The 72,089-nt window shown below is 41.9% G+C and overlaps 7 non-coding genes across 7 annotated transcripts; 1 reads left to right on the forward strand and 6 right to left on the reverse strand.

Annotated features, from left to right (window-relative positions):
* Positions 1–30,003: 30,003 nt before the first annotated feature.
* trnae-uuc (transfer RNA glutamic acid (anticodon UUC)) lies at positions 30,004–30,075 on the reverse strand. Its single transcript has one exon. It is a non-coding gene; the product is annotated as a tRNA-Glu (tRNA).
* A 2,952-nt stretch (positions 30,076–33,027) lies between these two features.
* Positions 33,028–33,099, reverse strand: trnaa-cgc (transfer RNA alanine (anticodon CGC)). The gene has a single exon. It is a non-coding gene; the product is annotated as a tRNA-Ala (tRNA).
* Positions 33,100–50,990: 17,891 nt separating this feature from the next.
* On the forward strand, positions 50,991–51,063 carry trnak-cuu (transfer RNA lysine (anticodon CUU)). Its single transcript has one exon. It is a non-coding gene; the product is annotated as a tRNA-Lys (tRNA).
* An 11,351-nt stretch (positions 51,064–62,414) lies between these two features.
* LOC147271761 (U1 spliceosomal RNA) lies at positions 62,415–62,578 on the reverse strand. The gene has a single exon (XR_015116618.1). It is a non-coding gene; the product is annotated as a U1 spliceosomal RNA (small nuclear RNA).
* Positions 62,579–63,120: 542 nt separating this feature from the next.
* Positions 63,121–63,311, reverse strand: LOC147271762 (U2 spliceosomal RNA). The gene has a single exon (XR_015116446.1). It is a non-coding gene; the product is annotated as a U2 spliceosomal RNA (small nuclear RNA).
* Positions 63,312–63,897: 586 nt separating this feature from the next.
* On the reverse strand, positions 63,898–64,061 carry LOC147271763 (U1 spliceosomal RNA). The gene has a single exon (XR_015116711.1). It is a non-coding gene; the product is annotated as a U1 spliceosomal RNA (small nuclear RNA).
* Positions 64,062–64,603: 542 nt separating this feature from the next.
* LOC147271764 (U2 spliceosomal RNA) lies at positions 64,604–64,794 on the reverse strand. Its single transcript, XR_015117246.1, has one exon. It is a non-coding gene; the product is annotated as a U2 spliceosomal RNA (small nuclear RNA).
* Positions 64,795–72,089: the final 7,295 nt, after the last annotated feature.

Consider the following 72,089-nt stretch of genomic DNA (forward strand, 5'->3'; position numbering starts at 1 on the left):
GATGTAATAAGAATTGCTAATGAACTCAAAAAGATGCTAACAGTAATGGAGTGAAAGTTTCGAATAACCTCAAAGTGATGCTGACAGTCATGTAGTAAGTGTTGCTACGAACCTCAAAATAATGCGACAGTAATGTAGTAAAAGTTGCTACGAACCTCAAAATATTGCGACAGTGATGTCGGAAGAATTGCTAATGAACTCAAAATGATGCTAAGTATTGTAGTAAAAGTTGCTACAAACCTTGCTAATTAACTCAGTGATGCTTACAGTAATGTAGTAAGTGTTTCGAACAACCTCAAAATGATGCTGACACTCATGTAGTGACAGTTGCTTCTAATCTCAAAATGATGCTAACAGTAATGTAGTGATAGTTGTTAATAAACTCAGTGATGCTGACAGTAATGTAGTAAGTGTTTCGAACAACCTCAAAGTGATGCTGACAGTCTTGTACTAAGAGTTGCTACGAACCTCAAAATAATGTGACAGTGATGTCACAAGAATTGCTAATGATCGCAAAATGATGCGACAGTGATGTAGTAAGAATTGCGAATGAACTCAAAATGATGCTAACAGTAATGTAGTGATAGTTGCTAATTAACTCAGTGATGCTTACAGTAATGTAGTAAGTGTTTCGAACAACCTCAAAGTGATGCTGACAGTCATGTAGTAAGAGTTGCTACGAACCTCAAAATATTGCGACAGTGATGTCGGAAGAATTGCTAATGAACTCAAAATGATGCTAACAGTAATGTAGTGATAGTTGCTCATTAAATCAGTGATGCTTACAGTAATGTAGTAAGAGTTTCGAACAACCTCAAAATGATGCTGACAGTCATGTAGTAAGAGTTGCTACGAACCTTAAAATAATGCAACAGTGATGTTGGAAGCATTGCTAATCATCTCAAAATGATGCGACAGTGATGGAGTAAGAATTGCTAATACACTTAAAATGATGCTAACAGTAATGTAGTGATAGTTGCTAATGATTTCAAAGTGATGCTGTCAGTAATGTAGTAAGTGTTTCGAACAACCTCAAAGTGATGCTAACAGTCATGTAGTAAGAGTTGCTAATAAACTCAAAATGATGCTAACAGTAATGTCGGAAGAGTTGAAACTCACCTCAAAATGATGCGACAGTGATGTAGTAAGAATTGCTAATGATCTCAAAATGATGCGACAGTGATGTCGTAAGAATTGCTAATGAACTCAAATTGATGCTAACAGTAATGTAGTGATAGTTGCTATAAACTCAAGTGATGTTTACAGAAATGTAGTAAATGTTTCAAACAACCTCAAGGTGATGCTGACAGTCGTGTGGTAAGAGTTGCGACTTACCACAAAATAATACTACAGTGATGTCGGAAGAATTGCTAATGAACTCAAAATGATGCTAAGAGTAATGTAGTGATAGTTGCTAATGATCTCAAAGTGATGCGACAGTGATGGAGTAAGAATTGCAAATGAACTCAAAATGATGCTAAGAGTAAAGTAGTGATAGTTGCTAATGATCTCAAAGTGATGCTGACAGTAATGTGGTAATAGTTTCGAACAACCTCAAAGTGATGCCGACAGTCATGCAGTAAGAGTTGCTTCGAACCTCAAAATAATGCGACAGTGATTGCAGAAGAATTGCTAATGATCTCAAACTGATGCGACAGTGATGGAGTAAGAATTGCTAATGAACTCAAAATGATGCTAACAGTAAAGTAGTGATAGTTGCTAATAAACTCAAAGTGATGCTGACAGTCATGTAGTAAGAGTTGCTACGAACCTCAGTTTAATGCTACAGTGATGTCGTCAGAATTGCTAATAAACTCAAAATGATGCTAGCAGTAATGTAGTGATAGTTGCTAATAAACTCAAAGTGATGCTGACAGTCATGTAGTAAGAGTTGCTACGAACCTCAGTTTAATGCTACAGTGATGTCGTAAGAATTGCTAATAAACTCAAAATGATGCTAGCAGTAATGTAGTGATAGTTGCTAATAAACTCAAAGTGATGCTGAGAGTCATGTAGCAAGAGTTGCTACGAACCTCAGTTTAATGCTACAGTGATGTCGTAAGAATTGCTAATAAACTCAAAATGATGCTAGCAGTAATGTAGTGATAGTTGCTAATAAACTCAAAGTGATGCTGACAGTCATGTAGTAAGTGTTGCTACGAACCTCAAAATAATGCGACAGTAATGTAGTAAAAGTTGCTACGAACCTCAAAATATTGCGACAGTGATGTCGGAAGAATTGCTAATGAACTCAAAATGATGCTAAGTATTGTAGTAAAAGTTGCTATACACCTTGCTAATTAACTCAGTGATGCTTACAGTAATGTAGTAAGTGTTTCGAACAACCTCAAAATGATGCTGACACTCATGTAGTGACAGTTGCTTCTAATCTCAAAATGATGCGAACAGTAATGTAGTGATAGTTGCTAATAAACTCAGTGATGCTGACAGTAATGTAGTAAGTGTTTCGAACAACCTCAAAATGATGCTGACACTCATGTAGTGACAGTTGCTTCTAATCTCAAAATGATGCTAACAGTAATGTAGTGATAGTTGCTAATAAACTCAGTGATGCTGACAGTAATGTAGTAAGTGTTTCGAACAACCTCAAAGTGATGCTGACAGTCTTGTACTAAGAGTTGCTACGAACCTCAAAATAATGTGACAGTGATGTCAGAAGAATTGCTAATGATCGCAAAATGATGCGACAGTGATGTAGTAAGAATTGCTAATGAACTCAAAATGATGCTAACAGTAATGTAGTGATAGTTGCTAATTAACTCAGTGATGCTTACAGTAATGTAGTAAGTGTTTCGAAAAACCTCAAAGTGATGCTGACAGTCATGTAGTAAGAGTTGCTACGAACCTCAAAATATTGCGAGAGTGATGTCGGAAGAATTGCTAATGAACTCAAAATGATGCTAACAGTAATGTAGTGATAGTTGCTCATTAACTCAGTGATGCTTACAGTAATGTAGTAAGAGTTTCGAACAACCTCAAAGTGATGCTGACAGTCATGTAGTAAGAGTTGCTACGAACCTTAAAATAATGCAACAGTGATGTTGGAAGCATTGCTAATCATCTCAAAATGATGCGACAGTGATGGAGTAAGAATTGCTAATACACTTAAAATGATGCTAACAGTAATGTAGTGATAGTTGCTAATGATTTCAAAGTGATGCTGTCAGTAATGTAGTAAGTGTTTCGAACAACCTCAAAGTGATGCTAACAGTCATGTAGTAAGAGTTGCTAATAAACTCAAAATGATGCTAACAGTAATGTCGGAAGAGTTGAAACTCACCTCAAAATGATGCTACAGTGATGTAGTAAGAATTGCTAATGATCTCAAAATGATGCGACAGTGATGTCGTAAGAATTGCTAATGAACTCAAACTGATGCTAACAGTAATGTAGTGATAGTTGCTATAAACTCAAGTGATGTTTACAGAAATGTAGTAAATGTTTCAAACAACCTCAAGGTGATGCTGACAGTCGTGTGGTAAGAGTTGCTACTTACCACAAAATAATACTACAGTGATGTCGGAAGAATTGCGAATGAACTCAAAATGATGCTAAGAGTAATGTAGTGATAGTTGCTAATGATCTCAAAGTGATGCGACAACGATGGAGTAAGAATTGCAAATGAACTCAAAATGATGCTAAGAGTAAAGTAGTGATAGTTGCTAATGATCTCAAAGTGATGCTGACAGTCATGCAGTAAGAGTTGCTTCGAACCTCAAAATAATGCGACAGTGATTGCAGAAGAATTGCTAATGATCTCAAACTGATGCGACAGTGATGGAGTAAGAATTGCTAATGAACTCAAAATGATGCTAACAGTAAAGTAGTGATAGTTGCTAATAAACTCAAAGTGATGCTGACAGTCATGTAGTAAGAGTTGCTACGAACCTCAGTTTAATGCTACAGTGATGTCGTAAGAATTGCTAATAAACTCAAAATGATGCTAGCAGTAATGGAGTGATAGTTGCTAATAAACTCAAAGTGATGCTGACAGTCATGTAGTAAGAGTTGCTACGAACCTCAGTTTAATGCTACAGTGATGTCGTAAGAATTGCTAATAAACTCAAAATGATGCTAGCAGTAATGTAGTGATAGTTGCTAATAAACTCAAAGTGATGCTGACAGTCATGTAGCAAGAGTTGCTACGAACCTCAGTTTAATGCTACAGTGATGTCGTAAGAATTGCTAATAAACTCAAAATGATGCTAGCAGTAATGTAGTGATAGTTGCTAATAAACTCAAAGTGATGCTGACAGTCATGTAGTAAGAGTTGCTACGAACCTCAAAATAATGCGACAGTGATGTCAGAAGAACTGCTAAAGATCTCAAATTGATGCAACAGTGATTTAGTAAGAATTGCTAATGAACTCAAAATGGTGCTAACAGAAATGGAGTGAAAGTTTCGAATAACCTCAAAGTGATGCTGACAGTCATGTAGTAAGTGTTGCTACGAACTTCAAAATAATGCGACAGTAATGTAGTAAAAGTTGCTACGAACCTCAAAACATTGCGACAGTGATGTCGGAAGAATTTCTAATGAACTCAAAATGATGCCAACAGTAATGTAGTGATAGTTGCTAATTAACTCAGTGATGCTTACAGTAATGTAGTCAGTATTTCGAACAACCTCAAAGTGATGCTGACAGTCATGTAGTAAGAGTTGCTTCTAACCTCAAAATGAGGCTAACAGTAATGTAGTGATAGATGCTAAAAAACTCAGTGATGCTGACAGCAATGTGGTTTGAGTTGCGAGTAAATTAAAAATGATGCTGACAGTAATGTAGTAAGTGTTGCTACTAACCTCATAATGATGCAAACAGTAATGTAGTGATAGTTGCTAATGAACTCAAAGTGATGCTGACAGTAATGTAGTGATAGTTGCTAATGATCTCAAAGTGATGCTGACAGTAATGTAGTAAGTGTTTCGAACAACTTCAAAGTGATCCTGATAGTCATGTAGTAAGAGTTGCAATTGACCTCAATTTAATGCGACAGTGATGTCGTGAGAATTGGTAATAAACTAAAAATGATGCTAACAGTAATGTAGTGATAGTTGCTAATTAACTCAGTGATGCTTTCAGTAATGTAGTAAGTGTTTCGAACAACCTCAAAGTGATGCTGACAGTCATGTAGTAACAGTTGCTTCTAACCTCAAAATGATGCTAACAATAATGTAGTGATAGTTGCTAATAAACTCAGTGATGCTTAAAGTAATGTAGTAAGAGTTTCGAATAACCGCAAAGTGATTCTGACAGTCATGTAGTAATGGTTGCTACGAACCTAAAAATAATGCAACAGTAAAGTAGTAAGAGTTGCTTCGAACCTCAAAATAATGCGACAGTGATGTCAGAAGAATTGATAATGATCTCAAACTGATGGGACATTGATGTCGTAAGAATTGCTAATGAACTCAAAATGACGCTAACAGTAATGTAGTGATAGTTGCTAATCAACTCAGTGATGCTTACAGTAATGTAGTAAGTGTTTCGAACAACCTCAAAGTGATGCTGACAGTCATGTACTAAGAGTTGCTACGAACCTCAAATAATGCGACAGTGATGTCAGAAGAATTTCTAAAGATCTCAAAATGATGCGTAAGTGATTAAGTAAGAATTGCTAATGAACTCAAAATGATGCTAACAGTAATGGAGTGAACGTTTCGAATAACCTCAAAGTGATTCTGACAATCATGTAGTAAGAGTTGCTACGAACCTCAAAATAATGCGACAGTGATGTCGGAAGAATTGCTAATGATCTCAAAATGATGCGACAGTGAAGTCGGAAGAATTGCTAATGAACTCAAAATGATGCTAACAGTAATGCAGTGATAGTTGCTAATTAACTCAGTGATGCTTACGGTAATGTAGTAAGTGTTTGGAACAACCTCAAAGTGATGCTGACAGTCATGTGGTAAGAGTTGCTACTAACCTCATAATGATGCTAACAGTAATTTAGTGATAGTTGCTAATGAACTCAAAATGATGCTAACAGTAATATAGTGATAGTTGGTAAAAAACTCAGTGATGCTTACAGTAATGTAGTAAGAGTTTCGAACAACCTCAAAGTGATGCTGACAGTCATGAAGTAAGAGTTGCTACTAACCTCAATTTAATGCTGCAGTGATGTAGTAAGAATTGCTAATGAACTCAAAATGATGCTAACAGTAATGGAGTGAAACTTTCGAATAACCTCAAAGTGATGCTTACAGTCATGTAGTAAGTGTTGCTACGAACCTCAAAATAATGCGACAGTAATGTAGTAAAAGTTGCTACGAACCTCAAAATATTGCGACAGTGATGTCGGAAGAATTGCTAATGAACTTAAAATGATGCGACAGTAATGTAGTGGTAGTTGGTAATCAAGTCAGTGATGCATACAGTAATGTAGTAAGTGTTTCGAATAACCTCAAAGTGATGGTGACAGTCATGTACTAAGAGGTGCTACGAACCTCAAAATAATGCTACAGTGATGTCAGAAAAATTGCGAATGATCTCAAAATGATGCGAACAGTAATGGAGTGAACGTTTCGAATAACCTCAAAGTGATGCTGAAAGTCATGTACTAAGAGTTGCTACGAATCTCAAAATAATGCGACAGTAATGTCATAAAAGTTGCCACAAACCTCAAAATATTGCGACAGTGATGTTGGAAGAATTGCTAATGAACTCAAGATGATATCACATCGACATCACTGTCGCATTATTTTGAGGTTCGTCGCAACTCTTACTACATGACTGTCAGCATCACTTTGAGGTTGTTCGAAACACTTACTACATTACTGTAAGCATCACTAAGTTTATTAGCAACTATCACTACATTACTGTTAGCATCATTTTGAGTTCATTAGCAATTCTTCCGACATCACTGTCGCAATATTTTGAGGTTCGTAGCAACTTTTACTACATTACTGTCGCATTATTTTAAGGTTCGTAGCAACTCTTACTACATGACTGTCAGCATCACTTTGAGGTTATTCGGAACACTTACTACATTACTGTAAGCATCACTGACTTGATGAGCAACTATCACTACATTACTGTTAGCATCATTTTGAGTTCATTAGCAATTCTTCCGACATCACTGTCGCAATATTTTTGAGGTTCGTAGCAACTTTTACTACATTACTGTCGCATTATTTTGAGGTTCGTAGCAACTCTTACTACATGACTGTCAGCATCACTTTGAGGTTATTCGAAACACTGACTACATTACTGTAAGCATCACTGAGTTGATTAGCAAGTATCACTACATTACTGTTAGCATCAGTTTGAGTTCATTAGCAATTCTTCCGACATCACTGTCGCAATATTTTGAGGTTCGTCGCAACACTTACTACATGACTGTCAGCATCACTTTGAGGTTATTCGAAAGTTTCACTCCATTACTGTTAGCATCATTTTGAGTTGTTGAGCAATTCTCACGACATCACTGTAGCATTAAATTTAGTTCATTAGCAACTCTTACTAAATGACTGTCAGCATCACTTTGAGGTTATTCGAAAGTTTCACTCCATTACTGTTAGCATGATTTTGAGTTCATTAGCAATTCTTACTACATCACTGTCGCATCATTTTGAGATCATTAGCAATTCTTTTGACATCACTGTTGCATTATTTTGAGGTTCGTAGCAACTCTTGCTACATGACTGTCACCATCACTTTGAGGTTATTCGAAACACTTACTACATGACTGTAAGCATCACTGAGTTGATTAGCAACTATCACTACATTACTGTTAGCATCATTTCAAGTTCATTAGCAATTCTTCCGACATCACTGTCGCAATATTTTGAGGTTCGTAGCGACTTTTACTACATTACTGTCGCATTATATTGAGTTTCGTAGCAACTCTTACTACATGACTGTCAGCATCACTTTGAGGTTATTTGAAACACTTACCACATTACTTTAAGCATCACTGAGTTGATTACCAACTATCACTACATTACTGTTAGCATCATTTTGAGTTCATTAGCAATTCTTCCGACATCACTGTCGCAATATTTTGAGGTTCGTAGCAACTTTTACTACATTACTGTCGCATTATTTTGAGGTTCGTAGCAACACTTACTACATGACTGTCAGCATCACTTTGAGGTTATTCGAAAGTTTCACTCCATTACTGTTAGCATCATTTTGAGTTCATTAGCAATTCTTACTACATCACTGTCGCATCATTTTGAGATCATAAGCAATTCTTCTGACATCACTGTCACATTATTTTGAGGTTCGTAGCAACTCTTTCTACATTACTGTCAGTATCACTTTGAGTTTTTAGCAACTATCACTACATTGCTGTTGGCATCATTTTGAGTTGTTGAGCAATTCTCACGACATCACTGTGGCATTAAATTGAGTTCATTCGCAACTCTTACTAAATGGCTGTCAGCATCAATTTGAGGTTGTTCGAAACTCTTTCTACATTACTTCAAGCATCACTGAGTTTCTTAGCAACTATCACTACATTACTGTTAGCATCATTTTAAGTTCATTAGCAATTCTTCCGACATCACTGTCGCAATATTTTGAGGTTCGTAGCAACTTTTACTACATTCCCGAGCAATATTTTGAGGTTCATAGCAACTCTTACTACATGACTGTCAGCATCACTTTGAGGTTCTTCGAAACACTTACTACATTACTGAAAGCATTACTGACTTGATTAGCAACTATCACTACATTACTTTTAGCATCATTTTGAGTTCATTAGCAATTCTTCCGACATCACTGTCGCAATATTTTGAGGTTCCTTGCAACTTTTACTACATTACTGTCGCATTATTTTGAGGTTCGAAGCAACTCTTACTACATGACTGTCAGCATCTCTTTGAGGTTATTCGAAACTTTCACTCCATTACTGTTAGCATTATTTTGAGTTCACTAGCAATTCTTACTACATCACTGTCGCATCATTTTCAGATCATTAACAATTCTTCTGACATCACTGTCACATTATTTTGAGGTTCGTAGCAACTCTTACTACATGACTGTCAGCATCACTTTGAGGTTGTTCGAAACTTTCACTCCATTACTGTTAGCATCATCTTGAGTTCATTTGCAATTCTTCCGACATCACTGTCGCAATATTTTGAGGTTCGTTGCAACTTTTACTACATTACTGTCGCATTATTTTGAGGTTCGTAGCAACTCTTAGTACATGACTGTCAGCATCACTTTGAGGTTATTCGAAACGTTCACTCCATTACTGTTAGCATGATTTTGAGTTCATTAGCAATTCTTACTACATCACTGTCGCATCATTTTGAGATCATTAGCAATTCTTTTGACATCACTGTTGCATTATTTTGAGGTTCGTAGCAACTCTTGCTACATGACTGTCACCATCACTTTGAGGTTATTCGAAACACTTACTACATGACTGTAAGCATCACTGAGTTGATTAGCAACTATCACTACATTACTGTTAGCATCATTTCAAGTTCATGAGCAATTCTTCCGACATCACTGTCGCAATATTTTGAGGTTCGTAGCGACTTTTACTACATTACTGTCGCATTATATTGAGTTTCGTAGCAACTCTTACTACATGACTGTCAGCATCACTTTGAGGTTATTTGAAACACTTACCACATTACTGTAAGCATCACTGACTTGATTACCAACTATCACTACATTACTGTTAGCATCATTTTGAGTTCATTAGCAATTCTTCCGACATCACTCTCGCAATATTTTGAGGTTCGTAGCAACTTTTACTACATTACTGTCGCATTATTTTAAGGTTCGTAGCAACTCTTACTACATGACTGTCAGCATCACTTTGAGGTTATTCGGAACACTTACTACATTACTGTAAGCATCACTGACTTGATGAGCAACTATCACTACATTACTGTTAGCATCATTTTGAGTTCATTAGCAATTCTTCCGACATCACTGTCGCAATATTTTGAGGTTCGTAGCAACTTTTACTACATTACTGTCGCATTATTTTGAGGTTCGTAGCAACACTTACTACATGACTGTCAGCATCACTTTGAGGTTATTCGAAAGTTTCACTCCATTACTGTTAGCATCATTTTGAGTTCATTAGCAATTCTTACTACATCACTGTCGCATCATTTTGAGATCATAAGCAATTCTTCTGACATCACTGTCACATTATTTTGAGGTTCGTAGCAACTCTTTCTACATTACTGTCAGTATCACTTTGAGTTTTTAGCAACTATCACTACATTGCTGTTGGCATCATTTTGAGTTGTTGAGCAATTCTCACGACATCACTGTGGCATTAAATTGAGTTCATTCGCAACTCTTACTAAATGACTGTCAGCATCAATTTGAGGTTGTTCGAAACTCTTTCTACATTACTTCAAGCATCACTGAGTTTCTGAGCAACTATCACTACATTACTGTTAGCATCATTTTAAGTTCATTAGCAATTCTTCCGACATCACTGTCGCAATATTTTGAGGTTCGTAGCAACTTTTACTACATTCCCGTGCAATATTTTGAGGTTCTTAGCAACTCTTACTACATGACTGTCAGCATCACTTTGAGGTTCTTCGAAACACTTACTACATTACTGAAAGCATTACTGACTTGATTAGCAACTATCACTACATTACTTTTAGCATCATTTTGAGTTCATTAGCAATTCTTCCGACATCACTGTCGCAATATTTTGAGGTTCCTTGCAACTTTTACTACATTACTGTCGCATTATTTTGAGGTTCGAAGCAACTCTTACTACATGACTGTCAGCATCTCTTTGAGGTTATTCGAAACTTTCACTCCATTACTGTTAGCATTATTTTGAGTTCACTAGCAATTCTTACTACATCACTGTCGCATCATTTTCAGATCATTAACAATTCTTCTGACATCACTGTCACATTATTTTGAGGTTCGTAGCAACTCTTACTACATGACTGTCAGCATCACTTTGAGGTTGTTCGAAACTTTCACTCCATTACTGTTAGCATCATCTTGAGTTCATTTGCAATTCTTCCGACATCACTGTCGCAATATTTTGAGGTTCGTTGCAACTTTTACTACATTACTGTCGCATTATTTTGAGGTTCGTAGCAACTCTTAGTACATGACTGTCAGCATCACTTTGAGGTTATTCGAAACGTTCACTCCATTACTGTTAGCATCATTTTGAGTTCATTAGCAATTCTGACTAAATCACTGTCGCATCATTTTTAGATCTTTAGGATTTCTTCTGACATCACTGTCGCATTATTTTGAGGTTCGTAGCAACTCTTACTACATGACTGTCAGCATCACTTTGAGGTTGTTCGAAACACTTACTACATCACTGTCAGCAACAATGAGTTGATTAGCAACTATCACTACATTACTGTTAGCATCATTTTGAGTTCATTAGCAATTCTTCCGACATCACTGTCGCAATATTTTGAGGTTCGTAGCAACTTTTACTACATTACTGTCGCATTATTTTGAGGTTCGTAGCAACTCTTACTACATGACTGTCAGCATCTCTTTGAGGTTATTCGAAACTTTCACTCCATTACTGTTAGCATCATTTTGAGTTCACTAGCAATTCTTACTACATCACTGTCGCATCATTTTCAGATCATTAACAATTCTTCTGACATCACTGTCACATTATTTTGAGGTTCGTAGCAACTCTTACTACATGACTGTCAGCATCACTTTGAGGTTGTTCGAAACACTTAATACATTACTGTCAGCATCACTGAGTTGATTAGCAACTATCACTTCATTACTGTTAGCATCATTTTGAGTTCATTAGCAGTTCTTCCGACATCACTGTCGCAATATTTTGAGGTTCGTATTAACTTTTACTACATGACTGTCGCAATATTTTGAGGTTCGTAGCAACTTTTACTACATTATTGTTGCATTATTTTGAGGTTCGTAGCAACTTTTACTACATTATTGTCAGCATCACTTTGAGTTTTTTAGCAACTATCACTACATCACTGTTAGCATCATTTTGAGTTCATTAGCAATTCTTACTGCATCACTGTCGCATCATTTTCAGATCATTAACAATTCTGATGACATCACTGTCGCATCATTTTCAGATCATTAGCAACTCTTACTACATTATTGTTGCATTATTTTAAGGTTCGTAGCAACTCTTACTACATGACTGTCAGCATCACTTTGAGTTTATTAGCAACTATCACTACATTACTGTTCGCATCATTTTGAGTTTATGAGCAATTCTCACGACATCACTGTAGCATTGAATTGAGTGCATTAGCAACTCTTACTACATTATTGTTGCATTATTTTAAGGTTCGTAGCAACTCTTACTACATTACTGTCAGCATCACTTTGAGTTTATTAGCAACTATCACTACATTACTGTTCGCATTATTTTGAGTTTATGAGCAATTCTCACGACATCACTGTAGCATTGAATTGAGTTCATTAGCAACTCTTACTAAATGACTGTCAGCATCACTTTGAGGTTGTTCGAAACTCTTACTACATTACTGTAAGCATCACTGAGTTTCTGAGCAACTTTCACTACATTACTGTTAGCATCATCTTGAGTTCATTAGCGATTCTTCCGACATCACGGTCGCAATATTTTGAGGTTCGTAGCAACTTTTACTACATTACTGTCGCATTATTTTGAGGTTTGTAGCAACACTTACTCCATGACTGTCAGCATCATTTTGAGGTTTTTCGAAAGTATCACTCCATTACTGTTAGCATCATTTTGAGTTCATTAGCAATTCTTACTACATCACTGTCGCATCATTTTGAGATCATTAGCAATTCTTCCGACATCACTGTCGCATTATTTTGAGGTTCGTAGCAACTCTTTGTACAAGACTGTCAGCATCACTTTGAGGTTATTCGAAACGTTCACTCCATTACTGTTAGCATCATTTTGAGTTCATGAGCACTTTTTTTCTAAATCACTGTCGCATCATTTTGAGATCTTTAGCAATTCTTCCGACATCACTGTCGCATTATTTTGAGGTTCGTAGCAACTCTTAGTACATGACTGTCAGCATCACTTTGAGGATATTCGAAAGTTTCACTCCATTACTGTTAGCATCATCTTGAGTTCATTCGCAGTTCTTCCGACATCACTGTCGCAATATTTTGAGGTCCGTAGCAACTCTTACTACATTACTGCAAGCATCACTGAGTTTCTTAGCAACTATCACTACATTACTGTTTGCATCATTTTGAGTTAATGAGCAATTCTCACGACATCACTGTAGCAATATTTTGAGGTTCGTAGCAACTCTTACTACATTACTGTCAGCATAACTTTGAGTTCATTAGAAACTATCACTACATTACTGTTAGCATCATTTTCAGTTCATGATTAATTCTCACGACATCACTGTAGCATTAAATTGAGTTCATTAGCAACTCTTACTAAATGACTGTCGGCATCACTTTGAGGTTGTTCGAAACTCTTACTACATTACTGTAATCATCACTGAGTTTCTTAGCAACTATCACTACATTACTGTTAGCATCATCTTGAGTTCATGAGCAATTCTTACTATATCACTGTCGCATCATTTTAAGATCTTCAGCAATTCTTCTGACATCACTGTCTCATTATTTTGAGGTTCGTAGCAACTCTTACTAAATGACTGTCAGCATCACTTTGAGGTTATTCGAAACACTTACTACATTACTGTAAGCATCACTGACTTGATTAGCAACTATCACTACATTACTGTTAGCATCATTTTGAGTTCATTAGCAATTCTTCCGACATCACTGTCGCAATATTTTGAGGTTCGTAGCAACTTTTACTACATTACTGTTGCATTATTTTGAGGTTCGTAGCAACTCTTACTACATGACTGTCAGCATCACTTTGAGGTTATTGGAAACTTTCACTCCATTACTTTTAGCATCATTTTGAGTTCATTAGCAATTCTTACTAAATCACTGTCGCATCATTTTGAGATCATTAGCAATTCTTCTGACATCACTGTCACATTATTTTGAGGTTCGTAGCAACTCTAACTACATTACTTTTGCTTTATTTAAAGGTTCGTAGCAACTCTTACTACATTACTGTCAGCATTACTTTGAGTTTATTAGCAACTATCACTACATTACTTTTAGCATCATTTTGAGTTCATGAGCGATTCTCACGACATCACTGTAGCATTGATTTGAGTTCATTAGCAACTCTTATTAAATGACTGTCAGCATCACTTTGAGGTTGTTCGAAACTCTGACTACATTACTGTCAGCATCACTGAGTTTCTTAGCAACTATCACTACATTACTGTTAGCATCATTTTGAGTTCATTGGCAATCCTTCCGACATCACTGTCCCATTATTTTGAGGTTCGTAGCAACTCTTACTACATGACTGTCAGCATCACTTTGAGGTTGTTCGAATCTCTTACTACATTACTGTAAGCATCACTGACTTGATTAGCAACTACCACTACATTACTGTTAGCATCATCTTGAGTTCATTAGCAATTCTTCCGACATCACTGTCGCAATATTTTGAGGTCCGTAGCAACTTTTACTACATTACTTTCGCATTATTTTGAGGTTCGTAGCAACTCTTACTACATGACTGTCAGCATCACTTTGAGGTTATTTGAAACACTTACTACATTACTGTAAGCATGACTGAGTTGATTAGCAACTATCACTACATTACTGTTCGCATCATTTTGAGTTCATAAGCAATTCTTCCGACATCACTGTTGCAATATTTTGAGGTTCGTAGCAACTTTTACTCCATGACTGTCGCATTATTTTGAGGTTCGTAGCAACACTTACTACATGACTGTCAGCATCACTTTGAGGTTGTTCGAAACTCTTACTACATTACTGTAAGCATCACTGACTTGATTAGCAACTACCACAACATTACTGTTAGCATCATCTTGAGTTCGATAGCAATTCTTCCGACATCACTGTCGCAGTATTTTGAGGTTCGTAGCAACTTTTACTACATTACTGTCGCATTATTTTGAGATTCGTAGCAACTCTTTGTACATGACTGTCAGCATCACTTTGAGGTTATTCGAAACACTTCCTACATTACTGTAAGCATCACTGACTTGATTAGCAACTATCACTACATTAATGTTAGCAATATTTTGAGTTCATTAGCAATTCTTCCGACATCACTGTCACATTATTTTGAGGTTCGTAGCAACTCTTACTACATGACTGTTGCTTTATTTAAAGGTTCGTTGCAACTCTTACTACATTACTGTCAGCATTACTTTGAGTTTATTAGCAACTATCACTACATTACTGTTAGCATCATTTTGAGTTCATGAGCAATTCTCACGACATCACTGTAGCATTGAACTGAGTTCATTAGCAACTCTGACTAAATGACTGTCAGCATCACTTTGAGGTTATTCGAAACTCTTACTACATTACTGTAAGCATCACTGAGTTTCTTAGCAACTATCACTACATTGCTGTTAGCATTATCTTGAGTTCATGAACAATTCTTCCGACATCACTGTCGCAATATTTTGAGGTTCGTAGCAACTTTTACTACATTACTTTCGCATTATTTTGAGGTTTGTAGCAACACTTACTACATGACTGTCAGCATCACTTTGAGGTTATTCGAAAGTTTGACTCCATTACTGTTAGCATCATTTTGAGTTCATTTGCAATTCTTACTACATCACTGTCGCATCATTTTGAGATCATTAGCAATTCTTCCGACATCACTGTCGCAATATTTTGAGGTTCGTAGCAACTTTACTACATTACTTTCGCATTATTTTGAGGTTTGTAGCAACACTTACTACATTACTGTCAGCATCACTTTGAGTTAATGAGCAATTCTCACGACATCACTGTAGCATTAAATTGAGTTCATTAGCAACTGTTACTAAATGACTGTCAGCATCACTTTGAGGTTGTTTGAAACTCTTACTACATTACTGTAAGCATCAATGAGTTTCTTAGCAACTATCACTACATTACTGTTAGCATCATCTTGAGTTCATTAGCAATTCTTACTAAATCACTGTCGCATCATTTTAAGATCTTTAGCAATTCTTCTGACATCACTGTCGCATTATTTTGAGGTTCGTAGCAACTCTTACTACATGACTGTCAGCATCACTTTGAGGTTATTCGAAACACTTACTACATTACTGTAAGCATCACTGACTTGATTAGCAACTATCACTACATTACTGTTAGCATCATTTTGAGTTCATTAGCAATTCTTCTGACATCACTGTCGCAATATTTTGAGGTTCGTAGCAACTTTTACTACATTACTGTCGCATTGTTTTGAGGTTCGTAGCAACTCTCACTACATGACTGTCAGCATCACTTTGAGGTTATTGGAAACTTTCACTCCATTACTTTTAGCATCATTTTGAGTTCATGAGCAATTCTTCTGACATCACTGTCACATTATTTTGAGGTTCGTAGCAACTCTAACTACATTACTGTTGCTTTATTTAAAGGTTCGTAGCAACTCTTACTACATTACTGTCAGCATTACTTTGATTTTATTAGCAATTCTCACGACATCACTGTAGCATTGAATTGAGTTCATTAGCAACTCTGACTAAATGACTGTCAGCATCACTTTGAGGTTGTTCGAAACTCTGACTACATTACTGTAAGCATCACTGAGTTTCTTAGCAACTACCACTACATTACTGTTTGCATCATTTTGAGTTCATGAGCAATTCTTCTGACATCACTGTCACATTATTTTGAGGTTCGTAGCAACTCTTAGTACGTGACTGTCAGCATCACTTTGAGGTTATTCGAAACGTTCACTCCATTACTGTTAGCATCATTTTGAGTTCATTAGCAATTCTTACTAAATCACTGTCGCATCATTTTGAGATCATTAGCAATTCTTCTGACATCACTGTCACATTATTTTGAGGTTCGTAGCAAGTCTTACTACATTATTGTTGCATTATTTTAAGGTTCGTAGCAACTCTTACTACATTACTGTCAGCATCACTTTGAGTTTATTAGCAACTATCACTACATTACTGTGAGCATCATTTTGAGTTCATGAGCAATTCTCACGACATCACTGTAGCATTGAATTGAGTTCATTAGCAACTCTTACTAAATGACTGTCAGCATCACTTTGAGGTTGTTCGAAACTCTGACTACATTACTGTAAGCATCACTGAGTTTCTTAGCAACTATCACTACATGACTGTTAGCATCATCTTGAGTTCATTAGCAATTCTTTCGACATCACTGTCGTATTTATTTTTAGGTTCGTAGCAACTTTAACTACATTACTGTCTTATTATTTTGAGGTTCGTAGCAACTCTTAGTACATGACTGTCAGCATCACTTTGAGGTTGTTCGAAACTCTTACTACATTACTGTAAGCATCACTGAGTTTCTTAGCAACTATCACTACCTTACTGTTAGCATCATCTTGAGTTCATTAGCAATTCTTCCGACATCACTGTCGCAATATTTTGACGTTCGTAGCAACTCTTACTACATGACTGTCAGCATCACTTTGAGGTTATTCGAAACACTCACTACATTACTGTAAGCATCACTGAGTTGATTAGCAAGTATCACTACATTACTGTTAGCATCATTTTGAGTTCATTAGCAATTCTTCCGACATCACTGTCGCGATATTTTGAGGTTCGTAGCAACACTTACTACATGACTGTCAGCATCACTTTGAGGTTATTCGAAAGTTTCACTCCATTACTGTTAGCATCATTTTGAGTTCATTAGCAATTCTTTCTACATCACTGTCGCATCATTTTGAGACCATTAGCAATTCTTCCAACATCACTGTCGCAATATTTTGAGGTTCGTAGCAACTCTTACTACATTACTGTTGCATTATTTGAGGTTCGTAGCAACTCTTACTACATTAATGTTGCATTATTTTTAGGTTCGTAGCAACTCTTACTACATTACTGTCAGCATCACTTTGAGTTTATTAGCAACTATCACTACATTACTGTTAGCATCATTTTGAGTTGTTGAGAAATTCTCACGACATCACTGTAGCATTAAATTGAGTTCATTAGCAACTCTTACTAAAAGGCTGTCAGCATCACTTTGAGGTTATTCGAAAGTTTCACTCCATTACTGTTAGCATCATCTTGAGTTCATTAGCAATTCTTCCGACATCACTGTCGCAATATTTTGAGGTTCGTAGCAACTTTTACTACATTACTGTCGCATTATTTTTAGATTCGTAGCAACTCTTAGTACATGACTGTCAGCATGACTTTGAGGTTATTCGAAACTTTCACTCCATCACTGTCGCATCATTTTGAGATCTTTAGCAATTCTTCCGACATCACTGTAGTATTATTTTGTGGTAAGTAGCAACTCTTACTACATGACTGTCAGCATCACTTTGAGGTTGTTCGAAACACTTACTACATTTCTGTCAGCATCACTTTGAGATCATGAGCAACTATCACTACATTACTTTTAGCATCATTTTGAGTTTATTAGCAATTCTTACTCCATCACTGTCGCAACATTTTGAGATCATTAGCAATTCTTCCAACATCACTGTCGCATTATTCACGTTCGAAGCAACCCTCACTACATGACTGTCAGCATCACTGATTTTATTAGCAACTATCACTACATTACTCTTAGCATCATTTTGAGTTCATTAGCAATTCTTATGACATCACTGTAGCATCATTTTGAGATCATTAGCAATTCTTCCGACATTACTTTCGCATTATTTTGAGTTCATTAGCAATTCCTACGACATCACTGTAGCATTATTTTGAGGTTATTAGCAACTCTTACTACATTACTGTCAGCATCACTGAGTTTATTAGCAACTCTCACTACATTACTGTTAGCATCATTTTGAGTTCATTAGCAATTCTTCCGACATCACTGTCGCAATATTTTGAGGTTCGTAGCAACACTTACTACATGACTGTCAGCATCACTTTGAGGTTATTCGAAAGTTTCACTCCATTACTGTTAGCATCATTTTGAGTTCATTAGCAATTCTTACTACATCACTGTCGCATCATTTTGAGACCATTAGCAATTCTTCCGACATCACTGTCGCAATATTTTGAGGTTCGTAGCAACTCTTACTACATTACTGTTGCATTATTTTGAGGTTCGTAGCAACTCTTACTACATTACTGTTGCATTATTTTGAGGTTCGTAGCAACTCTTATTACATTACTGTCAGCATCACTTTGAGTTTATTAGCAACTATCACTACATTACTGTTAGCATCATTTTGAGTTGTTGAGAAATTCTCACGACATCACTGTAGCATTAAATTGAGTTCATTAGCAATTCTTACTAAAAGGCTGTCAGCATCACTTTGAGGTTATTCGAAAGTTTCACTCCATTACTGTTAGCATCATCTTGAGTTCATTAGCAATTCTTTCGACATCACTGTCGTATTTATTTTTAGGTTCGGAGCAACTTTAACTACATTACTGTCGCATTATTTTGAGGTTCGTAGCAACTCTTAGTACATGACTGTCAGCATCACTTTGAGGTTATTCGAAACGTTCACTCCATTACTGTTAGCATCATTTTGAGTTCATTAGCAATTCTTACTAAATCACTGTCGCATCATTTTGAGATCATTAGCAATTCTTCTGACATCACCGTCAAATTATTTTGAGGTTCGTAGCAAGTCTTACTACATTATTGTTGCATTATTTTAAGGTTCGTAGCAACTCTTACTACATTACTGTAAGCATCACTGAGTTTCTTAGCAACTATCACTACATGACTGTTAGCATCATCTTGAGTTCATTAGCAATTCTTCCGACATCACTGTCGTATTTATTTTTAGGTTCGTAGCAACTTTAACTACATTACTGTCTTATTATTTTGAGGTTCGTAGCAACTCTTAGTACATGACTGTCAGCATCACTTTGAGGTTGTTCGAAACTCTTACTACATTACTGTAAGCATCACTGAGTTTCTTAGCAACTATCACTACCTTACTGTTAGCATCATCTTGAGTTCATTAGCAATTCTTCCGACATCACTGTCGCAATATTTTGAGGTTCGTAGCAACTCTTACTACATGACTGTCAGCATCACTTTGAGGTTATTCGAAACACTCACTACATTACTGTAAGCATCACTGAGTTGATTAGCAAGTATCACTACATTACTGTTAGCATCAGTTTGAGTTCATTAGCAATTCTTCCGACATCACTGTCGCAATATTTTGAGGTTCGTCGCAACACTTACTACATGACTGTCAGCATCACTTTGAGGTTATTCGAAAGTTTCACTCCATTACTGTTAGCATCATTTTGAGTTCATTAGCAATTCTTTCCACATCACTGTCGCATCATTTTGAGACCATTAGCAATTCTTCCGACATCACTGTCGCAATATTTTGAGGTTCGTAGCAACTCTTTCTACATTACTGTTGCATTATTTTGAGGTTCGTAGCAACTCTTACTACATTACTGTTGCATTATTTTGAGGTTCGTAGCAACTCTTACTACATTACTGTCAGCATCACTTTGAGTTTTTTAGCAACTATCACTACATTACTATTAGCATCATTTTGAGTTGTTGAGAAATTCTCACGACATCACTGTAGCATTAAATTGAGTTCATTAGCAACTCTTACTAAAAGGCTGTCAGCATCACTTTGAGGTTATTCGAAAGTTTCACTCCATTACTGTTAGCATCATCTTGAGTTCATGAGCAATTCTTCCGACATCACTGTCGCAATATTTTGAGGTTCGTAGCAACTTTTACTACATTACTGTCGCATTATTTTTAGATTCGTAGCAACTCTTAGTACATGACTGTCAGCATGACTTTGAGGTTATTCGAAACTTTCACTCCATCACTGTCGCATCATTTTGAGATCTTTAGCAATTCTTCCGACATCACTGTAGTATTATTTTGTGGTAAGTAGCAACTCTTACTACATGACTGTCAGCATCACTTTGAGGTTGTTCGAAACACTTACTACATTTCTGTCAGCATCACTTTGAGATCATGAGCAACTATCACTACATTACTTTTAGCATCATTTTGAGTTTATTAGCAATTCTTACTCCATCACTGTCGCAACATTTTGAGATCATTAGCAATTCTTCCAACATCACTGTCGCATTATTTACGTTCGAAGCAACTCTCACTACATGACTGTCAGCATCACTGATTTTATTAGCAACTATCACTACATTACTCTTAGCATCATTTTGAGTTCATTAGCAATTCTTATGACATCACTGTAGCATCATTTTGAGATCATTAGCAATTCTTCCGACATTACTTTCGCATTATTTTGAGTTCATTAGCAATTCGTACGACATCACTGTAGCATTATTTTGAGGTTATTAGTAACTCTTACTACATTACTGTCAGCATCACTGAGTTTATTAGCAACTCTCACTACATTACCGTTAGCATCATTTTGAGTTCATTAGCAATTCTTCCAACATCACTGTCGCAATATTTTGAGGTTCGTAGCAACACTTACTACATGACTGTCAGCATCACTTTGAGGTTATTCGAAAGTTTCACTCCATTACTGTTAGCATCATTTTGAGATCATTAGCAATTCTTCCGACATTACTTTCGCATTATTTTGAGTTCATTAGCAATTCCTACGACATCACTGTAGCATTATTTTGAGGTTATTAGTAACTCTTACTACATTACTGTCAGCATCACTGAGTTTATTAGCAACTCTCACTACATTACTGTTAGCATCATTTTGAGTTCATTAGCAATTCTTCCGACATCACTGTCGCAATATTTTGAGGTTCGTAGCAACTCTTACTACATTACTGTTGCATTATTTTGAGGTTCGTAGCAACTCTTACTACATTACTGTTGCATTATTTTGAGGTTCGTAGCAACTCTTACTACATTACTGTCAGCATCACTTTGAGTTTATTAGCAACTATCACTACATTACTGTTAGCATCATTTTGAGTTGTTGAGAAATTCTCACGACATCACTGTAGCATTAAATTGAGTTCATTAGCAACTCTTACTAAAAGGCTGTCAGCATCACTTTGAGGTTATTCGAAAGTTTCACTCCATTACTGTTAGCATCATCTTGAGTTCATTAGCAATTCTTCCGACATCACTGTCGCAATATTTTGAGGTTCGTAGCAACTTTTACTACATTACTGTCGCATTATTTTTAGATTCGTAGCAACTCTTAGTACATGACTGTCAGCATGACTTTGAGGTTATTCGAAACTTTCACTCCATCACTGTCGCATCATCTTGAGTTCATTAGCAATTCTTTCGACATCACTGTCGTATTTATTTTTAGGTTCGTAGCAACTTTAACTACATTACTGTCGCATTATTTTTCGGTTCGTAGCAACTCTTAGTACATGACTGTCAGCATCACTTTGAGGTTATTCGAAACGTTCACTCCATTACTGTTAGCATCATTTTGAGTTCATTAGCAATTCTTACTAAATCACTGTCGCATCATTTTGAGATCATTAGCAATTCTTCTGACATCACTGTCACATTATTTTGAGGTTCGTAGCAACTCTTACTACATTACTGTTGCATTATTTTAAGGTTCGTAGCAACTCTTACTACATTACTGTAAGCATCACTGAGTTTCTTAGCAACTATCACTACATGACTGTTAGCATCATCTTGAGTTCATTAGCAATTCTTCCGACATCACTGTCGTATTTATTTTTAGGTTCGTAGCAACTTTAACTACATTACTGTCTCATTATTTTGAGGTTCGTAGCAACTCTTAGTACATGACTGTCAGCATCACTTTGAGGTTGTTCGAAACTCTTACTACATTACTGTAAGCATCACTGAGTTTCTTAGCAACTATCACTAACTTACTGTTAGCATCATCTTGAGTTCATTAGCAATTCTTCCGACATCACTGTCGCAATATTTTGAGGTTCGTAGCAACTCTTACTACATGACTGTCAGCATCACTTTGAGGTTATTCGAAACACTCACTACATTACTGTAAGCATCACTGAGTTGATTAGCAAGTATCACTACATTACTGTTAGCATCATTTTGAGTTCATTAGCAATTCTTCCGACATCACTGTCGCAATATTTTGAGGTTCGTCGCAACTCTTACTACATTACTGTTGCATTATTTTAAGGTTCGTAGCAACTCTTACTACATTACTGTAAGCATCACTGAGTTTCTTAGCAACTATCACTACATGACTGTTAGCATCATCTTGAGTTCATTAGCAATTCTTCCGACATCACTGTCGCAATATTTTGAGGTTCGTAGCAACTCTTACTACATGACTGTCAGCATCACTTTGAGGTTATTCGAAACACTCACTACATTACTGTAAGCATCACTGAGTTTCTTAGCAACTATCACTAACTTACTGTTAGCATCATCTTGAGTTCATTAGCAATTCTTCCGACATCACTGTCGTATTTATTTTTAGGTTCGTAGCAACTTTAACTACATTACTGTCTTATTATTTTGAGGTTCGTAGCAACTCTTAGTACATGACTGTCAGCATCACTTTGAGGTTGTTCGAAACTCTTACTACATTACTGTAAGCATCACTGAGTTTCTTAGCAACTATCACTAACTTACTGTTAGCATCATCTTGAGTTCATTAGCAATTCTTCCGACATCACTGTCGCAATATTTTGAGGTTCGTAGCAACTCTTACTACAAGACTGTCAGCATCACTTTGAGGTTATTCGAAACACTCACTACATTACTGTAAGCATCACTGAGTTGATTAGCAAGTATCACTACATTACTGTTAGCATCATTTTGAGTTCATTAGCAATTCTTCCGACATCACTGTCGCAATATTTTGAGGTTCGTCGCAACACTTACTACATGACTGTCAGCATCACTTTGAGGTTATTCGAAAGTTTCACTCCATTACTGTTAGCATCATCATGAGTTCATTAGCAATTCTTTCTACATCACTGTCGCATCATTTTGAGACCATTAGCAATTCTTCCGACATCACTGTCGCAATATTTTGAGGTTCGTAGCAACTCTTACTACATTACTGTTGCATTATTTTGAGGTTCGTAGCAACTCTTACTACATTACTGTCAGCATCACTTTGAGTTTATTAGCAACTATCACTACATTACTGTTAGCATCATTTTGAGTTGTTGAGGAATTCTCACGACATCACTGTAGCATTAAATTGAGTTCATTAGCAACTCTTACTAAAAGGCTGTCAGCATCACTTTGAGGTTATTCGAAAGTTTCACTCCATTACTGTTAGCATCATCTTGAGTTCATTAGCAATTCTTCCGACATCACTGTCGCAATATTTTGAGGTTCGTAGCAACTTTTACTACATTACTGTCGCATTATTTTTAGATTCGTAGCAACTCTTAGTACATGACTGTCAGCATGACTTTGAGGTTATTCGAAACTTTCACTCCATCACTGTCGCATCATTTTGAGATCTTTAGCAATTCTTCCGACATCACTGTAGTATTATTTTGTGGTAAGTAGCAACTCTTACTACATGACTGTCAGCATCACTTTGAGGTTGTTCGAAACACTTACTACATTTCTGTCAGCATCACTTTGAGATCATGAGCAACTATCACTACATTACTGTTAGCATCATTTTGAGTTTATTAGCAATTCTTACTCCATCACTGTCGCAACATTTTGAGATCATTAGCAATTCTTCCAACATCACTGTCGCATTATTTACGTTCGAAGCAACTCTCACTACATGACTGTCAGCATCACTGATTTTATTAGCAACTATCACTACATTACTCTTAGCATCATTTTGAGTTCATTAGCAATTCTTATGACATCACTGTAGCATCATTTTGAGTTCATTAGCAATTCTTCCGACATTACTTTCGCATTATTTTGAGTTCATTAGCAATTCCTACGACATCACTGTAGCATTATTTTGAGGTTATTAGTAACTCTTACTACATTACTGTCAGCATCACTGAGTTTATTAGCAACTCTCACTACATTACTGTTAGCATCATTTTGAGTTCATTAGCAATTCTTCCGACATCACTGTCGCAATATTTTGAGGTTCGTAGCAACACTTACTACATGACTGTCAGCATCACTTTGAGGTTATTCGAAAGTTTCACTCCATTACTGTTAGCATCATTTTGAGTTCATTAGCAATTCTTTCTACATCACTGTCGCATCATTTTGAGACCATTAGCAATTCTTCCGACATCACTGTCGCAATATTTTGAGGTTCGTAGCAACTCTTACTACATTACTGTTGCATTATTTTGAGGTTCGTAGCAACTCTTACTACATTACTGTCAGCATCACTTTGAGTTTATTAGCAACTATCACTACATTACTGTTAGCATCATTTTGAGTTGTTGAGAAATTCTCACGACATCACTGTAGCATTAAATTGAGTTCATTATCAACTCTTACTAAAAGGCTGTCAGCATCACTTTGAGGTTATTCGAAAGTTTCACTCCATTACTGTTAGCATCATCTTGAGTTCATTAGCAATTCTTCCGACATCACTGTCGCAATATTTTGAGGTTCGTAGCAACTTTTACTACATTACTGTCGCATTATTTTTAGATTCGTAGCAACTCTTAGTACATGACTGTCAGCATGACTTTGAGGTTATTCGAAACTTTCACTCCATCACTGTCGCATCATTTTGAGATCTTTAGCAATTCTTCCGACATCACTGTAGTATTATTTTGTGGTAAGTAGCAACTCTTACTACATGACTGTCAGCATCACTTATAGGTTGTTCGAAACACTTACTACATTTCTGTCAGCATCACTTTGAGATCATGAGCAACTATCACTACATTACTGTTAGCATCATTTTGAGTTTATTCGCAATTCTTACTCCATCACTGTCGCAACATTTTGAGATCATTAGCAATTCTTCCAACATCACTGTCGCATTATTTACGTTCGAAGCAACTCTCACTACATGACTGTCAGCATCACTGATTTTATTAGCAACTATCACTACATTACTCTTAGCATCATTTTGAGTTCATTAGCAATTCTTATGACATCACTGTAGCATCATTTTGAGATCATTAGCAATTCTTCCGACATTACTTTCGCATTATTTTGAGTTCATTAGCAATTCCTACGACATCACTGTAGCATTATTTTGAGGTTATTAGTAACTCTTACTACATTACTGTCAGCATCACTGAGTTTATTAGCAACTCTCACTACATTACTGTTAGCATCATTTTGAGTTCATTTGCAATTCTTCCGACATCACTGTCGCAATATTTTGAGTTTCGTAGCAACACTTACTACATGACTGTCAACATCACTTTGAGTTTATTCGAAAGTTTCACTCCATTACTGTTAGCATCATTTTGAGTTCATTAGCAATTCTTACTACATCACTGTCGCATCATTTTGAGATCATTAGCAATTCTTCCGACATCACTGTCGCAATATTTTGAGGTTCGTAGCAACTCTTACTACATTACTGTTGCATTATTTTAAGGTTCGTAGCAACTCTTACTACATTACTGTCAGCATCACTTTGAGTTTATTAGCAACTATCACTACATTACTGTTAGCATAATTTTGAGTTGTTGAGCAATTCTCACAACATCACTGTAGCATTAAATTGAATTCATTAGCAACTCTTACTAAATGACTGTCGCATTTTTTGGAGGTTCGTAGCAACTGTTACTACATCACTGTCAGCATTACTTTGAGGTTATTCGAAACTTTCACTACATTACTGTTCGCATCATTTTGAGTTCATTAGCAATTCTTCCGACATCACTGTATCATTATTTTGTGGTTAGTAGCAACTCTTACTACATGACTGTCAGCATCACTTTGAGGTTGTTCGAAACTTTCACTTCATTACTGAAAGAATCACTGAGTTTATTAGCAACTATCACTACATTACTGTTAGCATCATTTTGAGTTCATTAGTAATTCTTACTACATCACTGTCGCATCATTTTGAGATCATTGGCAATGTTTCCAACATCACTGTCGCATTATTTTGAGGTTCGTAGCAACTCTTACTACATCACTGTCAGCATTACTTTGAGGTTATTCGAAACTTTCACTACATTACTGTTAGCATCATTTTGAGTTCATTAGCAATTTTTACAACATCATTGTAGCATTATTTTGAGTTCATTAGCAACTCTTTCTCCATTACTGTCGCATCATTTTGAGATCATGAGCAATTCTTCCGACATCACTGTTTTGAGGTTTTGAGGTACCTTTGTTTGTAACCTCTTCCCCACTGATCCTGGATCTGCTCGAGGTTCCTGCCTGTTAAAAGGAAGGTTTTTATCACCACTGTTGCAGGATGTGCTGCTGATGGAGAATTGTTGGCTATAAACTCATTGAACTCACTCCAAGTCAATAGTTTTGAGCAAACTCACGACTCCTGATGTTTAACTCAATTGTTTGTTAAACACAGAGATCCAGGTGTAGTCCCTCTATGTTCATCCACTAAACTAGAATAGAGTTCTCCTCTTTCCATGGTGGAACAAAGAAGGGGGAGGGTCAATAAGAATATGATCTTTGGACGTTACAGCATCTAAAGACTCAAATCCATATTTCAGGATACATATTTGAGAGGGAGGAAACAGTGATGGGAGGCTGGAGGCTTGAAGGGCTTGATTTTTAGTGGCCAGTGAAGCCACCTTTTGCTGGCTGAGTTCCAGAGACTCATGGAGGCTCTTTGTGGAGGATTTCCACGAGAGAGTCCAGCATCGAAACTTGTTAGTTTCCTGTCAACTGAGTCCAGGATCTCCCCGAGGTCCTTATTGGGTGATGAGGGTGCGCTGGACGGTCGGCTTCTTTTGGGAAGTGGGGTCACCACGTTACCGGTCCTCCCCATGACGGGTCGGTGGCAGCACTCGTCTACGTTCTCCTGCAGACTTTCTGCGGTTCCTTCTTCCAGATTTTATTGATGAGGATTGTTGTGGATGAGAGAATTGAAAATTCTTACTGCAGTTTGAGGTTTTGATGATTCAAACTGTGTAGATTGGCGTTAAGAAGTTAGCTTGTTAGGATAAATTCAGGTGTGAGCCACCACACTGAATCAGGCACAGGTAGGACGTTCACCCTGACATAGAACATCAACAGTTTAACGTTGCTGGCAGGACTCCAACCTGAGCAGGGACACCCCAATGGATTTCTAGTCCATCGCCTTCACCACTCAGCCACAACAACCACATTCACACACACATTTGAAGAGGATGGATATCCACAAAATGATCTTAATTTCTGTCACAAGCCCATTTGTGTGAGGTCCTATTTTCTCTTTTTCAGCATTCCTTTGTTTCCAGGTCTCTAATAAGTGCAGAATTACAAAGACAAGCAAGCTGGATCCATCCTGGGCAGGTGATATGAGCCATTGACCACTGGCCAGAGACCCTGGCACAGACGTTGGGGATGGTGAGAGAGAGCATTTCTACAATTATATTCTACATTTATAGAAGTCTACAATCCTACAATTTCATTGAGCAGACGCTTTTGTCCACAGCCACGTACGTACATCACATGTATAGAATATATATGTTCCTCTTTCATCTACTGATTAACCACTAAATGCAGTCAAATGCCAGTAAATTCTGAGCATTTATTCATTATTCATGATTATTCATTATTTTTGAATCCATTTTCACTGTCACTCTTCTGTTCATTTTCAGTTTGATTCATAAAAATGAACAAACTTTGACGTGTTTTCTTCTCTTGTGTGTCAACAACTTTGGATTGAATCTCCTGACAAACAGACCACATGACCAGGAGGAAGTGTTGTTGGTGAGTTTGGCCCCTGAGCTCAAGACAGTTGGGACCAATAAAGGACAGCTTCCAATGCAGCTGTGAAGCCTCGTTGTCAGCTGGGAGGAACGACAGGTGTCTCCCTCTAGTGGCTCCTCACAGCAACACCAGCCTCATTTCATTCACATGCATCCACCACCTCACTACCAAAGGCCAGTTGGGCCTGGACAGACAGGAGAGTTTCAAGTGTTGGACAAAGGTCTTTAAGATGTTCTTATTAATTCTATAACATCTGAGATTAAAATCTATGGAATTACAACCAACAAGCAGCCAAACACCTGATCAGATGCTCCCTCATCAGGCTGAGAAGAATCAATCTAAACTGGGATGAAGAAAATTAACTGAGAGGAGAAACCTCCTGATTGGATGACATGGACCCACCTGATCCATGTCAGCCTTGTTGGAGCAGAAAGAGGTGGATCAGAGGAATCAGTGGATCAAGACTCAGGTGGCAGATGAAGAATCTCTGTATTCACAATGGAGTCAGAGAAATCTTCCAACGTGAGAGAACGTGACAGACCATTTTATACTGAAGACAGGCTGTGTGTGTGTGTGTGTGTGCATGTGTGTGTGTGTGTGTGTGTGTGTGTGTGTGTGTGTGTGTGTGTGTTTATGTGCAGACTTTTCCCTGGAACAACGTTTTTTATTTGAAGCAAGAAAGCAAGAGCCTCCAGATCAAAGTCAGAATTGATGATGATGTCATCAGGGCTTTGATAGTGTATTTATTTGTACCTAGAATTCTGTCTTTGATCTCAGGAGGATGTGAGAGAAACTCAACTTTAAAAAGTATATGAGAGCATTCAGCTTGGTTAGAAAACATTTTGACTGTTCAACAGTAGAGTTTGTTAGAAACAGTTTACAACACTCAGAATTAAATTGAAGATACAAAAACCTTCCACACTTAAATCCTGTCTCTAACTTCAAACTGGGGATGAACATTTTTATAATCAATCTGTCTCTATGTGATGGCCCTGCCATGGACTGGTGACCTGTCCAGGATAAACCCCGCCCCTCACCTGAGGGATAGGCTCCACCCCCACGAACCATTGCAGATCATCAATAACCAAAGCTACTAAGGAGGATTACAGAGTTTGGGAGTCAGTGACTTAATAGAGTCTAACAAAGGGTTGGACCTGAATGAGACAGTCACCCTTCAACATGGGGCCATGGCAGAGTGAACCAAGAACACTACAATGGGGGTGAGAGTGGAGCCATGATGGACTCACAGTTCATCACCTCCACCATCATGTGGACCACCTGATCACCTCTCCCTCAACCTCTAAATAACTCATTCCCTGACCAGGAATCGAACCCGGGCCGCGGCGGTGAAAGCGCCGAATCCTAGCCACTAGACCATCAGGGACCACACTGAGCTCTCCAACAACAGAGACTATAGACAATGACTCAAGAACACAGGACTCTGTGGTCTCAGCTTGAGATGCAGAAGGTCCACCAAGACCACCAGACACCTCAGCCCCCTAAAGACAGTCCACCCCCAGGATCCTGCCCCCTCTGCTCCAACTCAGCCCTCCATTCATAACGTGACTTTCGCTACGTCCGAACTGCCAAGTACCAACCTACGTCCTCCTGCTACGACCTGAACATGGCGGCACCACTCAGACACCCGAGAAGATTGGTGGGGAAGCACGACCTCTGCTGGCAGAGCACAGACACCGCAATTAGGTAGACAGCACCAACGAAAGCCCCACCTGCTGGCCTGACTGTGGTACTGCACTCCACTCTGAACGCACCCTTCACTCATTCTCTATTATTAAGCACGTTAACGCACCTGTAAAGGTGTGTTCACATTATATACATATTATATATTTATGCTTGGCCGTTTTTGATGAACTTGGGCGGTACTCTGGTGCAAAGATGAGGTCATGGAGCTGATCTGGGAGCAGTCCTGATGTTAAATGCTGTGATGAAGGACAGTGTAGAGGAAAAATGCGTCAAATTTAAATTTTAAACAGTTTAACGTTGTTGGCAGGACTCCAACCTGAGCAGGGAGACCCCAATGGATTTCTAGTCCATCGCCTTCACCACTCGGCCACAACGACCACATTCACACACTTTTGTAGGAGACTGAAATTAGACAATGAAAGTTCATGTCAGCACAGTCAAACATTTTTTGTCCTCTCTCAAAGACAAACTATTTGTGTGTGTGTGTGTGTGTGTGTGTGTGTGTGTGTGTGTGTGTGTGTGTGTGTGTGTGTGTCAGTGTTGTGACTGAGCGGTGAAGAAGACGACCTTCTGACTCCATTTTCTTTGTTGCTCTTCTATCAGTTCCTCAGTTTCTCTCATCAAGTGAAGCAGCTTTGACAGGTTTACTTCTCTGTGTGTTCACAACTTTGGTCTTTAAACTCCTGACAAACTCACCACGTCACACATTTGGTGAATTAAAGCAACAAATAATGACATCATGATGATTCAGGTTCGGGGGGCACGGCCTGGAGGAAGAGTGGCCGTCTAGCAGAGTTGCTGGTTCAGTTCTCACTTCAGCTGGTGACCATGTTGAAGTGTCCTTGAGCAAGACACTGAGCCCCTCATTGCCCCTGATGACCAGCATCCAAGACCAACAAGCTTCTGATTGGCTCTGATTCTCTGAGCCAAAATCCAACACAGGAAACAGAAACTCTTGAGGTTGTCTCACTTTTTTTAAAGAAACTCAGCACAGGACAGTGATAGGAGGCTGGTTTCCTTGATGTGGGCTTCACCTCCACTGTTGTCCACATTTAAATGCTGGCTGATGCTGGTCCCCTGTTGAAACCTGGACCAGACCAGGGACCTTCAGACCTTCAGTCTAACGCTGTTCCAGCATTGGATGAAAAAGTCTGGTCCTCTCATCTTCTTCAACATTGACTTGTTCTACCAGGACAAGAGAATCTGAGCTTGGGTGTCATTTAGCAGTCAAAGGCTTGTTAAACTGGTCAACATCAGCTGGTGTTCACTCTGATGATGTAGCGATGGTCTGGATTCTTCCTTCTGGAGCACCAAGCTGCTGGGAAGAAGCCTGATGATGTCAGAGTTGTGTTCAGTGGCTCCTGCTGGGTCCATTTCTGACAAATGGGCTCCAAAGAGTTCAGCTGTTTCAAAGGCTAAGAGAAAGCAGCACATCATGGCGGTCAGGAGACGAGGTGGCCGAGTGGTTAAGGTGATGGACTGCTGATCCATTGAGCTCTGCAGGCGTGGGTTCCAATCCCATCCTCGTCGTAGGAGACTTTGGTTTCTGCTCCTAGATTCTGGAACGACTCTGAACTGTGAGGCTTTGCAAGAGGAGATTCTGCAGCACCTGAGAGCTGCAGTTCCAGGACCCCACAGCACCACCTACTGAATTGGATGATAAAATGCATTTGTTGGACTTTTGTTTTTTGGTGACAGCGCCACCTATCAAATTAGATGATAGCAAAATACTACTTTCTAACTGTAGTATTAAAGGTTTATTCATTCATTTTAAACTTTTTGGAGGAAACACCTGTAAATTAACCAGCAGTTACTGGTGATGCTTCACAGTTTCCAAGCTCAAACGGCCTCCTGCTTGTTGGACTCACAATTTCCAAAAAATGTAGACATCAAAAGTCAAATCATGTTTTTGTTTGGTTTTGTGTTGTTTTGTTTTTTACTGGAGGAAAACTTCAAATTGTGATGATGTGTCTGACTTAGAAACTGAACCCCCAAAAATCAAAAAGTCTCCTTCTTCTGGGCCGTGATCTCTGAGCTGATCATGATTGATCTCATCAATAATCCTTGGCAGCCGACCAGTCACACACAGCCCCCCCCCCACACACACACACTGAGACATGCAGCAGCTCACAGTAACTGCCTCAGTCACACAGCAGATAGACTCCTTTCTATAACAAGATAAGCAGTAGAAAATGGATGGAAGTGATGATGAACTGATGAACAGGTGATTTGTCCAAAAGTCAACATCAGATTCATTTCCAATCTGTGGAAGCAGTTTCATCTTGAGGTTCCAGGTAAGAACAGCCAGCTGTGGGCTGACACACATCTCTTCAGGAGCACTTCTATGCTCCAAACTTGCCAGGTTGAATTGTGTCTGTATTCTGAGGGCAGCAGGAGGACGGAGGAGTGAGGACACACACATGTGGAACTGAGAGCAGCTGTGTGTGGGATTTCCCCAGCAAAGATAAAACCAGCTCCTTCATGCTGGCTATGAAGGCTCACAGTCACACTGACCCAGCTACAAATACTTTGATATGCAACAGACTGGTTTCTCTTCTGGTAGTTTGTTATCAACTGTTGTCACATTTATGGATCAATTTAGCTGGTAAGATGAAGGCTCCAAAGGACCAGCTGGAGATGCCAGGGATTGAACCCGGGGCCTCATACATGCGAAGCATGCCCTCTACCACTGAGCTACATCCCCTCTGTCAGAGTCACTGTTTAACTGATGCAGCAACACAAACACAGACACAACATTTTTCTCCTTCATTTTAGGGATAAAAAGGAAGTCAGCCTGTGATCTCAAAGGCTCTGTGATCTCAGTAGTTTCACTGTGATGTCAGCCCACACAGCCTTAGACCACAGAGGCAAGTAAGGCTCCAGGAAGCTGAGGCTGCTCCGTTCTCAGTCCAGTCCAGAGTGAAGGTTTTCCTCTCTGAAGCTTTCCAATCCAGCCCAGATCCTCTCTGACTAGCAGGAGTCTTTGACCAGGAAATGAGAATTATATTGAACGTCTGCTCATCCTCAGAATGAAGTAAAAGTATTTGTGTTCCTAAAATAATCTTCAGATGTTAAGATCAATTATTAACATTGATTGACAGCTCTAAACTGACCCATCATCACTATACAGTTGCAAACTGAGGACTGGAATATTTAGAAATCCACAGTTGCTCATAACAACTGGTAGTACAAGTACACAGTAGAGACGACTGTAGGAAGTAGCAGTTGTGAGCCTTGAAAAAAATGCAGTAAAGACAGGAAGCCCCCATCACATTGTCAGTGTTTCAGTGACTGGCATTGTGAAGAGACTGAGACAAAGTCACGTTATGAATGGAGGGCTGAGTTGGAGCAGAGGGGGACAGGATCCTGGGGGTGGACTGTCTTTAGGGGGCTGAGGTGTCTGGTGGTCTTGGTGGACCCTCTGCATCTCAAGCTGAGACCACAGAGTCCTGTGTTCTTGAGTCATTGTTTATAGTCTCTGTTGTTGGAGAGCTCAGTGTGGTCCCTGATGGTCTAGTGGTTAGGATTCGGCGCTCTAACCGCCGCGGCCCGGGTTCGATTCCCGGTCAGGGAATGAGTTATTTAGAGGTTGAGGGAGAGGTGATCAGGTGGTCCACATGATGGTGGAGGTGATGAACTGTGAGTCCATCATGGCTCCACTCTCACCCCCATTGTAGTGTTCTTGGTTCACTCTGCCATGGCCCCACGTTGAAGGGAAACTGTCTCATTCAGGTTCAACCCTTTGTTAGACTCTATTAAGTCACTGACTCCTGCAAGGACAAACTCTGGTCAGTGTGGTCCCTGATGGTCTAGTGGCTAGAGTTGGTGCTCTCACTGCCACAGCCTAGGGTTCAAGTCCTGGTCAGGGAAGCTGTGGATACCCTGAGGTTCTAGCCAACTATGGACTGATAGCTGACCTCCCCTCCTCTCTAAAATCCTGGAGAAAGCAGCTGCTAATCAGCTGAGTGACTTCCTCCATAACAAGAGTTGATTTGAGGGTTTCAGTCTGGTTTTAGAGCCCAGCACAGAGACAGCACTGGTAGAAGTCACTGGATATATAAATATATATTATAGATAAATATCGGCCGACTCATCAATGGCTGAGGAATACATTCAGTCAGTAGCATGACAGTCCTCTGAAGCTGTAACGTGAGCCCACTTCTACCGACTAGAGGAGAGGTAAAATTACACCTGAAATCTGAGGTTTGTCCCTCAAAAAGAACCGCGATGTACTAAAAGTTTCCTCCCCAGAATGATTCTATCAACAAACACTTTAAATTGATATTCTGGAGTTTTATTTCAGTCGCCTGGAATTTGCTGTGGAGTGAGTAAGATGGTATTTAAATGGCAGGCCTATCCACTCGCGCTAGCACGAGCATTGCAGATAGCGTCAGCAGGACCAGACCCAATGGGTCCAGAACTGTCTCCAGTTGCTGGGAGCACCCTGGTGAGCTGGGAAGGCCAAAGGTCCAGAAAAGTGAACCTCCACTTCAAGACTGCAGCTGCTCCAGAAAGCAGCTGCAGTCTTGAAGTGGAGGAAGAAGTGCATGGACAGGAACTAGGAGGAGAGACCACATCACCAATCCAGAACAGAGTTTAAAATCCTTCTCCTCAGTCTTAAAGCTCTGAAAGGAACATTCCAGCTAAAAAGGAACCTCAGATGTGTTCTTGTGTTTTTATTATTTCGAACGATGGCAGGGATTTGGTTTGAGAGCATCCATGTCTAACTAGGTTTTGGTGCATACTGCTAATTAGCTCCCACCGCAGGTCGTGGGGGCAGCAGATAAACAGACAAATCATAACAAGAACATCCACTCCAAATAGTCAAACACCAGGGTGGTGATCAAGTAGAGCCTCTGCATGTCAACAAAAGCACTGACAACTTTAAAAGAGAACAGAAAGTTTATTAAAAGACAAGTTTATAAGGACAGTTAAAGGTGTGTAGACGGCTGTTTACACTTTAATTCAGCTGTAGAAGAAGAAGACCTTCACTGTGAAAACTCATCCTGTGTTACAGCCGCCCCTCCAGGACGGTCAGGGACCAACTTCAGTCCTGGTCCTGATACACCGGAAATCCAACCAATCCCTCCCATAGGAACCATGTATTTGTTAAAGCAGCGCTCGCTGTGTCTGTGTAGGAGCCGGTACTGAGCGTATACTGCATGTGTACTACTACTAAAGGTACTTCACCGGAGGCTCCAGCTGATGTCACATATTTCTCCATCAGCTGGATGACATCACTGATATCAGAGACTCCGCCCACTCATTTATTTTCACACATCTCAAAGACAATTCAGTGTTTGATCAGGGATCAATACATCAATATAAAGATCAGTACTTGGTGCCAAGTGGATCTTTGATGGTGACCTAAGAGAAATCAGATCAGCCCTCACACCCTCCTGTCCAATGGTGGCTCCATGATTTCAGCTTCATCCTGTCTCTTTCCTGATGTGTTTTCCCTTCTGCTTTCAAAAACTCTTTACACCCACAACCTTCATGTCTGGCCTCCACCACCATGATTAGTTTCAGTTTCTCCTCAGCTTCAGTCACACAACACAGGATGGACAAAGGAAGTTTCTCTGTTGCGTCGTCTCAAGTTTTCCTGACCTGAGGAGCTTTGTTAACTAACTCAGCAAGACTGATGTCTCTCAGCTGTGTGTTCTCATCATTGTTCTCCATGTAGACACGTTGTCTCCACTGACCATAATCCACTCACCTTCCTTCATTCGTTGCAGTGTCCCAACCAGAGACCAGTCAGGTGGTCTCTGTTCCTGCAGTCATACTGGATATTCGCTATGTGAAGGGGACCAACAAAGTGGTGGTGTACGTGTTGTCTAGAGTTCCTCAGTGTGGTATTTGATTGTGACCGGTTTTCCTCTCTCTGGTTCTCCTCTTGTCTTTTCCTAGCCTCTTAAATTGCAACAAGAGATGCTGGACCACCGGAGCAGGCCACTGGTTCCCCTCCTGATAGTTTGACCTTATCTGAGCAGTCCAATGGGGGACGTATATGGTTTTTAGAGGTTTAGTGAATTATCATTTTGGGATTCAAGAAAAATTACATTCATGGTATTTTGGTAGCGGGATTCCCTTCAGGACCCTGTTCTTGTAGGGGGGTGTGATGGTCCCTTGGCTGATGTCTTTCATGATGTTTCTTGTGTTGCAGCAGGGAGCTGGAGAGTGGGGAGCTGTTCATTCCTCCTAGTTGGTTAGTTGCTCTCTTCATAAAGAACCCGCCTTGCCGGCCAGGAGCCGCTCTTCCTCCTCATCCATTGTCACTTTCATTTTCAGCAGCCAACATCTCTTCCTTACAGCTCCCTTACACTCATGCAACCATAACATTGACTCCATTGCCTGTCAAATCCCATGGCTCTTTTTGTTCTATTTTGTTTTGTTGTTGTTTTCTTGGTTAAAAAAAACATTATTTGGCTTCCTACCCACATCTCCCACTGTTTTGCCATTGCTTCAGAGCCAAGTCGTGAGAAATGGTTTCTCCCCAGTGTGGGTTCTCATGTGACTTTTCAGATGTCCCTATTCTGAGAATTTTTTACCACAAACTGAGCAGGGGAAGGGTTCTCCTCAGTGTGCATTCTCGTGTGTCTTTTCAGACATCCCTTTTCTGAGAATCTTTTGCCACACACAGTGCAGGGGAATGGTTTCTCCCCAGTGTGCATTTTCATATGTCTTTTCAGATGTCCCTTTTCTGGGAATCTTTTATGACATACTGAGCAAGGGAATGGTTTCTCCTCAGTGTGCACTTTCATGTGTCTTTTCAGACATCCCCTTTCTGAAAATCTTTTGCAACAAACTGAGCAGGGGAATGGTTTCTCCCCAGTGTGCATTCTCATGTGTCTTTTCAGATGTCCCTTTTCTGAGAATCTTTTACTACACACTGAGCAGGGGAATGGTTTCTCCCCAGTGTGTGCTCTCATGTGTGATTCTAGATGTGCCTTCACTGAGAATCTTGTGCCACAAACTGAGCAAGGGAATGGTTTCTCCCCAGTATGTGTTCTCATGTGTCTTTTCACACATCCCTTATCTGAAAATTTTATGCCACAAACAGAGCAGGGGAATGGTTTCTCCCCAGTGTGCGTTCTCGTGTCTTTTCAGACATCCCTTTTCTGAAAATTTTTTGATACAAAGTAAGCATGGAAAAGGTTTCTCTCCAGTGTGTGTTCTCATGTGTCTTTTCAGACATCCCTTTTCTGAAAACGTTCTGCCACAAACTGAGCAGGGGAATGGTTTCTCCAAAGTGTGTGTTCTCATGTGTGATTTCAGATTCCCCGTTGAGAATCTTTTACCACAAACTGGGCATGGGAATGGTTTCACTCCAGTATGTGTTCTCATGTGTCTATTCAGACATCCCTTTACAGAAAATCTTTTGCCGCAAACTGAGCAGGGGAATGGTTTTTCTCCAGTATGTGTTCTCATGTGCGTTTTAAGATGTCGCTTTTCTGAGAATCTTTTGCCACACACTGAGCATGGGAATGGTTTCACACCAGAGTGTGTTCTCATGTGAGTATCCAAACTACTTCTGTAACGAAAACCTTTACTGCATGTTGAGCACCTAAATGGACGCTCATCCTCACTGACTTCTGTCTCAGATTCAGAAGGACCAAAGGTCACGTTCCTGATGATTTCTGATTCTCTTCCAGTTTTTAGTTTTTGCTCTTTTGAGCTGCAATGACTCACTTCCTGTCCTGGGCTCAGTTTCTGAAGCAAATTCCTCCTTGAGCCAAAGGGTTCCTTGTGCTCAGAGGTGGCCGTGTCATCAGGTCTGACCCAATCATCCTCACTGACTTCAGTCTCAGCTTCAGAAGAGTCTGACATCTGGTCTTCAGTCTTAGGTTGTACAAGTGTATCTGGATCTACCTTGCTGGCTGGTTCTGGTTCTGGTTCTCCACTCTCTTCTCCATCAGCTTCTGTTTTCAGAGGATGAACTGGGCTGCTGCTCAGAGACTCTTCTTTCAAGTTCTCCTCAGTTAGACTCTGATGAAGCTGTGGGAACTGAGGTTTCTCTTCGTCCCCTTCACTCTTCACAGGGACCAGAGTGAAGGGGAACGTGGTGATATCAGCCTCCTCCTGCCCTTGAAGCTGCGCTCCCTCCTCACTGGTCCAGAGCTCCTCCCACTCCTCTTTAATGTGGGGGGGGCTCTGGGTCCTGCAGCTCAGGGGGAACCTCTTCTTTAATCACCAGCAGCTGCTCCACATCTGCAGGACACAAACAGCAACATCAGAAATCTCTTCATTTGACTCTGAAACAGCGGAGCAACAGACAGAAACAGAAATCAACTCAATGAAAAGAGACGTCCTGCTACTGACGACCAGTCAGCAAACTGGGAACAGAAACGCTGGCTTCAGATGCTTGGATCAACGTTGTGTCACCCAGGTCAAAGGTCATAGGTCCCCTCTGCTGAATGCCTTTGTCCATTCATAATCACATTCACTCGTTGGAATGTTAGTGTCTATAATGGGACAAATGGACAATTCTTGAACGGCCAGTCCAACCCAAGGTCGCCAAGAAAAATCTTTCTTTTTTTAAAGTAGGCCTTTATAATATCCGTGTCAGCCTACATCTTAATGTCAAAAAAGAAGCAACATGCACAGCATCCTGGGCCAGCCTGACACACACACACGACACGGCAAGGCTGAGTGAAGCAGTCCTAGTCCCCTATTATCCAGCTAGAACCCTTCGCTCCCAGGATGGAGGGTTACTGGTGGTTCCTAGAGTTCTAAAAGTAGAATGGGAGCCAGAGCCTTCAGCTATCAGGCTCCCCTCCTGTGGAACAGTTTGAGTCCGGGATGCCCCCCCCCCCCAAGACCTTCCTTTTTGATCAAACTTATAGTTAGGACAGCTTAAACCGGCCCTTCGATATTTTGCTGTAGGCTTCAACCTGGTTTATGCTTCTGCATGGCATCAACGCCGTACCTACACTGTCGACGCAGACCTACATGGACCCTACGCCGCAGCAGACGTGCACCTCCAAAATGTCCTGACTATTCATTGTGTCGACACGTCGTGACGTGAACATCAAGGACTGTGATTGGTCCGTTCAGAGGAGTCGCCGAATGCATTTAGAGGTGGAAGAACCTCCACGACAAAATGTGCGTCTCCGGAAGAAAATGGCCACAAGTCGTGTTTTTCATGTTCAAGGTTTTAAGTTTGATTCATGAAAACAAAGTCGTTCAAAGAGAAGCACTGGACTTTCTGTTGGAAATAGTTTTGTTTTGGAATCTGACAAGAGCCCCCGAAACCATAGAAAGACACAGCCACACCCCCTAGCAGCTTGGAGGTGAGCTGTAGAGCAACGCATTCCCTCAACACAGAACTGGGCACTGGGCTTCTCTCTCCTCCTCTCTGTCCTCCTATATGTGTCATACATAAATCACACACATTACTAACTCCTCTTCTCCCCTCATCCCAGATCCTGGTGCTGCTGAGGAGGCTGCAGACCTGAAGAGGCTCAAGCTGCCACCCGTAGCTCCACCTGCTCACGTCCCCGTCTGTCCATCAGTCTCTTCCTTTCTCTCTCTCTTTATCTCTGTCCCTCTCTTTCCTTCTGCATATCTGTCTTCCTCCATTCTCTGTCTTTGTCTCTGCCCTGCTCTCCTGCTCTCTTTCCCCCCAACCAGTCAAAGCAGAAGGCCGTCCCCACTGATCCTGGATCTGCTCGACGTTCCTGCCTGTTAAAAGGAAGGTTTTCATCACCACTGTTGCAGGATGTGCTGCTGGTGGAGAATTGTTGGGTGTAGATTCATTGAAGCAGTTTGGTGCTGGACCTGCTCTACTAGTAAAGAGTCATGAGAGAACTTTGTTGTGATTTGGTTCAAACAAATAAAATTGACTTGACTTGAACGTGATGATAGTGTGGAAAAACTGTCAAAAAGAATGAAGACAGGTGAGAAAGAAAAGGGAGGATTAAAAAGAAGAGATTAAAGAAAAGCTATGGTCCTGCTGAGTGTTGTGATGCTCATGTTTAGCTGTCAAGCTAGCAGCTCTGGACTCACTGATCTGGACTGAAACTGCATTGAAATGAAACAACAGAGCTTCACTGGTGTCTGCAGGAGGTTTGCCTTTGGATTTTGTCCCCTAAATCGACTGTAACATTGGTTCATTCTGACGGGACTCATTTGGATATCATGTGACTTGCTGGAGACAGAGAGACTGCTGACACGTGTGTGTGTGTGTGTGTGTGTGTGTGTGTGTGTGTGTGTGTGTGTGTGTGTGTGTGTGTGTGTGTGTGTGCTGACTGAGTCCCACCAACATTGTGCTGCCTGCTCTTTGACTTTGTCTCAGGGGTTTTTCCAGTTGGTCTGGACCACTTGGTCTGATGAAGCTCCAGCTAGAATTCCTAGACTTTGTTTCCTGAGCTACTAAAACCTCCCTTTATGTTGGGAACAATGCAGCAGGTCCCTGGGGGACTCACCTGCTCTGTCCAGCCTGACTCGGGGCTTCAGCACGGCATCGAGCAGCAACCTCTGCCGGTGGTTCTCCCGCTCGTACTCCGCCACGGTTTCCTCCAGCAGAGCCACGATCTGCTCCGCGGCCGCCGCCAGCCTCTCGGTGAGCAGCGCTCTCAGCACCGGGACTCCAGCCGCTGAGTCTCCTTCTCCCAGCTGCAGCAGGAAGTCTTCAGCGGCGGCGAGGATCCGCTCCTGGACCGACACCCGCAGCAGCTGCGCGGCGCACATGTTGAGGTTCTACCGGCGCCACTCAGCCTTCAGGAGACAAAGACCGAGGCCGGGGGTTCACGGACTTCTCCTTCTTTCCTTGTTGTTTGAAAACCTCCCGCGTCTTCGTCTCGTTCTGTGAAGCGCGTTTTGATGACGTATGTGGTGACGTCCGAAGCCTCTTCAGCCGGCAGTGACCACCTGACTGATTCAGGACCTGCTTCTCCGGCTTGGCGTGAGATTCTAAATGTGAAGCAGTGAAACGCAGTGGTTTCCTCCCTCCTCGTCCTAAAGCGTTCGCTATTTGATCAAAGGAAGGAGAAACAAGTGACTCGATGTTGTGGAGGCTGAACTCAGAGTTGAGAGAACTTTCATTCTGATCTGAGAGCAGCAACAAAGCCACTGAGAAAAACTGAACCACTGTCAGAGTCGGCACAGCATCAGCAGTCAGGCTGTGTTCACACTGGGAGAAACCATCGGACAGAAACCTCCCTCAGTCACACTGAAGGAACCTGAACTGACTGCTGCAGCTGGGACACACACACACACACACACACACACACACACACACACACACACACTCAGCAGGAAACATGAACAGAGAGATAAAAGCACAGGATGCCTCCTCCTCCTCCTTCCAGAGATCAACTGATCTCCAGATTGACTTCAGTTCTTTGATCAGAATTCTTCTTCCTCCTTGATAGATTTATTGATACTTTGTCATAGACGGTCCATTCCTATTGGAGGATGTTAAAGAGCAGAAGAACCAGGTTCCCATGTATGGAACTAGAATATTTATAGACTGTATTGCAGTCGTTTCCAATATCCATCCATCCATTGTCTTCCACTTATTCCTGTTAAGGGTCATGGGGGTGGAGCCTATCGCAGAGTCTACAGGTGAGAGGCGGGGTTCACCCTGGACAGGTCACCAGTCCATCACAGGACCAACACATAGAGACAGACAACCATTCACTCTCACAGTCACACCTACAGTCAATTTAGAGTATCAATCAGCCTCGTCCCCTCTTGATGTCTTTGGACTGTGGGAGGAAGCTGGAGTACCAGAGAGAACCCACACAGGAACAGGAGAACATGCAGACTCACACAGAAAGATCCTGTGCTCCAGCCGGGACTGGAACCCTGAACCTTCTTGCTGTGAGGTATTTTTATCTCACAAGTGGAAAAATGTAGAATCTTCATGTCATTACATGTCGTTCTCCATTGGGTCACTAGGGGGCAGCACCTACCTGCATCACCAATATGAGCCTTCAGTCTGTCAGGGGGTAGAATTCAGTCACCACCAATGACATCAGAGTCAGAGTTTAGACATCAAAGACAGACATTAAAGCCTCTCTGATAAAACAAAAATATACTGCAATATTTTTTTCCAAAGTGAGACCCTCTTTATTCTCTAGTTTAATCTGCTGCAATAATAATGAGCATCTTTGTCAGTCTACTGATGAATGTCAGATATCTTTGATGACCAAACCTGGACGTTTGTCTCAGTTTGACTGGAAGTCTCATTCATTCATTTCTCCTCCATGATTTCCTGCAATGATTTCCTGGTTCTGCTCCATTCAGGTTCAGAGAGCTGAGATTAAAATCACTCAGGAATAAAAGAGGAGACACCAACAAGTCAGCATGGAAGAGGAGCAGCTTTTCAAACTGGTCACCCTGGCTGCTGGTCTGGGCCTCCCTTTGCCTCGGTGCTCCTTGAACCAGTGAAGGTCCTGGTCCAGTCTTCTCCACTGAGTCCTGGTCAACAGGGAGCACCTCCCCACCAGAGAGGTGCAGGGCAAAGGAAAGGAAAACTCCAACCAGAATGAACGCTGCACTAAAAACTGCCCTCCATTTCTTGAGGGGAACGTTGGGTCTTCCTCAGGTAAACGGCAGTCAGCAGTGGCTCAACATCTGAACTGAGCCCAGACCAGGGCATGCTGATCATTCACCAGCTCAGCCCCTCCCACTCATGACGAAGACCTTGAAAACCCCAACATCACCTCCTCCACCTCAGTCTGGCGTGTGTGGATGGAGGGCTGTGACGTCAGCAGCGATGACATCACTGACACAAACACACTGATCTCTGACTGGTCTGGTCTGAGTGGGATTCAGTGACATCACACAACCTGCACCAGATGAAGGGGCGGGGCATCCAGGAGCTGTGACATCACTGGTGACTCTTGTTGGGCCGCCTTCTTGGCCAAAGTGGAGGAGAACAGGACCCAAATACAGACGGGGGAGAGGAGCGTTCAACAAAAGGAGGCTTGAATGATGAAAAGACAAAGAACAACAAAGGAACTCAAAGCACCAACAGAGGAGAAAAGACAAAGTAGCAAACAAAAGCCAAACTTCCACTGGAAACTTGGAGGAGCTGGAACAGGAGGGAGAGAACATGAGGCTGAGAACCCTGGAGAATGAGAGGTGGACAAATCCACCAGCGCAGCATCAGGAGAGCAAAGAAACCAGAAGGAGCTTTGAGGAGCTGCTGACATGCAGCCAGGGAGTGTCTGCCTGAGATGGGAGGAGCTGCTCATCCACCCTGATGGAGAAGCAGCCATCTTGCTCTTCTGACGCCAACCGGCAGAAGGAACAGAGGAGGTGAGGGGCCTCACGTTGTCATGGCAACATGGAAACATTCCACTCTGTCAGCGATGCCTCCATCAGACGCACTTTGTCTTTGTGAAGATCAAAGTGAAAGGAAATAATAAAATAAAACAATGAAGGCTGCATGAACTGAGTGACACACTTGAGGATGACATCAGCGAAATGTGTGATGTCACACTGCTGAGTCGTGAGGTCACCACCAGAGAACAAATGAGTGATGAGATGCTGATTATTTACTCTCTACTTTAAATGATCTCACTCTCTTCCAGCTTGAAGAAGTTTGAGGATGAATGAAGTCAAGAACTGGAAAAATGGAGAACGTTCATGTCATTACATGTTGTTCTCCACTGGGTCACTAGGGGGCAGCACCTACCTGCAACTCCTGTGAGCCCTCAGTCTCACCTCATTTTCAGGCTCCAACTAAAATGAAGCTTCAACTCTTCTGAATCCTCTCCACCTGTCAGATCTGTTTGAAACTTCCAGGTTTGATCAACATCCCAGTCTGAACACATCTACAGGTCAGCAGTGACCACAGCGCCACCTACTGGCAGCAGGAAATGACAGATTTGACACTGAGATGTCCTCGTCACGGCGTGATGGAGAGTTCTGATGATTCATCAGCACAATCAGACTCTGAGAACTCCTCCCTGCATGGTTGATGAGGGTCAAAGTTCCCATGTGTCTCACTTCAGGTGGAGGACCAGAGATTTTAGGCTCATGTGAGTGGTTGATTCTAATGCAAGAATAACAGACCACAGACTAGTCAGTGAATAAAACTGCCGACTTCTTTATAGACAGAAAATGTCAGAAAAACAAAAACTATTGGTACCAAACCCTTTACATCCACACACATTCAATAAAGGAGTCTCCCTCCAACCAACAGACAGAAACCAGACCTCAGGAGAATCAGGTTATTGACCTCTTTTGAGTCTTATTTGAAGTTAACCCGACTTATTTGAGTTGAGGTTAAATTTGGTGGCTGGATTTCTATGATTGTTTGTTTACTTCACGGTGTCTATTTGAGTTTCCTCAGTCTAGGTTCTCATTTGATCTTGGTTCAGCCTATTGATGAGTTTTAGTTCTACGTTCCCTCTTCCTGTTGGGTTGTTTCACCGGCTCTATCCAAGCTTGAACTCCCTTTCAACAACCCACTCATGTAACACCGATTTGGCACACAATCAGGAAACGTGAACAAAACAAAGTCATAAAAATAAAACTCAGGGCCAAAGTATTTCAATTTACAACTCAATCTCACAAATCAATGATCAGAGTCTCTCCCGTTCATCACCAGTCTTTTCGTTCAGTCCGTTATCAGTCCAAAAGAAATTCAAGGTGTCTCTGTGAAACCTGTCAGTTCTGTCCTACCACAATCCCACCGTCAGGGTCAGTGTCACCTGGGTGGGTGAGGTTTGCAGCGCCATTTTCCACTCCGACTCTCTCTCCCCTGTGGGTGGCTCGCCATCTTTTCTCCACAGCGTCAGGTGTGTTTGCACACCAGTGATCCCGCCTACAAAACCTGGCCAAATCCTCGTTCACAACGCAATCAACACAATCCAGAATCATGGACAGCAGTTGAGTCCAGTGTCTTCTCAAAAAATGAAGGGACCAAGGAGAAGACCTCAAAAGAGTCTGCTTTGTTTACTCTTTCCTCTCTCATTCTCGAGTCGTCCGTCTGCTTTAGTTTAGTTTATTTATATTTGTACAGCACTTTTCATCCAGAGACTGCAACACAAAGTGCTTCACAGAACTGAGAGAAAACAGGCAACGTTAAATAAAATATAAAACAATACAATAAATACATGTTAAGAACCCGGCCTTCCCAACCCACATGACCACATACATGCACACACTACCCCCCACACACACACACGCATACACACAACCACACACTGACTGTAAGTAGGAACATGGCAGGGCACTGAAAATCCTAGTGAGGAAAGACCACCTATGGGGGCCATCCTCACCAGGAGGTGCCACAGCCCACAACCACAGGGAGCGCCGCCACCCAGACCCCCCGACCCGGACAGACCGGGTACACTCCACATATAATGCAGAGCCCCCCAGCTCTCCGGGCCTGGACGATCCCAAGGACGACGCCCCTGTGGGCGGACCAGACACACCTCCCAGTGTGGAGGGCCCCCACCAGGAAACACTGGAGCTAAAAACTAAAAGACTCAAAGAAGGTAGAGTAGGAAAGAACAGAAATTACAATGATATTAAAGTATCAGAATGACATAAAATATATATAAAATCTAAAAGTTTTAAGAACTAATAAAAAAGTAGAATAAAATAATTAAAAGACTAAAGTAACAATAAGATATCGTGATAAAATGAAAGGATAAGAGAGACTAAGTCAGTTAAAAGCTAAGCTAAAAAGGGGAGTCTTGAGCCTCCTTTTAAAAACATCAACAGTCTCGCGGTCCTTCAACACCTCACTGGCGCTGTCACCTGTCCCCACCTGCCTAAAGACTGCCACTATTGTCCCTGTCCCCAAGTGCTCCACAGTGACAGGCCTAAATGACTACCGACCCATTGCACTCACCCCAGTAGTCATGAAGTACTTGGAGAGGCTGGTCAAGGCCCACATAGAGGCCTCCATCGACGTCTCTGTGGACCCCCACCAGTACGCCTACAGGCAACACCGCTCCACTGATGACACCATTTCACCAGTGGTCCACAGAGCCCTCACCCATCTGGAGAGCAGGAACTCCTATGTCCACCTTCTCTTCCTGGACTTCTCCTCTGCCTTCAACACCATCATCCCACATGGGGGACCTGTTCAGTGGACCTGAGGACTGGTGACCTGTTCAGGGTGAACCCTGCTCTCACCAAATGTCACCCCCCCATAACCTTTAACAAATCAGTGGTACAGAAAATGGATGGAGTGACTGATTCACTGCAGAGGCACAGTGATGTTATTAATGGAGGAGTCTTTTCATTAAAGACTGAAGCTCCATACAAGACAGAGTCTGTAGACCAGAACATCACAACCTGGGAAGCTCTCACTTCTTTGGACAGACAGCTTTGATTTCATCTTCTACCTCTGTAAAATTGAAAGTAAAGTAAATGGAGCACCTGTGAAGGTAAAACTGATGATGTCATGACTTGTTCAGTCCTGCAACGTTAAAGTCCAACACGCTTTTGATTGTCTCTGATTCTCTGTGGCAAAATCCTACAAGAGGAAACAGAAAATCTTGAGGTTGTCTCACTTTTTTTTAAAGAAAATCTGCATAGGACAGTGATAGGAGGCTTGTTTCCTTGATGAAAGAGACTGGTGCTCTCGTCTTCTTCAACATTGACTTGTTCTACCAGGACAAGAGAATCTGAGCTTGGATGTCATTTAGCAGTCAAAGGCTTGTTAAACTGGTCAACATCAGCTGGTGTTCACTCTGATGATGTAGCGATGGTCTGGATTCTTCCTTCTGGAGCACCAAGCTGCTGGGAAGAAGCCTGATGATGTCAGAGTTGTGTTCAGTGGCTCCTGCTGGGTCCATTTCTGACAAATGGGCTCCAAAGAGTTCAGCTGTTTCAAAGGCTAAGAGAAAGCAGCACATCATGGCGGTCAGGAGACGAGGTGGCCGAGTGGTTAAGGTGATGGACTGCTGATCCATTGAGCTCTGCAGGCGTGGGTTCCAATCCCATTCTCGTCGTAGGAGACTTTGGTTTCTACTCATAGATTATGGAATTACTGTGAGGCTTTTAACTGACAGACACCAGTTGAGTCAACTTCCCTTTCACAACCTGACCAAAACAACTCTGACACCCAGAGCTCACATGTGTCAATCACCTCTGGAGAAGGTCCCGCCCCCACAGAGCAAAAATCCTCCCATCAGTGAAGAAAACTGCAGACACCTCTTGGATGAGAGCTGAAGCGTCTTCTAGAAACCTGAAACAGTCCACTTGGAACGTTTAAATAATTCTACAATATTGATTCAATATTCATTGAGCATTTGTCCAAAGCCACGTGCATGTCTCACATGTATATAATATATATGTGACACTCTTTCATCTACTCATTGACCAAAAATGCAGTCTCATACCAGTAAATTTGTGCAGAAGAAAACGTTATTTGTGCTGCTTCTTTATTCATTTATTTAGTTTAGTTAGTATTTTTTAATGTGTTTTCTTTCAAGTCACATTTTGTCCATTAACTTCATAATCAGAGTCGCCATCTCATCACATGACTAAAGTCTGGGTTCTGTATTGGTGGTAAAATATCCTTCCATGCCCCTCACTAGTTTGCACACAGAAAAGCATATTTTACTGGTTTCAGATCTCTTAGCTTGTTCTCTCTCTTAAACCTGCTGAGGCAGCTTTCATTGTGTGATTCATTTTAAAATATAAAGATGGAACAGAACCATTGGAATCAGATGTCAGGACATTTGAAGGAATGTCAATCTCCTGTTGAAATGTTGCAGTGTGCAGCTGAGGCTCTCTGGCAGTGGCACCAGGAGCCACAATGGCAGAACCTGGACCCTCCTGGAGGAGAACCACAGGTGAGGGCCTTCTTGGCTCCAGATTGATGGAAATCAAGTGTCTGAGGCTGTTAGCAGCCATGAAGTTGATCTGGTTGGCACTGGTATTTGTTCTTGCTGCAGCTCAGGAGTGATTCAGGAGAAGAGTTTCAGAACAGCCAAAGTTGGGGACTGGAATTTTAAAATTTCCCCTGGAACCAAACAACCTGGGGAGGTAAAACCTCCAATCCTAGCCACTCAGATGCAGCAGCAGAAGAAGCTGTCATCCACCCTGACAGTCAGAGCATCAAGTCAAGGAAACATCACCATCTTGTAGTTCCAAACCTCCACCTGTCAGATTCAGCTACTTCTTATTGTGGGACTTTAAACTTGAACACAATGGAATTTGGACAAGGAGTTTTCCTTCCAGTCCAAACATCATCGTCCAGCCTCCAACCAGAGGTCCATCAGTTATCATGGAGCCACAGGTGGAGTCTGGATTCTTTTCTAGAATGAGACGGCAATGAGAGTCCTGCCAAGTGACATCACTGACATGAATGGATGACTTCAGTCACGTGACTGGAGGACACCCAGATAGCAAAGGTCCACTCATGTGTGTCCTCACTGCTCCACAGGTCTGTCAAATGTTCTGTAAAATAGTTGGACCCAGCAGAGCTGCTAGATTAGGAGTTGATGGAGTCGTTGCAGATACCAGGGTCCAAAGTCCAGCTTGAACCTGGTTTGTGCAGTTCTTTGTCAAGCTAGCAGCCATTCTTTTCACTGCCAAGCTAAAGTGACTTCTGTCAACAAAGGTCAACATACAAAAGGATATTTCTACTGTCAGTTCAAGATTTTGATCAAACTCCTTTTTCAGAGCTGGAACCTTCCTCTTGTGTCAGCTTTCTGTTCCCATCTCCATGGTAACGGTCAGTTTTGACCCACGTCTTCAATCAGCTGTCAAATAAACTAAAACAGTTTTCTATCCTCCAAGTTGTTTCCATCTCTTGGTGACCTTGTTAGGCTTCCTTATCCATGGAAATATTGGTTTGAAGATTTAGTTGTGGGCCTCTGGACCTTTTTTTAGTCACTAAACCCTGGATTTATTTTTTCAGCAACAGAACTTTAATACAAACACAAAATGAAAAGCAGAACAAGCCAGAACCCTAAATATGGATTTGCAAGGTCAACAAACAACAACCAGTCAAGCAAACCAAACCATCAGAAACCAACTACAAATTGTTTGAGTCATGACAAAGTCCAGGACCCACTTTTCACCCTACAATGTAAACCAATGGGAGGCTGTCTCCTCAGACACACATAGCCTCAAACTGACGCTTCTCTCGTCTACACTGTAACTCTCTCCACTTCACAAATAACTTCACTACATTCCTGACAAAAATGCCGACGAAAATATGTTACATTCAACTTTTGACCACAATCTGGGGATTGATGAGCCTTTTTCAAACAACAAACTCTCCAAAAATCCTCTCTCCTCTCCACTCTGACAGAGAGCAGCGGGGGAGGGGCTCTTAAGAGGCTCAGCTCTGATTCTCACTTGGTGTCACACTGAGGCTTCTACCTCCTAAACTACAAGTCCCACCGCTCTCATAAAATACATCCTTGGATTCAGGACGACTCCTGCTACTTTTCTGCAGTGGACAGAAGGAGGCTCAGGCCCTAACAACACTGCCTCCAGCTTTAATTAAGACCTCAGTTTTGTTCTCTGCCTCCATGACAGGTTAATGGACATCAACTGGTCCTGAGTCACCGGGAGACACGGCGATGTCCAGCTGAGTGACATCAGCAGGACTGTGGAGGTTTATACTGAGTCTCCTGATGACAAGTGGCAGTACAGAGATATTAAAGAGGGTCTGAGCTAAAACTGAACCTTGGGGAACTTCAACCTTTGATCTCAGAGTTCTATTTTTAATCTTAGAATTCTTTCTTTGATCTCTCCTTGATTTCTCAATGATTTCTTTGTGGACTCCAATTGTCTCTGATCTCTCAGTGAGACAAAGACAGAGCAGCTCCAACCTCAGCCTCCAGGAGGCCCTGATCCTCAAGTGGTCAGTCCTCTGTGTTGTGGCTGCAGCAACCCTGGTTTGAATCAGGGTCCCAGCAGCAACATTCCTACTGACTAGTGTTTGTTGTTCAACTGGACAGTTTGTCTGGTGAAGCTCTCTCAGACACTCCTTTCTTCATCCTCCCTTCAGGCTCAGCAGCATCAGAGTCAATGTGTCTGACTCAGACCAGAACCCTCAACCTGGAGGCTGTGGTGCAATGAGAACACATCTGACAACCAATCAGAGGAGGGTCTGTTTGACTCCTGAAAACTCCATTAAAGCTGAGAGGAACTTGTTCTTCATCTCCAAATTCCCTCCCTGCACGTTGTCTGTCCAGAAATCCTTCAAGTCCAAGTTGAACCTTAGACTAAAAGCTCCCAGTAGGTAATGCAGGCTCCACCTCACTCCTGGTTCTGGAACCTCACCAGTTCTTGCTCTCTCACCACTTGGATCTCATGTTCCTGACATCTCTGAGCTTGTTTCCTATCCACCTGTCTCATGTTGATGAGGTCATCCAGCCTGATGATCTCTAGGTTCTCCTTTGAGTGGTTCCCTCTGGGAGAGTTCTCCCTCTGTAACTTGTGTGTGTGTTTGCTCGTATCCTGTTTCTCCTTGACAGCACTTTAGTGTTTTTACCACTGGTGTCTCATCTGTGGTTCACCTTTTATTTTACTTCTTTGTCAAAGATGAAGGTGTTTGTGGTCATTCATCAATCATGTGATGGCTCATGTGACTGTGAGTCTGATGAAGAGCTTGTAGCGTCTCTCACTCTGAACACTTCAGGCTATTGAAGCTACTCAGATGTAGCCTGACTAGCTCAGTCGGTAGAGCATGAGACTCTTAATCTCAGGGTCGTGGGTTCAAGCCCCACGTTGGGCGTTTATCTTGAACATCCCTGCTTGTTCTCCCACTTTCTGCAGCTGTGGGGCTTTGATTGGAATTGAAAGAAAAATCACTGAATAAACAACACAAACACAGGCTGTGTCTGAAGTTCCACACCTGCACCTGACTCAGAATGAAAAACCAGTGTGGACTCAATTGTATCCACTGTCAATCCTGATTCTGGAGAAATTTCTTTGTGTGTTTTGATGGACGCGAGCCAAGCAGAAATTTCCCACAATGCAATAGGGCGGCGTTTGGTCAGTGTTGAGCAGGCGTCAGTCTGACAATGATGTCATATTATTGTGTCATCACCTGACCAGACCCAAAAGTAGGCTCAGGTATCAGTTTCTTCTCAATGCTAATGTCTGCTAGCTTAGTCTGCTACTTTGATGGCTCTGCCTGCTCAAAGGTCCAGACCCAAAAGTAGGCTCAGGTATCAGTTTCTTCTCAATGCTAATGTCTGCTAGCTTAGTCTGCTACTTTGATGGCTCTGCCTGCTCAAAGGTCCAGACCCCTGGATGTGGTGGTTCCTACCTGAACGTAGATTCTGTCAGCTCATGTTGTTAAATCAACTCACCTGGAACACCAGTAGATTTCAATGGACTGACAATGAGTCTCATTGAATGGGTGTCTCGTCCAACGAGAAACAATCAGTCTCAGGTTGAAGCTCATCAATGAGGTCTTGTGGATCAGTGGCTTGCATGAATGAATGAGTTGGAAGACTTCTTGGAAATTAAAGAGGATTTAATACAATTAAGAAAACCCTTAAGACAGAGTGATAATTCCAGCAGAGTAATTAAGGCCCATATTGAGTAGCAGGTATGAATTAGCCTGGATTTATCTGAGCTTCAAGTAGATGGCAAAGAGGCAGGTGGAAAGGTGTGTAGGATGAACGATGGTGACCTCCAACCAAATGAAGAGGACTGAGTGGAGGCTGACCAGCTCTATGGAGTCAGGCGGAGTTTGGCAGCGAGACAGGAGTCCAGGCCTGAATCGGTGAAAACCAACGTAACCGGCTGACGTTCTCAGCTGGATTCTCCCATCGATGTACGACGCCTCTCCAACGAACTGGTGGGAGGACGGCCTCCAAAGCCTCCACCTCGTCGACCATGGCTCCCGCTGAGATTCGCTCGATGAAGAAGGGAAGCGCGTTGATGGGCTACCCTCTGGTCTCAGGCTGCTGGCTGCCTGGACTAAGCTGCTCTTCTCCGACACAAAGGTGGCTTCTCTCTCTTCAAGGCTCACAGGAGGTCAAGAGTGTAGCGACCGTGAGCCGAGATCGATGATGAATTACAAAAACAGAAAATCAAAAAATAAATTAGAGGAATAGAAAAGAAATGGGGGGGGGGGGGGCGGACCAGCTGCTCTAGGAGCTCACACACAAAGGGCAGAAACAAGAAGCACTGAAGAGAGCGCCAGCAGTGGATGGTGCCACCACTGTTACAGTAAACTGGTCCGCCTCAGAGCAGTGACCTTTGACCTGTGAGGGGTTGTTGGCCAATCAGCACACTTTGCTGTCTTCAGTCCTTCTCAGATATCAACAAATGAAGCTGGTTGAACAGACAGCAATCATCATCACTCAGAGACATCACCTGGAGAGGAAGACTGCTCCGAGTTCTGACAATGACAGTGAAGAGGCAAGGAGAGCTGGACAACCACAGACAGTGAAACATTCGGAACATCATGTTGATACACGTGTGTGTGTGTGTGTGTGTGTGTGTGTGTGTGTGTGTGTGTGTGTGTGTGTGTGTGTTTACATGCAGACTTTCCCTTGTGACAGCTGATTTGGTTTGGAATCCATCTTAGTCAGGAAATTTGGAGAAAATTCTATCATGTCGTTGGAGTTATTTTGATTTACAACACTGCAAATAAAATCATCTCCCCTCCAAAAAGCCTCCTCTTCAACTTTGTACTCAAGTTGTCTCCTCATCAGGCACCACAGGATCCAGTAGGTTCAGTCAAAACAGTCATTAGAGATTGAAAAAATGTCCATCAAAGACAAAATAAGGCTTCAAATAGGTTTCCAATTTTATTTGATGTTGACACATTTAGTCCATTTAATATCAGGACTGCTCCCAGATCAGCTCCATGACCTCATCCCTGCACCAGAGTACCGCCCAAGTTCATCAAGGATGGCCAACATGAGCAGTTCTAGATTCACCTCCATCTTTGGAGGCTGTTGAATTTCCTCCTGAGGACCGTCAGGCTGTTTCCTTACTTTGCTGTGACCCAACAGCAGACAGCAACAAGGACTGTGGTGCACTTGGTGATTGGATGCACTGAAGTCACGTGACTGAAGTCATCCAGTCATGTGACTGAAGTCATCCAGTCATGTCAGTGATGTCACTCTGCAGGACTGTCATTGCCGTCTCATTCTAGAAAAGAATCCAGACTCCACCTGTGGCTCCATGATAACTGATGGACCTCTGGTTGGAGGCTGGACGATGATGTTTGGTCTGGGGGGGTTAAGATGGTGGGGCTGTTTCAGCTCTAGTGCTGAAGGCTTTCTCCATGACAGTCAGACTCTCCTCTGTCCTTCATGGTCCCTCAAATGTGCAGTGTGGACCTCACACACTGAATTTAGCCTGAAAACTGTTCATGAACAGCAGGAGACTCAGAGTCTCTGTGGCACTCGGCTGTTCACAGAGAGGCTGGTGGTTGGAGCCCCCCAGGGACCAGGACCAGGCTCTACTGGTGCTGAGGACTCTGTTGATCAGCTGCTGAGTTGCTACTTGATGTCAACATTGGTCTGTTTCATCCTGAGTAGTTTGATCCTAGCAGAGTCGCTGCATCGATGATCTGAATGTGGACGGACAGATTGACCCTCCACAGCAGACGCCTGTCACAGATCTCTGGATGAGACACTTTGAGGTAAAGCCAGGTTCTGCCAGTCCCACTCACATGTTTCAATCACATGTTCAGAGATGGGTTTGTTGTTCCTGAATCCATTTCTTATTTTCTGATCACCTTGTGGATTGTTCATCATTCTCCTCATCACCATACTTTAGGTTGCAGTACGAACACCTGAGTTAGTCTGGGGTTGCAGGAATCATACAGCATCCAAATAATAGCAGGCTGAAACATTTATTTAAAAGAGTTTAACATGGTTACACACACACACACACACACACACACACACACACACACACGTTTCCAGTCATGTCATTGTGGGTTCATTTCATCAAGGCTCACAAACGGGGGAGGGTAACTTCACACACTCGTACGTTTCAGGTCTGACCTGAGTGGGGTCCTTCCACGTGGTTCTGACTCAAGGTGTTTCTATGACACTGTGGCAACACCTGGCATCAGCTCAACTTTGACTTTTACACTTCTAACTGTACGCTGTGTGAGCTGTTCCATGTTTTAAAGCCATATTTCCAGTGTGGCCCACTGCAAATCTTTGGAATGGCTCATGCCAGTTGCTGACGCCTCAGAACAACTGTGCTGTGATCTCAGTTTGAAGTTCTGTGCCATTGGAGAACCTGTCTTACCACGAGGTCCCCTTGTTAGCCTGTGAATGTCTCCACCTACAGCGATGACTTCTGTCAGCTCCAAGTGTCTTCTTGTCTGGCATCTGAATTTCAGGTGAGAGACCCTCTGACTCCTGCAGCAGCAGTAGAGACAGAGGAGCCCTGAAGCTCAGAGGTTCCATGAGGGATCAAAGCCAGACGAGACGGCCACAAAGGTAGCAGGATATTGTGGACTCAGTCGTCACCACTAATCTGTGTTGACAGTATTTAATGACATTCTGCTGCCAAAAACAGATCATGATTCTATACATTTGAGAGGCCTCACAGTTCAGGTTTCAGGTCTGTATCCACTGTAGAGGCCAAATGAGAGCAAAAGAGCAACAGGGTCAAAGGTCAACAGGCCTCGTGTCTCAGCCAGGCCTCAAAGGGTTAAGTGAGCCTTTTGGAGCTCCTTTGAAAAAAGGCCTGTCACCAATCTTGTTCAGGACCAACATGAAGAAGGATCTTTGGAACATTTTCACATCTTTAAGACCGCCTTGACTCCTTTTTATAGCAGGAGTCACTGAACAGCACAAAGCTGCTATTGCAGCCATCAGGCCTCATTTCTGATCAGTTATTATTGTTGAAACAAAGCTGAATATCAATTATTGATTTTTATTGTCATCATTTTGAACACCTGATGAGAGAAACACAATAAAAACATTTGAAAAGGAAGGATCAGAGTGTTGTTGTACTGCAATACTACAGTACAGCATCAGAGACACTCAGTTATTGATTGCCTGAATGATTGATTTCCCCAGAAGAGGAACAGCTTTGTTGGAGCAGTAAAAATACACACATCAGAACGACAAAGTTACATTGGAAAAGAAACTACATGACATTACCAGCACAACATCTGAAGAACAGTTAGGATCAATTTAACTGGTCAGATAGTTAGGATTTCTTGAATGATATCCTTGATGAACCCAGACATCAGAGTGGTTTGTTCCCCTCAATCATAAATCTGTAAATACAGCGTGAAGTGATGGAACTAAAAGGCCACCTCTGAGTGCAGGAGTGAGCCTCTGTGACGGATGTGACGTCAGCAGACCGCCATTAGTTTGAGTCATTGTTTATATTCTTAATGCTGATTGGTCGATCTATAATGGTGACAAATGGACTTTGTAGGTAGAATAAACATCCAGAAATTAAATGAATTTGTAGATTGTCTTATTAATCAAAAGATGAAGTATTAAAAATATTTGTTTTTTTTCCTCGGAGTGAGCGACAACTACCGGATTTTCTCACAGAAGACAAACCAAACAAACAAACAAACCAAAGATTATACACAAGAACTGAGCGAAGATTATGAAAACAAAATGCATATTTCTCGCTAGAAATGTCATCAGAATGCTTTATTAAATCAAAATTATCTTGGAAGAAGGCACTTTCCTCCGAAAATGACAGGAGCGGCGGCCATGTTTTTGTTTTGAGAGGCCCGCATGAAAGAGTCACATGAGGGAAGGGGGTATGGGGTCATGGGGGGTCCAGATCCAGACACTAAAACTACAAGTAGAAACAAGAAGAAATACTAAAATCTTTGGAAAGATACTACAAGGTTGTATACACATTATTATATACACTACTATTCTCATTGACTCCTAAAGAGGGACAGGAAACATTAGAATGTGGATCAGATCAGCTGATTTCAGTGTTGAGTCCATCCCTCCATCCACTTTCTGTTCTTAACCTTTAAGGGTCATGGAGGGGGGGGGGGCGATCCCAGGTGACATTGTTCAAGAGGCAGGGTTCACCCTGGACAGGTCACCAGTCCATCAGGAGAAATGAGGTGGTCGGTATCATGCAACCTAAACTAAAACATTAGTCAGGTCAAATTCAGTTTAAAGCAAGAGTCTCCAGATCAAAGTCAGAATTCCTGATGATGTCATCAGGGCTTTGACAGTAGCTAGAATTCTGTCTTTGATCTCAGGAGGACATGAAAGAAACACAATTGAGGAAAGTAGAAGAGAGCTTGGCAGCATGATGGTGCAGTGGTGAGCACTGTGGCCTCACAGCAAGAAGGTTCTGGGTTTGAGTCCAGGCTCGGGTGGGGAATCTTTCTGTGTAGAGCCTGCATGTTCTCCCCATGAATGCGTGGGTTCTCTCTGGTACTCCGGCTCCTTCCCACTGTCCAAAGACATGTAATTGGGGACGAGGCTGATTGGACACTCTAAATTGACCGTAGGTATGAATGTGAGTGTGAATGGTTGTTCGTCTCTGTATGCTGACCCTGTGATGGACTGGTGACCTGTCCAGGGTGAACCCCGCCTCTGGCCTGGAGATGCTGGGATAGGCTCCAGACCCCTCGACCATCAATGTAGGTGTTTTGTTAATTGCATGCCACATGAAATTATTGTTGGTCAGTTTTCTAGCAACTGTCTCACAGTGGCGAGACAAGAACACTTCTACTTTTGATGATGACAGTTTGTTCAACACTAAACTTTATCCAGTACCATGTTGTCAAACACTGGAACCTCCACAGCACCTGAACAGGGACTTGAACCCTGGACCCTCAGATTAAAAGTCTGATGCTCTATCGTCTGAGCTCCTCAGGCTCTTTCTACAGCATTGAGACAGGAACAGAAACACCTGTCAAGGTCAAACTGATGCTTTCTTGACTTGTTCAGTCCTCCATGTTGAAGTCCACCATGCTTTTGATTGGCTCTGATTCTCTGTGGCAAAATCCAACAAGAGGCTCCAAAAATGTCCTGAATGTCACAAGAATGCACAGGACAAGATGTTAGTTTCCTTCATGTCTGCAGTTCCTCCACTGGAAAGTAAAGTCAATGCTGCTCCTCTGCTGAAACCTGGGATCGGACCAGGGACCTTTAGATCTTCAGTCTAAGGCTCTCCCAACTGAGCTGGTTCAGTTCTGAGTGAGGGCCCTGCTTCTCTCATTTATAATCTCCTCCACTCTCACTGGACCTTAGAGAGGATTGGAGCTTCTGAAGTCCTGACACATTGAACAGTTCTCCAGGACCATTTTTGATGAAGGTCTGGATCACACCAGCCTTTTTTGTTTGTCTTCTTGCACCACCGTGCCGCCCCTACTAGTCGTCTACATATCAGTGTTCTCAGTGTTGCACGAACATTCACATCAGTATTGTGCTAATATTTTATTTCCTGGCTCTTCAATCCTCCTATTATGAAGTTGATTGCTTCAGCGACCAGGAGACGTTATCATTGGCAGCTAGTTTGCTATTATTGCTGCTGCTGTTGTTGGTTGTGTGTCTGTCTTCCATCCCCCTGTCCCTCTGTCTTTCTCTCTGCTTGTCTTTCACCCTCATCTTGTTCCCATCTTTTTGTCATTCTCTCCCTCCTTTCTCTCTGTCTTTTGTCTTTCCTTCTCTATATTTGTCTTCTGCTGTCTGTCCTGTCCTGCTCTCTTTCAACAACCAACCAGTCAAAGCAGACGTCCGGTTAAAAAAATATGATAAAAGAACTCTTGGTTTGATTTGGCTTGAGACATGAAGAAGATAGGATTGTTTTCCTTTCATTTTAGAAGCTTTTCCAGATTCATGAAAAGATCATCAATCAGTGCAGTATTTCAGACAGACTTCTGGTCCGTGAGGACGAGGAATCCAGCACAGATCCACAGAACTCCAACTGCCATCTTTGATGGTTCCTTTACAGTCTGTAGGGTGGAGAGATCCTCCTGAGTCTGGCTTGGAATGTTTGTCTGTGGATGTGTTGGCCCTGTGATGGACTGGTGACCTGTCCAGGGTGAACACGGCCTGTTGCCCAAAAGCTGCTGGGATAGGCTCCACCCCCTCATGACCCTGAACAGGATAAGCAGAAGACAATGGACAGAAGTCCTGACACATTAAACAGTTCTCCAGGACCATTTTTGATGGATGTCTGGATCACACCAGCCTTTTTTGTTTGTCTTCTTCCAGTGTCCTCAACATTGTGTGAGCCAATAATTCCACATCTGTACCAGACACACCTCTGGTTGGTGGGTTGATGGATCTTTCTGTTCTAACAGTGTCTTTTATCTTGCTTTTATCTTTTCTTTGTATCTGCATTCTGTGGTGCACGGTGGCTCTGGAAGAGCGCTCTAACTATTGTCACTGTACCCCCCCCCCCTACAACGAAAATAAAAGATTCTGATTCTGATTCTGACACACACACACACACACACACACACACACACACACACACGTGTATCAACATGATGTTCCGAATGTTTCACTGTCTGTGGTTGTCCAGCTCTCCTTGCCTCTTCACTGTCATTGTCAGAACTCGGAGCAGTCTTCCTCTCCAGGTGATGTCTCTGAGTGACGATGATTGCTGTCTGTTCAACCAGCTTCATTTGTTGATATCTGAGAAGGACTGAAGACAGCAAAGTGTGCTGATTGGCCAACAACCCCTCACAGGTCAAACTTCACTGCTCTGAGGCGGACCAGTTTACTGTAACAGTGGTGGCACCATCCACTGCTGGCGCTCTCTTCAGTGCTTCTTGTTTCTGCCCTTTGTGTGTGAGCTCCTAGAGCAGCTGGTCCGGCTCCTCCCCCTTTTGTTTTCTATTCCTCTAATTTATTTTTTGATTTTCTATTTTTGTAATTCATCATCGATCTCGGCTCACGGTCGCTACACTCTTGACCTCCTGTGAGCCTTGAAGAGAGAGAAGCCACCTTTGTGTCGGAGAAGAGCAGCTTAGTCCAGGCAGCCAGCAGCCTGAGACCAGAGGGTAGCCCATCAACGCGCTTCCCTTCTTCATCGAGCGAATCTCAGCGGGAGCCACGGTCGACGAGGTGGAGGCTTTGGAGGCTGTCCTCCCACCAGTTCGTTGGAGAGGCGTCGTACATCGATGGGAGAATCCAGCTGAGAACGTAAGCCGGTTACGTTGGTTTTCACCGATTCAGGCCTGGACTCCTGTCTCGCTGCCAAACTCCGCCTGACTCCGTAGAGCTGGTCAGCCTCCACTCAGTCCTCTTCATTTGGTTGGAGGTCACTATCGTTCATCCTACACACCTTTCCACCTGCCTCTTAGCCGTCTACTTGAAGCTCAGATAAATCCAGGCTAATTCATACCTGCTACTCAATATGGGCCTAAATTACTCTGCTGGAATTATCACTCTGTCTTAAGGGTTTTCTTAATTGTGTTAAATCCTCTTTAATTTCCAAGAAGTCTTCCAACTCACTCATTCATGCAAGCCACTGATCCACAAGACCTCATTGATGAGCTTCAACCTGAGACTGATTGTTTCTCATTGGACGAGACACCCATTCAATGAGACTCATTGTCAGTCCATTGAAATCTACTGGTGTTCCTGGTGAGTTGATTTAACAACATGAGCTGACAGAATCTACGTTCAGGTAGGAACCACCACATCCAGGGGTCTGGACCTTTGAGCAGGCAGAGCCATCAAAGTAGCAGACTAAGCTAACAGACATTAGCATTGAGAAGAAACTGATACCTGAGCCTACTTTTGGGTCTGGTCAGGTGATGACACAATAATATAACATCATTGTCAGACTGACGCCTGCTCAACAATGACCAAACGCCGCCCTATTGCATTGTGGGAAATTTCTGCTTGGCTCGCGTCCATCAAAACACACAAAGAAATTTCTCCAGAATCAGGATTGACACTGGATACAATTGATTCCACACTGGTTTTTCATTCTGAGTCGAGTGCAGGTGTGGAATTTCAGACAAAGTCTGTGTTTGTGTTGTTTATTCAGTGATTTTTCTTACAATTCCCAATCAAAGCCCCACATTGCTAATGAACTCAAAATGATGCTAACAGTAATGTAGTGATAGTTGCGAATAAACTAAGTGATGCTGACAGTCATGTGGTTAGAGTTTCGATTAACCTCAAAGTGATGCTGACAGTGATGTAGTAAGAGTTGCTTCGAACCTCAAAGTAATGCGACAGTGATTTCAGAAGAATTGCTAATGATCTCAAAATGATGCGACAGTGATGTCGTAAGAATTGCTAATAAACTCAAAACGATGCAAACAGGAATGTAGTGATAGTTGCTAATAAACTCAGTGATGCTGACAGTAATGTAGTAAGAGTTGCTAAAAACCACAAAATAATGCGACTGTTATGTCGGAAGAATTGCTCATGATCTCAAAATGATGCGACGGTAATCTAGTAAGAGCTGCTAATAAATTCAAAATGATGCTAACAGTAATGTAGTGAAAGTTTCGAATAACCTCAAAGTGATGCTGACAGTCATGTGGTTAGAGTTTCGAGTAACCTAAAAATGATGTGGACAGTAATGTATTAAGAGTTGCTAATAACCTCAAAATAATGCGACAGTGATTTCAGAAGAATTGCTAATGAACTCAAAATGATGCTAACAGTAATGTAGTGATAGTTGCTAATAAACTCAGTGATACTTACAGTAATGTAGTAAGTGTTTCGAACTCCCTCAAAATGATGCTGACAGTCATGTAGTAAGAGTTGCTACGAAACTCAAAATAATGCGACAGTGATGTCGGAAGAGTTGCTAATGAACTCAAAATGATGCTACAGTGATGTAGTAAGAGATGCTAAAAAACTAAAAATGATGCTGACGGTAATGTAGGAAGAGTTGAAACTAACGTTAAAATGATGCTACACTGATGTCATAAGAATTAATAATAAACTCAAAATGATGCTGACAGTAATGTAGTAAGTGTTTCGAACTACCTCAAAGTGATGCTGACAGTCATGTAGTAAGAGTTGCTACGAACCTCAAAATAATGCGACAGTGATGTTGGAAGAATTGCTAAAGATCTCAAAATGATGCTAACTGTAATGGAATGAAAGTTTCGAATGGCCTCAAAGTGATGCTGACAGTCAAATAGTAAGAGTTGCTACAAAACTCAAAATAATGCGACAGCGATGTCGGAAGAATTGCTAATGAACTCAAACTGATGCTGACGGAAATCTAGTAAGAGCTGCTAATGATCTCAAAATGATGCTACAGTGATGTAGTAAGAATTGCTAATGAACTCAAAATAATGCCAACAGTAATGTAGCGATAGTTGCTAATAAACTCAGTGATGCTTACAGTAATGTAGTAAGTGTTGCTACGAACCTCAAAATAATGCGACAGTAATGTAGCAAGAGTTGCTACGAACCTCAAAATAATGCGACAGTGATGTCGGAAGAACTGCTAAGGAACTCAAAATGATGCTAACTATAATGTAGTGAAAGTTTCGAATAACCTCAAAGTGATGCTGACAGTCACCTGGTTAGAGTTGCGAGTAACCTAAAAATGATGCTGAGAGTAATGTAGTAAGAGTTGCTAATAACCTCAAAATAATGCTACAGTGATGTCGAAAGAATTGCTAATGAATTCAAGAATGATGCTGACAGTAATGTAGTGATAGTTGCGAATAAACTCAAAGTGATGCTGACAGTAATTTATTAAGAGTTGCTACAAACCTTAAAATAATGACACAGTAATGTAGGAAGAGTTGCTATGAAACTAAAAATAATGCGACAGTGATGTAAGAAGAATTGCTAATGATCTCAAAATGATGCGACAGTGATGTCGTAAGAATTGAGAGTCTGGGTTTTCCAAGTTGATCTCCTCCCACGCATGAATTCTCTGGTATCATTCCACTTACTGCGAAGACGAGCCGTGGATGTATTGTCCTGAGCCCAGGGCTTGTCAGATACCATGACCCTCAACTATATGTGGCATAAACCCTGCCCTCTTCATTTAGGGCTGGAAGGTGTGAGAGATACTGGGAGCTCATCGAGGCTACGTCCTCCGCGGTCTCCTCAGGTTGGCCAGCACAAGAGGAGACCTCCAACTGGCCGGGACAGGCGGTCACCGTTGTTGTTGTTGCCGCCGTGGTCGGCCTTTCTTTCTTTCTTTCCTTTTTTCACACGATCACAGGGGAGAGCGCGGACGCAGTCCCCCACTGTCAGAAATTATGCAGTTGAGATTCCCACATTTGGGGAATTCACCAGGGTCAGCACAGCCCCAGTGCAATGGCTGAGCCTCACCCGGGGAGAACCACCTTGCTGATCATGGTATCTCCCCTGCCAGGTAAGTATGACTCGCTGAGCTTAGGAACAGACATGAGCTCCAGGGACACAGCCTTCTGACTGACAGGCAGGGAGGCCGACACAGCGCCTGATCTTTCCTACCTTGTGCCAATCTGCCGCGTGCGCAGCCCCCTTTGTTTCTCACAACGATGCCGGATGTCGGATATCCCAAGCCCGGGAAGCTCAGGCACATTGAAGGTTCAGGTCTTTCAGAGTGCATTCCAAAGCCTTTTGGGAAAGGCTCCGAGAGCAGTGCCGTCAGCGGACCTCCATCCTTATCTGGAGTGCAAACGGAGCCACAACTTGACGCCCAGCGGCAGCGCGGGCGGAAATCCAGCCCCGGCCTCATGTGCAGCACTCGAGAGTTGGCCTGAAGAGCACGGGATTTGCTCCTGACAAAAGGGGAGGGGCCCGCACTGTTCCTGGAAGGCCATTGCGGCCGCAGGCTGAGGAAAAGCTGCAGTGCAGGAGGAGAACCCTGGTCCGGCTTTGGGTGGAGCAGGTGAGCGAGTGCCTGGCGGAGGCTTGTTTTATTTCCGACGAGAAATGCGGGGCATTGCTCCACTCCTGGAAACACTGCAAAACCAGGTTGATGCGTGGAAAGGACGGAGCAAGCTCCCAATCCATCTCCCTGTTCCAAAAAGCAATTTAATATATGGCTCCTGGATAGGGAACGTACCAGATATTAAACTGATAAGAACAGATACTACACTTGATCTTAGCCAAAAGGCCGAGAAGCGATGCCTGTCAGCCACCCGACGTGAGAGCCAGCACCCCCGGTACAGCCAATCCCGGCCGCGGCTGTGGGCAGGAACTGCAACATTTTGGGTGGCGACACAAAATGCAGTGCCATAAACACTACATCTGGCACACTGGTTGTCCCCACTGCTATCCAAAGCAAAGGCAATCGGTGCCTTCACCCTGCTATGCTAGTGGGGCGACTCAAAGTAAAACAAAGCGGTGTTCAAAGCCACAAGCCAGCGACTCATCCTGGAGTCGGGGTTTTCCAAGTTGATCTCCTCCCACGCATGAATTCTCTGGTATCATTCCACTTACTGCGAAGACGAGCCGTGGATGTATTGTCCTGAGCTCAGGGCTTGTCAGATTCCATGACCCTCAACTAAATGTGGCAGAAACCCTGCCCTCTTCATTTAGGGCTGGAAGGTGTGAGAGATACTGGGAGCTCATCGAGGCTACGTCCTCCGCGGTCTCCTCAGGCTGGCCAGCACAAGAGGAGACCGCCAACTGGCCGGGACAGGCGGTCACCGTTGTTGTTGTTGCCGCCGTGGTCGGCCTTTCTTTCTTTCTTTCCTTTTTTCACACGATCACAGGGGAGAGCGCGGACGCAGTCCCCCACAGTCAGAAATTATGCAGTTGAGATTCCCACATTTGGGGAATTCACCAGGGTCAGCACAGCCCCAGTGCAATGGCTGAGCCTCACCCGGGGAGAACCACCTTGCTGATCATGGTATCTCCCCTGCCAGGTAAGTATGACTCGCTGAGCTTAGGAACAGACATGAGCTCCAGGGACACAGCCTTCTGACTGACAGGCAGGGAGGCCGACACAGCGCCTGATCTTTCCTACCTTGTGCCAATCTGCCGCGTGCGCAGCCCCCTTTGTTTCTCACAACGATGCCGGATGTCGGATATCCCAAGCCCGGGAAGCTCAGGCACATTGAAGGTTCAGGTCTTTCAGAGTGCATTCCAAAGCCTTTTGGGAAAGGCTCCGAGAGCAGTGCCGTCAGCGGACCTCCATCCTTATCTGGAGTGCAAACGGAGCCACAACTTGACGCCCAGCGGCAGCGCGGGCGGAAATCCAGCCCCGGCCTCATGTGCAGCACTCGAGAGTTGGCCTGAAGAGCACGGGATTTGCTCCTGACAAAAGGGGAGGGGCCCGCACTGTTCCTGGAAGGCCATTGCGGCCGCAGGCTGAGGAAAAGCTGCAGTGCAGGAGGAGAACCCTGGTCCGGCCTTGGGTGGAGCAGGTGAGCGAGTGCCTGGCGGAGGCTTGTTTTATTTCCGACGAGAAATGCGGGGCATTGCACCACTCCTGGAAACACTGCAATACCAGGTTGATGCGTGGAAAGGACGGAGCAAGCTCCCGTTCCATCTCCCTGTTCCAAAAAGCAATTTAATATATGGTTCCCGGATGGGGAACGTACCAGATATTAAACTGATAAGAACAGATACTACACTTGATCTTAGCCAAAAGGCCGAGAAGCGATGCCTGTCAGCCACCCGACGTGAGAGCCAGCACCCCCGGTACAGCCAATCCCGGCCGCGGCTGTGGGCAGGAACTGCAACATTTTGGGTGGCGACACAAAATGCAGTGCCATAAACACTACATCTGGCACACTGGTTGTCCCCACTGCTTTCCAAAGCAAAGGCAATCGGTGCCTTCACCCTGCTATGCTAGTGGGGCGACTCAAAGTAAAACAAAGCGGTGTTCAAAGCCACAAGCCAGCGACTCATCCTGGAGTCGGGGTTTTCCAAGTTGATCTCCTCCCACGCATGAATTCTCTGGTATCATTCCACTTACTGCGAAGACGAGCCGTGGATGTATTGTCCTGAGCCCAGGGCTTGTCAGATACCATGACCCTCAACTAAATGTGGCAGAAACCCTGCCCTCTTCATTTAGGGCTGGAAGGTGTGAGAGATACTGGGAGCTCATCGAGGCTACGTCCTCCGCGGTCTCCTCAGGCTGGCCAGCACAAGAGGAGACCGCCAACTGGCCGGGACAGGCGGTCACCGTTGTTGTTGTTGCCGCCGTGGTCGGCCTTTCTTTCTTTCTTTCCTTTTTTCACACGATCACAGGGGAGAGCGCGGACGCAGTCCCCCACTGTCAGAAATTATGCAGTTGAGACTCCCACATTTGGGGAATTCACCAGGGTATCCAAAGCCCGGGAAGCTCGGCCAATGCCGTTTTCAAGGCTCACCTTGTCGCTCGGTGAACCAGCGTGGCCTCGAGCCGCATTAGAATTGCTAATGAACTCAAAATGATGCTAAAAGTAATGTTGTGAAAGTTTCGAATAACCTCAAAGTAATGCTGACAGTCATGTAGTAAGAGTTTCTATGAACTTCAAAATAATGCGACAATGATGTCGGAAGAATTGCTAATAATCTCAAAATAATGCGACAGTGATGTCGGAAGAATTGCTAATGAACTCAAAATGATGCTGACGGTAATTTTGGAAAAGTTGAAACTAACCTCAAATTGATAATACAGTGATGTCGTAAGAATTGCTAATGAACTCAAAATGATGCTGACGGTAATTTTGGAAAAGTTGAAACTAACCTCAAATTGATAATACAGTGATGTCGTAAGAATTGCTAATAAACTCAAAATGATGCTGACAGTCATGTAGTAAGAGTTGCTACTAACCTCAAAATAATGCAACAGTAATGTTGTAAGAATTGCTAATGAACTCAAAATGATGCTGACAGTAATCTAGTGAGAGCTGCTAATAACCTCAAAATGATTCTGACAGTAATGTAGTAAGACCTGCTAGTAACGTCAAAATAATGCAACAGTAAAGTAGAAAGAGTTGCTACGAACCTCAAAATAATGCGATAGTGATGTCGGAAGAATTGCTAATGATCTCAAAATGATGCGACAGTGATGTAGTAAGAATTGCTAATGAACTCAAAATGATGCTAACAGTAATGGAATGAAAGTTTTGAATAACCTAAAAGTGATGCTGACAGTAATGTAGTAAAAGTTGCTACGAACCTCAAAATATTGCGACAGTGATGTCGGAAGAATTGCTAATAAACTCAAAATGATGCTAACAGTAATGTAGTGATAGTTGCTAATTAACTCAGTGATGCTTAAAGTAATGTAGTAAGTGTTTCGAACAACCTCAAAGTGATGCTGACAGTCAGTTAGAAAGAGTTGCTTAAAATAATGCAACAGTAATGTAGTAAGAGTTGCTAACAACCTCAAAATAATGCGACAGTGATGTCAGAAGAATTGGTAATAACCTCAAAATGATGCTGAAATTGATGTCGTCAGAATTGCTCATGAACTCAAGATGATGCTAACAGTAATGTAGTGATAGTTGCTAATAAACTCACTGGTGCTTAAAGTAATGTAGTCAGTGTTTTTAACAACCTCAAAGTGATGCTGACAGTCATGTAGTAAGAGTTGCTATGAAACTCAAAATAATGCTACTGTGATGTCGTAAGAATTGCTAATAAACTCAAAATGATACTAACAGTAATGTAGTGAAAGTTTCGAATAACCTCAAAGTGATGCTGACAGTCATGTGGTTAGAGCTGCGAGTAACCTAAAAATGATGATGACAGTGATGTCGTAAGAATTGCTGTTGAACTCAAAACGATGCTAACAGTCACGTGGTGATAGATGCTAATAAACTCAGTGATGCTGACAGTAATGTAGTAATAGTTGCTAATAACCTCAAAATGATGCGACAGTGATGTCGTAAGAATTGCTAATGAACTCAAAATGATGCGACAGTGATGTCAGAAGAATTGCAAATGAACTCAAAATGATGCTGACGGTGATGTAGTAAGAGTTGCTAAAAAACTCAAAATAATGCGAAAGTGATGTCGTAAGAATTGCTAATAAACTCAAAATAATACTGACATTATTGTTGTAATAGTTGCTACGAACCTCAAAATGATGCTACAGTGAGGTCGTAAAGATTGCTAATAAACTCAAAATGATGCTACAGTGATGTAGGAAGAATTGTTAATGAATTAAAGAATGATGCTGATGGTAATGTTGTGAGAGTTGCGAAAAACCTCAATATGATGATTACAATAATGTCGTAAGAATTCCTAATGAACTCAAAATGATGCTACAGTGATGTTCTAAGGATTGCTAACAAACTCAAAGTGATGCTGACAGTAATGTAGTGAAAGTTTCGAATAACCTCAAAGTGATGCTGACAGTCTTGTAGTAATATTTGCTACGAACCTCAAAACGATGCTACAGTGATGTAGGAAGAGTTGCCAACGACCTCAAAAACAATGCTACAGGGATGTAGGAAGAGTGCTAATAACCTCAAAATAATGCGACAGAGATGTCGTAAGAATTGCTAATGAAATCAAAATAATGCTAACAGTAATGCAGTGAAAGATTCGAATAACCTCAATGATAATAATGAACTCAAAATGATGCTGACAGTGATGTAATGAGAGTATCTACTAATTTCAAAAAGATGCGAAAGTGATGTCATGAGAGTTGCTTCTAACCTAATAAATGATGCGAAAGTGATGTGGTGAGAGTTGCTACTATCCTCAAAATGATGCTACAGTGATGTAGTGAGAGTTGCTTAAAACCTTAAAATGATGCTGACAGTCATGTAGTGAGAGTTGCTACTATCCTCCAAATGATGCTACAGTGATGGAGTGAGAGTTGCTTAAAATTTCAAAATAATGCGACAGTGATGTGGTGAGATTTGCTTCTGTCACGACCCGGCTCAGAAATCGTGACATCGAAGGAGGGAGACGCAGACTAAACGTGACACACAACTAATAATTTATTATTAGTAACGCAAAATCAACACAAGGCAAACCATAACGTACAGTGGAGTGTGGTTATCAGTAGTGTCAGTGGTGAGTGCGAGTGTGTGCATGAGTGTACAGGGGGTGTATGTGTGCGGTGTGATGGATGCAGAGAACTAAACAAGACATAACTCAAGAAACACAACCATCGCTCCGACGTGGGCCAGGAGGAGTGAGCGAGAGACAACCGGCCAGGTTGATCGCCTGCTTTATAGCTGGGAGACGCAGGGCCCAGGTGCTCCCAATTAGTCAGCAGCTCCGCCCCATGAAGCTCGAACCTGAGAAGGGAAGGAAGTCAAAAATAATCCAACGCCCCCATGCCCGTGACCATGGGGACGTGACACTACGAACCTCAATATGATGCTCCAGTAATGTAGTGAGAGTTGCTACTAATCTAAGAAATGATGCTCCAGTGATGTAAAAAGAATTGCTACAAACCTAAGAAATGATGCAACAGTGATTTAGTGAGAGTTGCTTAAAACCTCAAAATGATGCTACAGTGATGTAGTGAGAGTTGCTACGAAGCTCAAAATGATGCTACAGTGATGTCGTAAGAGTTGCTAAAAATCTCAAAATGATGCTACAGTGATGTAGTGAGAGTTGCTACGAAGCTCAAAATGATGCTACAGTGATGTCGTAAGAGTTGCTAAAAATCTCAAAATGATGCTTCAGTGATGTTGTGAGAGTTGCTAAAAACCTTAAAATGATGCTGACAGTCATGAAGTGAGAGTTGCTACTTTCCTCAAAATGATGCTACAGTGATGTAGTAAGAGTTGCTAAAAATCTCAAAATGATTCTTCAGTGATGTGGTGAGAGTTGCTAAAAACCTCAAAATGATGCTACAGTAATGTAGTGAGAGTTGCTTAAAACCTCAAAATGATGCTACAGTAATGGAGTGAGAGTTGCTACGAACCTCAAAATGATGCTACAGTAATGTAGGAAGAGTTGCGAAAAACCTCAAAATGATGCTACAGTGATGTAGTGAGAGTTGCTACGAACCTCAAAATGATGCTACAGTGATGTGGTGAGAGTTGCGAAAAACCTCAAAATGATGCTACAGTAATGTAGTGAGAGTTGCTACTAACCTCAAAATGATGCTACAGTAATGTAGTGAGAGTTGCTACGAACCTCAAAATGATGCTACAGTGATGTGGTGAGAGTTGCGAAAAACCTCAAAATGATGCTACAGTAATGTAGTGAGAGTTGCTAAAAACCTTAAAATGATGCTGACAGTCATTTAGTGAGAGTTGCTACTATCCTCCAAATGATGCTACAGTGATGTAGTGAGAGTTGCTACTATCCTCCAAATGATGCTACAGTGATGTAGTGAGAGTTGCTACTATCCTCAAAATGATGCTACAGTTATGTAGTGAGAGTTGCTTAAAATCTATGAATGATGCTACAGTGATGTAGTGAGAGTTGCTACGAACGTCAAAATGATGCTCCAGTGATGTGGTAAGAGTTGCTAAAAATCTCAAAATGATGCTGTAAGTAATGAAGTGAGACTTGCTAAAACCCTAAAAATGATACTGACAGTAGTGTCGTGACAGTTTCTGCTTAACTCAAAATAAAGCTACAGTAATGTAGTGAGAGTTGCTACAAACCTCAAAATGATGCCAAAGTGATGGAATGAGACTTGCTACTAACCTAAGAAATGATGCCACAGTGATGTGGTGAGAGTTGCAACTAATCTCAAAATGATGCCAAAGTGATGTCATGACAGCTGCTACGAACCTCAAAATGATGCTAAAGTCATTTAGTGAGAGTTGCTAAAAACCTAAAAATGATACTGACAGTAATGTAGTGTGAGTTTCTGTTAACTCAAAATAATGCTACAGTGATGTAGTGAGAGTTGCTACCAACCTCAAAATGATGCTGATAGTGATGTAGTGAGAGTTGCTAAAAATCTCAAAATGATGCTATCAGTAATGTTGTGACAGTTGCTAAAAACCTCAAACTGATGCTACAGTGATGTAGTGAGAGTTGCTACTAATCTCAAAATGATGCTGACACTCATGAAGTGGGAGTTTCAAAAATCCTCAAAATGATGCTGACAGTGATGTAATGAGAGTTGCGACTAACCTAAGAAATGATGCTCCAGTGATGTGGTGAGAGTTGCTACGAACCTCAAAATGATGATTATAGTAATGTATTGAGAGTTGCAACTCACCTAAAAATGATGCTACAGTGATGTAGTGAGAGTTGCTAAAAACCTAAGAAATGATGCAACAGTAATGTCGTGAGAGTTGCTACGATGCTCAAATGATGCTACAGTGATGTAATAAGAATTGCCACTAACCAAACAAATGATGCTACAGTGATGTAGTGAGAGTTGCGAAAAACCTCAAAATGATGCCACAATAATGTAGTGAGAGTTAAGACTAACCTCAAAATGATGCTGATAGTGATGTCATGAGAGTTGCTACGAACCTCAAAATGATGCTGAAGTGATGTAATGAGACTTGCTACTAACCTAAGAAAGGATGCTACAGTGATGTGGTGAGAGTTCTACGAACCTCAAAATGATGCTGACAGTAATGTAGTGAGAATTGCTACGAACCTTTAAATGATTCGACAGTGGTGTAGTAAGAGTTACTACTATCCTCAAAATGATGCTTCAGTGATGTAGTAAGAGTTGCTACTACCCTAAGAAATGATGCTCCAGTGATGTGGTGAGAGTTGCTAAAAACCTCAAAATGATGCTGACAGTAATGTAGTGAGAGTTTCTGCTAAACTCAAAATAAGGCTACAGTGATGTAGTGAGAGTTTCAACTATTCTCAAAATGATTCTTCAGTGATGTAGTGAGAGTTGCTACTAACCTCAAAATGATGTTACACTGATGTGGTGAGAGTTCTACGAACCTCAAAATGATGCTCAAGTGATGTAATTACAGTTGCTACTAATTTAAAAATGATGCTAAAGTGATGTAATGAGAGTTGCTCCGAACCTAAGAAATGATGCGACAGTGATGTAGTGAGAGTTTCTAGGATGCTCAAAATGATGCTGACAGTAATGTAGTGAGAGTTGCTTAAAACCTAAAAATTGATGCTAAAGTCATGGAGTGAGAGTTGCTACTATCCTCAAAATGATGCTAAAGTGATGTTGTGAAAGTTGCTATGTACCTAAGAAATGATGCTCCAGTGATGTGGTGAGAGTTGTTACCGACCTCAAAATGATGCTAGAGTGATGTCGTGAGAGTTGCTACTAACCTAAAAATGATGCTTACAGTGATGTCGTTAGAGATGCTACTATCCTCCAAAATGATGCTTCAGTAATGTAGTGAGAGTTGTTACTATCCTCAAAATGATGCTGAAAGTGATTAAGTGAGAGTTGCTACAAACCTCAAAATGATGCTGACAGTCATGTAGATAGAGTTGCTAAAAACCTCAAAAGGATGCTGACAGTAATGTAGTGAGAGTTGCTAAAAACCTGAAAATGATGCTACAGTGATGTAGTAAGAGTTGCTAAAAATCTCAAAATGATTCTTCAGTGATGTGGTGAGAGTTGCTAAAAACCTCAAAATGATGCTACAGTAATGTAGTGAGAGTTGCTTAAAACCTCAAAATGATGCTACAGTAATGGAGTGAGAGTTGCTACGAACCTCAAAATGATGCTACAGTAATGTAGGAAGAGTTGCGAAAAACCTCAAAATGATGCTACAGTGATGTAGTGAGAGTTGCTACGAACCTCAAAATGATGCTACAGTGATGTGGTGAGAGTTGCGAAAAACCTCAAAATGATGCTACAGTAATGTAGTGAGAGTTGCGAAAAACCTCAAAATGATGCTACAGTAATGTAGTGAGAGTTGCTAAAAACCTTAAAATGATGCTGACAGTCATTTAGTGAGAGTTGCTACTATCCTCCAAATGATGCTACAGTGATGTAGTGAGAGTTGCTACTATCCTCCAAATGATGCTACAGTGATGTAGTGAGAGTTGCTACTATCCTCAAAATGATGCTACAGTTATGTAGTGAGAGTTGCTTAAAATC

Source organism: Aulostomus chinensis, chromosome 1, assembly GCF_037954235.1.
Source record: "Aulostomus chinensis isolate RoL2024-O1b breed Wild chromosome 1, RoL_Achi_v1.0, whole genome shotgun sequence".
Classification (NCBI taxonomy): Eukaryota; Metazoa; Chordata; class Actinopteri; order Syngnathiformes; family Aulostomidae; genus Aulostomus; species Aulostomus chinensis.